General features: G+C 54.3%; 4 protein-coding genes across 4 annotated transcripts in view; 3 read left to right on the top strand and 1 right to left on the bottom strand.

Moving 5' to 3' along the window:
• The window catches only part of LOC311166158 (low affinity immunoglobulin gamma Fc region receptor II-like), a gene marked incomplete at its 5' end in the record, with an annotated part of 1,980 nt that extends 1,050 nt beyond the window's left edge, over positions 1-930 (bottom strand). The window contains 3 exons of the mRNA XM_084227628.1: positions 1-192; positions 281-301; positions 882-930. The exon at positions 1-192 is cut by the window's left edge and continues 39 nt beyond it. Coding sequence (XP_084083754.1) covers positions 1-192; positions 281-301; positions 882-930 — 262 coding nt within the window. The remainder of the gene's footprint in view (positions 193-280; positions 302-881) is intronic.
• Positions 931-32,745: 31,815 nt separating this feature from the next.
• On the top strand, positions 32,746-45,086 carry LOC311166174 (uncharacterized protein). The gene is made up of 4 exons (XM_084227643.1): positions 32,746-32,777; positions 35,533-35,693; positions 42,867-42,937; positions 43,103-45,086. The coding sequence occupies exons 3-4, from the start codon at positions 42,916-42,918 to the stop codon at positions 44,611-44,613; spliced, it is 1,533 nt and encodes a 510-aa protein (XP_084083769.1). The 5' UTR covers positions 32,746-32,777; positions 35,533-35,693; positions 42,867-42,915; the 3' UTR covers positions 44,614-45,086.
• Positions 45,087-49,903: 4,817 nt separating this feature from the next.
• Positions 49,904-51,543, top strand: LOC311166157 (serine/threonine-protein kinase pim-1-like; the record flags this gene model as incomplete). Its single annotated transcript, XM_084227627.1, has 3 exons — positions 49,904-50,360; positions 50,585-50,779; positions 51,047-51,543. The coding sequence occupies 3 exons, from the start codon at positions 49,904-49,906 to the stop codon at positions 51,184-51,186; spliced, it is 792 nt and encodes a 263-aa protein (XP_084083753.1). The 3' UTR covers positions 51,187-51,543.
• Positions 51,544-60,353: 8,810 nt separating this feature from the next.
• LOC311166172 (olfactory receptor 14J1-like) lies at positions 60,354-61,286 on the top strand (the record flags this gene model as incomplete). Its single annotated transcript, XM_084227641.1, has 1 exon — positions 60,354-61,286. One exon carries the CDS (start codon positions 60,354-60,356, stop codon positions 61,284-61,286), a length of 933 nt encoding a protein of 310 aa, XP_084083767.1.
• Between the last annotated feature and the right edge of the window lie 7,977 nt (positions 61,287-69,263).

Raw genomic sequence — 69,263 nt, 5'->3', positions numbered from 1 at the left:
GTCTGTCACACTCGTAGGTGCCATACTCGGTGACAGTGAGGTGATCGCTTCTCTGCTGCCACCAGCGCCGCCCATCCTTGTACCAGGTGGTGTCACCAGCGGTCCCCAAGCCCTGGCAGGTCAGTGTCACCCGGTCCCAAAGCACCGGCGGCATCCAGGGGGGCTCCACGAGGAGCTGGGTGGTCTGGGCACCTGCGGGTGACAGGGGACACCAGCCTGCCAGGGCCAGAGCAGGGCTGGGGACAGCAGGGTGGGGCCACGGTATCCCCTGAGGACTCACCAGCGAGGCCGAGGGTCTGGGCTGGAAGGGAGAAGGGACAGGGCTGGCTGGGGGTGGCACTGCAGGGACAGCAGCATGGGGGCACGCGTTGTCAGGATTGTCCCTAACTGTCTCTTTTGGGGCACTGGTGTGGCACAGATGTCTCGAGGACAGGGACACGGCAGCCAACCCCTTCTCAGGCATGGGGACACTCTGCTGGCAGAGGTCACCCCTGCCAGCCCCACAGCCACAGCCCCATGGCCCTGTGCCCATGATCCCATTCTGTTGGCACCTGTCCCCATGGGCCATCAACATAGGGCCTGTCCCCTTGTCCCTGTCCCTGCATCCCTGTGTCCCTGTCCCTGTCCACACAGCTGCCCCAGCCCCAAGGTTCCTTTTGCCACATCCTTGTCCCCACATTCCATCCTCCAGTCCCTGTCCCCACATCCCAGTTCCCACATTCCTGTCCCCCTGTTCCTGTCCCCATGGCCACCACACAACTCTGGTCACACTGGGCTCCCTGCCCTGCTGGCCTTGGGGACCTTAGAAGACCCCGCAGCCCCCCTGTGCCCCCTCCCCATCCCCATTCCCGGGCTGTCAGGCCCGTGCCCGGGGTACTCACCCCACAGGAGCAGTGCCACCTTCCTGGCCATCCCGGTGTCCCCAGCCATGTGGACTGGCTGTCACTGGCTGCAGGGGGTGGCTGTCCCCTTGTTGGTGGCTCTTTGGCCAAAGGGGAAGGAAGCGAGGTCAGGTCTCGCCCATCATGCGTAGCTGGCACTTGGTGGGGGCAGGGTGGCCACAGGCTGTGGGCTGGGTGGGGACAGGATGGGGACAAGGCTGGGTGGGACACGGTGTGATACGGGTTCCCAGGAGTGGGGGGCTCAGAGGTTTGGGGAGCCTGGGATGGGTGTCCAGGGGAATGGGGGGTCCCAGGGATGGGGTCCCTGGAAATGGGGCTGCTGAGGAGGGGGAGCCACCAGAGATGGGGCCATGGGAATGGGGGGTCCCAGGGCTGGGGGCACTCAGGGTTGGGAGTCCCAGGGGAACGTGAGCTCCAGGGATTTGGGTTCATGGGATGTGGTCCTCCTGCTAAGGATGGGGTGCGGGTGGTATGGGTGTTCCTGGGAGAACCAAGGTTCTGGGGAAAGGAGGATTGCAGGGGATGGAATGAACAGGAGAGGGTTCCTTGGGAATGGGGTCCTGGGCCATGGAGATCCTGGGGAATGTCAGTACTGGGTTGGGGGTTACAGAGAGGGGGTGACATAAGGAATGGGGGTCCCATGTTTTGGTTCCCAGGGAAATGAGTGTGGCAGGGATGGGCAGTGGCTGGGTGAGCCCATGGGTCTCAGCTCCTTCACACGGTGCCTCAGATTTTGGGGAGACCCAGAGCACAGCACAGCCCCCACAAGGTGCCCACGGCCTTGGGGTCACCCCAGACAGATTCTGAGGGTCTCTGGGTCTGTGTCCCCACACCCCCAGTGTCTTTTCCCTCTCTTTTTTTCCATTTCCATAATTTCATCTCTCAATTTCACAACCCCCCAGTTCGTGCTTTGATGATCCTGGGGGGCACCTGAGCAGGGAAGGGGTTGGGGGAAGCCCAGGGGGGGGGAAGCAGGGCTGAGGGGTCTGCAGGGAGGGTTGGGGAGGCTGTGGGGGATGGGGATGTCCACTTTCCCACCCCAACACTTTCACTTTCTCTCTCCTACAGAACAAAGAGGCCGTTTGACACCTTGGTCACACGAGGGGGGCAAGTTCTGTCCTGGGCTGGAACGTCTGGGGGGCTCCTGTCCTGGGGAGATGCTGTCCCAGGGGTGACACATGCTGGACAAGGGGGTCCTGTCCTGGTCCATGGCAGCTCCAGGGAGGTCCAGACATCTCAATCCTTGCTCGTTCCCTGCAGGATCTGAGCTGCCAAGAGCAGCTGGGGAATGGAGCCCCAGGCAAGAAGGAGCTCCCAAACTCCTGCTCCTTGAAGCCAGTGGCCACCCAAGGGTGGGGCCCAGCCATGGCCCAGCCCCACTGCACAGGGATGGCCATTGCCCAGCCCTGCTCTGCCCAGCCCCAGGTGGCAGCCAGCACCTCAGGGTCTCACCCTGCCCCCTTGCCTTTGATTCTGGCAGCTTTAGAGCTGCTGCAGAGGTGAGAATTCTGTGAGGGGAAAGGCCTGCCTGTGGTTTGCTCAGCCCTGCAAGAAGCACCAACCCCAAAGGGAGCCCAAGCAGTGGCTCTGTGTGGGCCTTTGATGGTTTTCAGAGCAGGGCTGGCTGGAGACCCCTCCTGCAAGTGCAGCTGTGATGGAACCAGTGCGGAAATGCAGGAATTGATCATTTTGTCCCTTTGCCCAGGGGACTGAGAAAACCACAAAACTCCTGCAAAGACAACAACAATCTGCTCAACAACCTGACCTGGACCCTCCTTCTTGAACAAAATCTGCAGCCTTCTGGAACTTCCAAGAAAGAATGTTTGGGTTCAGGATGTGCACAGAAGAAGAGAGGGAAAAGTGTGGAAATATTGAGCACACGAGGGGCTGGGGAACAGGGGTGTCACAGCAGGAGCAGGGAGTTCCCAGGCAGGGGAATTCAGGGCAGGCTGGGGTGGATTTACCAGGGAAGCAGACCCTGAGGCACACAAGGACATTTCCACAGATTCCTGTGCACTGTCCCAAGGATGGACAGAGCTTCTCCCCTTCCTCCATGGGAATTCAGGTTGGGAATAAGAAAAATGGGAAGAGTTCCTAAATGTGGCCCAAGAAAAGGCTTCCTTAGGTCTGGGTTACTGCCCAGGAGGCAGGGAACAATCCCATGGAGCTGTTGGACACTCAGGGACATTCCACACTCTGTGTTAGCCACAAGCAAACGCTGGGAACCCCCATTCCCATGACCCCCCACTCCCAGTGACTCCCGTTCTTCAGGACCCCCATTCCCCATGGACCCAATCCCTGGGACGCCCCCATTTCCCTGGACACCCATCCCTGGTTCCTCAAACTCACTGAACCCCCCACACCTGTGAACCCCACCATACCCCACCCAGCCTTTTCCCCATCCTGTCCCCAGCTTGTGGCCACCCTGCCCCCATCAAGGGCCACCCACACATGGGGACGGATGTGACTTCACTTCCTTCCCCTTCATCCGAAGAGCCGCCAGCCAGGGGAGCGGTGACCACAGCAGCCAGTGACAGCCAGTCCACATGGCTGGGGACACCGGGATGGCTGGGAAGATGGTGCTGCTCCTGTGGGGCGAGTGCCCTGGGCATGGGCCTGACACCCTGGGGATGGGGAGGGGACAGGGGCAGAGGGCGGCTGTGGGGTTACCCTGAGGTCCCCAAGGCCAGCAGTGCCAGTCCCTGTTACCCACAGTGGACCTTGGTGGGACTGGGGATGTAGGGTGGCCTTGGGGACAGGAACAGGGGGCAGGAATTTGGGGATTGGGCAGTGGGGACAGGAATGTGGGGACTGGCACCTTTGGGCTCTGGTAGCTCTGGGCATAGGGACAAGGGACCTGGGATGCAGGGAAAGGAGGGGACAAGAACGGTGAGGATGTGGCCATGGGGATGGGATCATGGGGATGGCACCATGAGCTGGTGGGGGTGACCTGGGCCAGCCTGGGCTGTGTGCGTGGTGTCCTCGTGCCCGGGGTGTCCACAGTGTCCCCAGGTTCTGCCACAGCTCAGGGTGGCCTGGGTGTCCCTGTTCCCAAGGTGTCTGTGCCACAGGGATGTGCTGCACAGGTGGCTGTGACACTGACATGTCCCCTGAAGTCTCCAAATCTTTTAGGGACCACCCCCCCCACAGTTTCCCACAAGAACTACTGTTCCCATGGGGACAATTAGGGGCTGTCCCCACACCCTGTGCCCCATGTGCCACTGTCCCTGCAGTGCCACCCCCAGCCAGCCCTGTCCCTTCTCCCTTCCAGCCCAGACCCTCGGCCTCGCTGGTGAGTCCTCGGGGGATGCTATGGCCCCACCCTGTTGTCCCCAGCCCCATGCTGGACCTGGCAGGCTGGTGTCCCCTGTCACCCGCAGGTGCCCAGACCACCCTGCTCCTCGTGCAGCCCCCCTGGAGGCCGGCGGTGCTGTGGGACCGAGTGACACTGACCTGCCAGGGCTCGGGGACCGCCGGTGCCACCACCTGGTACAAGGACGGGCAGCAATGGGGGCAGCAGGGACGTGACCACTTCACTGTCACCAAGAGTGGAACCTACGAGTGTGACACACCCGGAACTGGGCGCAGCCCCCCTATGACTGTCTCAGATGGTGAGGGGGAACCTTAAATGATCTGGGTGGCCCCTGACAGGTCTGGGTGGGCTCCTCTCCATGGGTGGCCTCACAGCTCTCAAGGGGCGAGAGCCTGTGCCCTGCACACAGAGACATCCCAGTGCATCCCAGAGAACCCAGTTGTCCCCAGCACCATGGGCACCCACCTCGGAGCTGTCTCGAGCCCCTCAGTGAGATGGGACCCTCCTGTCCCACAGACCAGCTGGTGCTCCAGGTGCCAGCATGGGCGCTGCTGGAGGGGGTGCCATGGGTTGACCCTGGCACAGTGCCAGCGACCCCATGAAAGGTGGATTTCCAAAATGGTTACCGTGAGATGTGACCCAGGAACAGAACAAAACAGGCTCCAACTTGGGAATGGAGGGAAAAAAAAAACCAACATTTTATTAATCTACATAGACACAAAAGGGGAAAAGGGAACAAAACTACACACAACAATCCACAATGGAACATCTTCAAAAAAAACACTTCTCCTCCCCCAACCTCTCCAACAAACAAATCCCCTCTAACACATCAATTCTCAGTCCAATACCCTCCTTCACACACACTCTCCCCAGTTCATCAGGAGAGAGGAGTCTTCCTCTCACACCATGGGCCTCCCCAGGAAAACACTGTAAAGTCCCCAGTGCTTCCATGTCACACACTGCAGCTGCCCGAAGAAAATCTGCCGTGGTGACCATCTTCCTTCCATGTCCAGTGCTCTCACCACTGTCCATGGATCCAAACTGCTCCTTAGGTCCTTTCAAGAATGCTTTGCCCAGTTCCAAGAAGTGGCCGCCTCTCACCATTTGGGACGCCGGTCCCCCCCATATTCTCTCCCCTGGGGCCTGGGGCTCTCAGGAACAGAGATCCTTCGCTGGAGGCAGAGGGCTCCACCACACCCTCCCCCTCAGTCTCTGTTCTCTCCGTTTCTCCTTGCGGCCTTGTCACTCCTGGCTTCTAGCCAGCCGCCTCCCCCAAGGAGCAGTCTCTGTATTATCAGAAGAACTTGGTTTCGCCCGTGGCTGCGTAAGAGAAAAGTCCAGCCAAAGCCACTCCAATCATCTCCTCCACCTAGGGCACTCTCATCTGCAAGCATTCCTTCACCTAGTCAAACTTCTTCTTCTTTCCCATCCTCTTTCCCCTCTCACTCCTCAGCTGAGGAGGATCAGTGGTTTTTTTTTCAGCTTCCAAAAATTAAAAAAAAAAAAGGTTAAAAGCTCGGCCCAGTCTGCTGGCAGCTGGGCACCTGCCACCCCCCCCCACTTTCTCCTCCTGGCTGTGCTCCCAGTACAAAATAACAAATATCCAGCCTGCACAGTCTCTATCATTCTCTCTCCCAGGGGGGGGGCTGCCCAAACCATCCCAGGACTCCTCCACCCCTGCACCTTCCCGGGGCTCCGGCCTCCCTTCTCAGGCCGCATGGCCTCCCCTCCCCCGCCCAGACGCCGCTGGGCAGGGGAGAGGTCAGAGCAACTCACCGGCCGGACTCCAAAGAGGAAGTTCTTCTCTGAATCCTCTGCTTTTAACCCCTGAGTGTGTTCTTGGAGGCGTACCCAAATCCTCAGTGGCCACACCAAATGCCAATTTCACATCTGGCCACTGATTGGTTTGACCATAACTTTCCAAAAAAAAACTCACTTCCGGGTCAAACCATGACAGGGGGACAGGTTGAAACTGCGCTGCCGGGGCCGGCAGGACCAGCCGGTCACCAGGGTGCGATTCTACCAGGACAAGAAGGATCTGGGGGGGTCCCTTAGAGGGACCGAGCTGTCCCTGCCCCCTCTGCAGCTGCACCACAGCGGCCGCTACAACTGCGAGGGCTGGGTGGGGTCCTTAATGCCATGGTCAGCAGCAGTGACAGTGACAGTGCACGGTGAGCACCCCCACGGCAGAAACTCCAATCTCCTGACACCCCCAAAGCCCCTTCCCAGCACACTCAGAGTCACAGTCCTCACCTCCCCTTCTCCTTCCCAGAGCTCTTCTCGGTGCCGGTGCTGAAGGGTCCCCCCGAGCCCACTGAAGGGTCCCCCCTGACTCTCAGCTGCCTCAGCACCCTCAGCCCCCTGCGGCCCCCAGCCTCCCTCCTGCACGTGTTCTACCGGGACGGGCAGGTGGTGGGGGGCCCGCAGGTGTCCCCGCAGCTGCTGGTGCCCGCCGTGGGGGTCTCCCACTCGGGGAATTACAGGTGCCAGGTGTGCTCCAAGGACGGGACCGTGTGGAAGAGCAGTGCCCAGCTTCACGTCTCGGTGAACAGTAAGTGTGGGGATGGGACCGGGGTGGCCCCAGAGACCCCTCGGCTGTCCCAGCACTTACAGGGGATCCCAAGTCCTTCCTGACATCTGCTCTTAGGCCCCCAAGCTTTCCTGGATCCCTCCCTAGCTCCCCCCGGCTCCTTTCTCAGGTCATTCACTGAGTCCCCCAGCTTTACATGGGAACCCCCATCCTTCCCTGACACCTTTTCCATGTCCTGCCATCCCTGCCCCAGGTCCCACCTCACGTCCCCCATTCCTGGCTTGTATCTCTTATCCCTCACTGGGTCTTCTCACCCCTCTCTGTGTCTCCCCACACCTCTCTGAGCTCCCTCTACGTTCCCAGCATCCCACCATCCTTTCCCTGGGTTCCTGGGACCCTTCCTTGTGTCACCCCCCTCCCTTTCCAGGTGTCCTCTCCATGAAGTCAACATCATCCCTTGGGGTTCGATTCCAATCCCCCCCCAATCTCTGCACCCCTCTCTCTCTCTGGTGTCCCCCTGCCCCTTCCTGATCCCCCCAGGTCCCTCATTGTCCCTTGCTGTCTCCTCCTCCTGCAGGGGTCTCGCCCTCAGGGGTGTCCCTCTCAGCGCAGCCCCCCGGGGGACAGGTGGCACTAGGGGACAGCCTGGTGCTGAGCTGCAAGGTGGCTGCGGGGACAGGTCTCCTGTTTTTCTCCTGGCACCGGGAGGGCTTGGGGCCACTGCTGGGCACCGGCCCCCGCCTGGAGCTGCGCCACATTGGGGACAATGACAGTGGCCAGTACCGGTGCCGGGTCAGCGACGGGGACAGCATGGCTGAGAGTGACACCCTGAATGTCACCATCCTGGGTGAGCAGGACCTCAGGCTGGGGGTGACCCCACCCATGGCACCCCCATCCCACCTCACCCGGTGCCAGCCCCGTCTGTGTCCCCGCAGTGCCCGTGGCCAATGCCACCATCACCCCCGGTCCCCTGTCACACCCGGTGCATGCAGGTGACAATGTAACCCTGTGCTGCTCGGTGCAGGTGGGCTCAGCCCCTGTCACCTTCACCTGACTGCACAACGGGCACGAGGTGGCCCGGGATCCCCTCCTGGAGCTCGGGGACATCGATGTGGGACAATCGGGCACCTACCAGTGCGTGGCCACCAACCAGCTGGGACAGGACGGGCACCGCGTGTTCTGGGCACTCAGCCCTGAGCTGGCCCTGGAGGTGATGCTGCAGGGGCACTGCAACAAAGGTGGGGTCACACGGGGTCACCGGGGTGTTCAAGGCCCCCAGGTTTCAGGGTGACCCCAGGTGTCCCCTCTGTCCCCAGCAGTGGCTGTGAATGTCGGCAGGACCCTCCTGTTCCTGCTCCTGCTCCTGGCTGTCACCACGGGCTGTCACTGGTGGCACCGCCGGGGTGGGTGACAATGGGGGGGATGGGGGTCCTGGAGTGAGGGGGAGCCCCCAGAATGGGGGCAGAGATCAGGGATCCAGTGGGAATCGGGGCTGAAGTGGGGATTTTGGGGTCCGTGGGTGATTAGAGCTGCCGAGGCCCCAGGAAGGTTCAGGGGTCCCAGAGTCCCCTCGGTCACCCCCTCCCCTTTTCCTTGCAGGCACCAGGAAGCCTCAGGACAGGTGAGTATTTGGCTCGGGCTGGAACTCCCCTTTCCTCTTCTCCAGATACCACCTAGACCTCCCCCATCCCCCCAGGACCGCCCTGGATTAGGGGGCCATGCTGAATCCACACATCGTGGGCACAGAGTGGGTAGTGGGAGAATTTGGGGGGGAACAGGGACACCTCACCCACGGGTACCAGGCCCCACACAGGTCCCCATAACCAGTGTCACTCTCAGGGCCCCCACAGGTGTCCCCCACCCCGGCCCCAACTCGGGATCCTCAGCTGACCAATGTGGAGCTGTCGGGGCTCTACGAGGGACAGCGGGACCCCCGTGACTGCGATGACGTGCTGTGACACTGGGGACACTGGAGGAACTCGGGGGGCATCAATTCCCATCATCGGTCTCTTCTTCCTCTTCCAGCACCCCACGGGGCTCCTCATTCCCCCTCCCAGTGCTGGGGGTTCACATGAGGTTTTTCCCTCTTATTGTACCCAAAATTCAGTTTTTTGGTCAAACTCTGTGACAAACAAGGCTCACTCTTTAAAATTTTTAAGTGTTTAATAACAAATAAAAGGGTCAGTAAACAGCGGGCTGGGTGCTTGGCAGCTGCCAGAGGCACACAGTTAACTACAACAATTCTTCCTACACATCTTTTCATTGTATTGGTTAAATACACACTCAGGAGGCTTATGCATATGCAAACATTCTTTACTGTCTAAATGTTCTGGGAATTCCTTTGCTGTATTTGACCCTTGATTCATTTTCATAAAGTACACACCATCCTGCAGATTAAATTTATATATTTTATGTGCTCACAAGCCCCGCCCTGTTCTCTGGTTTGACAGCTCTTGATAACCAAAGGGTCAGTGGCAAATCCCACTTTTCAGTATTTCTTTTGCTGTTTATTTACTTGCTACGTTTCAATGTGTTCTTCTCATAGAGGTGAGATCTTCCAGTACATCAAATCAACATTAGCTATTTAACACAATTATCTGAGTTATTCTCACCATTGTCCCTTAGTCACACCCCAGACATTTCCCACAGCACGTTTCCTCCAGCAGAGGGACCTGATAGGGCCCTGGACCTTCCTTGCTCTGATGGCCAAAGCAGCCTTCAGGAGGCTCTGGATTCTCTTGTCCCCTGTTCTAAAACCCCTCCTCTGCCCTGTTCCCCACACCAGCATGTCACAAAGGCCCTGTGGGGGGTCCAGAGCCTCCCCCTATCCCAGGGCAGTAGGGATCAGGCCATAGCACAGGGTGAGGTGTTGGAGACAGGAAAGGTTTGATGTCTGGAGACATTTTGGAAGAACTGAGTGTGGCACGGGTGGGTCAGGCCTTGCTTTTGGTGGTCTGTCCATCAGTCTGTCAGCCATGGCACACTGAGGACAGTGTGACACTCTGCCAAAGCCAGCTCCTGAGTGGCCATGTGACCAGAAATGCCCCCTGGGGTTAGGGCCCGTAGTGCCCCAACTGGCTTAAAAGGCAGAGCATGAGGTGGCCAAGTTGCTGACCCTGTCTCCTCTTGGGGAGTCTGTCCTATCCATGCTGAAACCCAGGAGTTGGCAACTTATTTAAATGAGAAATATCTGCCACGGAAAGCGGGAATATTCCTGGAATGGAAAGAAGACCCAGTCTTAAAACTTTTTTTAATTTTAAAGATGATGGGGCTTCCAGGCCAAAGTGTAGGAAAAGGAATAACAGCTCTTTACTTGCAAATTTATAAACCAGAACAGGACAAACAACACAAACAAGAACTTTCCCTCCTGCTCAGCGCTGTTGGTGTTTGTGGCAGTGATTACCGCGGCCTGCAGGGGGCGCTGCAGAGAGCACTCCCGGCCAGCAGGGGGCGCTGCAGGGAGCACTCCCGGCCAGCAGGGGGCGCTGCAGGGAGCACTCCCGGCCAGCAGGGGGCGCGCCGGTCCAGCTCCATCCCCTCAGGGGCCATGGCGGCCTCGGGCGGGAGGCAGGAGGGGAAATCGCTCCTTTTGCAAACTCACGGGCACCAATCGCTCCCGGCACCACCACCGGCAGCGGGCAGGAGCCGCCAGGGCAGCAGGTTGGATCCCAGTGCCCACTGGCAGCGTAGCAGTGTCCCGGGGCCAGGCACACACCCTGAGCAACACCCGTGACCGCTCTGCATGATCCTGGATAAAAGGAAGGCAGCGCCTGACCCCAGGCAGGTCTCAGGTCCACAGCAGCACCTCTCGTAGCTTTACACCACAATTCCTGCAAACCCTCAGCCTTTCACTCAGGGGAGGAGGGCAGGGATGGAGCAGCTCTGGGGACACCTGGAATCCAGACAGGGTCAATCCTCACAGCGACAACGCGGCTGCTGGTAGAGCCCCTTCTCGATATTTCCGCACTTTTCCCTCTTGTCTGGCAGCCACGGTCAGAACCCAAACATTTTTCCCAGGCTGTTCCAGAAAGCAGCATGTTTCAGACAGAAAGCAGAAGGGACCCGGTCAGGTTGTTGTGCAGAGTGTTGTTGTCTTTGCCGGGTTTTGGGACTCTCTCAGAACGTTGCTGCAAGGGAAAAAATTATCAATTCCTGCATTTCTGGACTGGTTCCCTCACAGCTGCCCCTGCAGTGGGGGGTCTCCAGCCAGCCCTGCTCTGTAAACCATCAAAGGCCCTCCCAGAGCCACTGCTTGGGCTCCCTTTGGGGTTTGTGCTTCTTGCAGAGCTGAGCAAACCACAGGCAGGGCCTTTTCCCCCGAAAGAATTCTCACCTCTGCAGCAGCTCTAAAGCTGCCAGAATCAAAGGCAAGGGGGCAGGGCGGTACCCTGAGGTGCTGGCTGCCACCTGGGGCTGGGCAGAGCAGGGCTGGGCAATGGCCATCCCTGTGCAGTGGGGCTGGGCCATGGCTGGGCCCCACTCTTGGGTGGCCAATGGCTTCAAGGAGCAGGAGTTTGGGAGCTCCTTCCTGCCCAGGGCTCCATTTCCCTGCTGCTCTCGCCAGCTCAGATCCTGCAGGGAACAAGCAAGAATGAAGAAGTCTGGACCTCCCTGGAGCTGCCATGGCCCAGGACAGGACCCCCATGTCCTGCATGTGTCCCCCCTGGGACAGCATTCCCCCAGGACAGGAGCCCCCCTTATGTGCCTGCCCAGGACAGAAGCTGCCCCCCCCTCGTGTGACCAAGGTGTCAAACGACCTCTTCCTTCTTCTGCAGGAGAGAGAAAGTGAAAGTGTTGGGGAGGGAAAGTGGGCATCCCCATCCCCCACAGCCTCCCCAGCCCTCCCTGCAGACCCCTCAGCCCTGCTTCCCCCACCCTGGGCTTCCCCCAACCCCTTCCCTGCTCAGGCCGTGTCCAGGATCATCAAGGCACAAACTGGGGGGATTGTGAAATTGAGGGGTGAAATGATGGAAATGGAAAAAAAGAGAGGGAAAAGACACTGGGGCTGTGGGGACACAGACCCGGAGACCCTCGGAATCTGTCTGGGGTGACCCCCAGGCCACCGGCAGCTTATGGGGACTGTGCTGGGCTCTGGGTCTCCCCAAAATCTGAGGCACCGTGTGAAGGAGCTGAGACCCACTGCCTCACCCAGCCCCTGCCCATCCCTGCCACACTCATTTCCCTGAGAAGCAAAACATGGACCCCCATTCCTTATGTCACCCCCTCTCTGTATCCCCCAACCCAGTACTGACATTCCCCAGGATCTCCATGGCACAGCACCCCATTCCCAAGGAACCCTCTCCTGTTCATTCCATCCCCTGCAATCATCCTTTCCCCAGAACCTTGGTTCTCCCAGGAACACCCATAACCCCTGCATCTCATCCTTAGCAGGATGACCACATCCCGTGACCCCAGTTCCTGGATCCCACGTTCCCTTGGGACTCCCAACCCTCAGTTCACCCAGCCCTGGGACCCCTCATTCCCTTGGCCCCATTGCTGGTGACTCCCCCTCCTCAGCTCCCCCATTCTAAGGGACCCCATCCCTGGGACCCCCCATTCCCCTGGACACCCATCCCTGGCTCCCCAAACCCCTGAGGCCCCACTCCTGGGAACCCGTATCACACCATGTCCCACCCAGCCTTGTCCCCATCCTGTCCCCACCCAGCCCACAGCCTGTGGCCGCCCTGCCCCCACCAGGTGCCAGCTATGCACGATGGGCGAGACCTGACCTCGCTTCCTTCCCCTTTGGCCAAAGAGCCACCAACGAGGGGACAGCCACCCCCTGCAGCCAGTGACAGCCAGTCCACATGGCTGGGGACACCGGGATGGCCGGGAAGGTGGCGCTGCTCCTGTGGGGTGAGTGCCCTGGGCACGGTCTTGACAGCCCGGGAATGTGGAGGGGGCACAGGGGGGCTGCGGGGTCTTCTAAGGTCCCCAAGGCCAGCAGGGCAGGGAGCCCAGTGTGACCAGAGTTGTGTGGTGGCCATGGGGACAGGAACAGGGGGACAGGAATGTGGGAACTGGGATGTGGGGACAGGGACTGGAGGATGGAAATGTGGGGACAATAATGTGGCAGAAGGAACCTTGGGCTGGGGCAGCTGTGTGGACAGGGACAGGGACACAGGCATGCAGGGACAGGGACAAGGGGACAGGCCCTATGTTGATGGGGCATGAGGACAGGTGCCAACAGAATGGGATCATGGGCACAGAGACACGTGGCTCTGGCTGTGGGGCTGGCAGGGGTGACCTCTGCCAGCAGAGTGTCCCCATGCCTGAGAAGGGGTTGGCTGCCGTGTCCCTGTCCTCGAGACATCTGTGGCACACCAGTGCCCCCACAGAGACAGTTAGGGACAATCCCGACACCCCATGCCCCCATGCTGCTGTCCCTCCAGTGCCACCCCCACCCAGCCCTGTCCCTTCTCCCTTCCAGCCCAGACCCTCGGCCTCGCTGGTGAGTCCTCGGGGGATGCTATGGCCCCACCCTGCTGTCCCCAGCTCTGCTCTGGCCCTGGCAGGCTGGTGTCCCCTGTCACCCGCAGGAGCCCAGACCACCCAGCTCCTCGTGCAGCCCCCCTGGACGCCACCGGTGCTGTGGGACCGGGTGACACTGACCTGCCAGGGCTCGGGGACCACCGGTGACACCACCTGGTACAAGGATGGGCGGCATTGGTGGCAGCAGAGATGCGATCACCTCACTGTCACCGAGAGTGGCACCTACGAGTGTGACAGACCCGACACGGGGCGCAGCCCCCCATTGACAGTCTCAAATGGTGAGGGAGGTTTTCATGCCCCCACCCTGGCACCTGCCTGGATCCCAAGGGCTCTGAGTGGGCTCCACTCCATGGGTCACCTCCTGCTGTGACCGGAACCTGTCCCCTTCTCTGGGGCCATCCAAGAGCATTCCACTGCCAGGAGATTTCTCTCTCACAATGGGTGGCCCCTGGTGTCTCCTGGCACCATCATGACCCTCCTGACGCCTCTGGTGTGACCGGACCCCTCTGTCCCCCAGATCTGGTGGTGCTGCAGGCGCCAGCACGGGCACTGCTGGAGGGGGACACGGTGACACTGCACTGCCGGAGCTGGCAGAATAAACGGCTCACAGATGTGTACTTCTACCATGAAGAGACTAAACTGAAGTGGAGCTATGATGGGACCGAGCTGTCGCTGTCGCCGCTGCAGCTGAGCCTCAGTGGCAAGTACTACTGTGGGGGCTCGGTGAGCGATGTGGTGTCGAAGTGGAGCAAGTTGAAGCAGGTGACAGTAACAGTGCGCAGTGAGTGCAGGGATGGCAAAGGGATGCCCAACATCCTCCAAGGCTTTCCCCACCACTCTCTGAATCCTTCATCCCTCCCTTTACTTCTCCCGGGATCACTCAGAATTGCCCAAGTCCTTGTTGGTTTCCCCCATGACTGCCCAGTCCCCCCTGCACATCCCTCATCCCTCTCTTTGTCCTCCCCAGCCCTCCCTGCATTCCCCACCCCTTCCAAGGTCCCTGCTCCACCCTCTGGCCTCCCTTCGCTCCCTGGGTCCTCCCTGGGCCAATCTCTAAACCCCAAATCATTCCCTGAGTCTCTTCAGCCTCTTGTCTGGTTCTCCATCCCTGCCTGGGTCTCTCCCGCTTTCCATGGGGTCTTGCCATTGTCCCCAGATCCCACCATGCCTCCCAGGGTCCCCTCCTGCTTACTGGGATCCTCTCTGCTCTCGTCCAATCCCTCCCTTTCCACTCCCATGTCCCTCTGCCCCTTCCGGTGTCCCCAGCCCCACCTGGGTCCACAATCTCTCCTGTTTCCCCCTGCAGGGGTCCCACTCTTGGGGGTGTCCCTGTCAGTGCATCCCCCTGGGGGACAGGTGGCACTCAGGGACAGCCTGGTGCTGAGCTGCACGGTGGCCACAGGGACAGGTCCTCTGTCCTTCTCCTGGCACTGGGAGGGCTCAGAGGCACTGCTGGGCACCGGCCCCCGCCTGGAGCTCCACCACGTTGGGGACAATGACAGCGGCCAGTACTGGTGCCGGGTCAGCGACGGGGAGAGCGTGGCCGAGAGTGACCCCCTGAATGTCACTGTGCTGGGTGAGCGGGACCCTCGGGCTGGGGGTGACCCCACCCATGGCACCCCCATCCCACCTCGCCCTGTGACATCCCCGTCTGTGTCCCCGCAGTGCCCGTGGCCAATGCCACCATCACCCCCGGTCCCCTGTCACACCAGGTGCGTGCAGGTGACAACGTGACCCTGCGCTGCTCGGTGCAGGTGGGCTCAGTCCCTGTCACCTTCACCTGGCTGCACAACGGGAAGGAGGTGGCCCGGGGTCCCCTCCTGGAGCTCAGGGACATCGATGTGGGACATTGGGGCACCTACCAGTGCGTGGCCACCAACCAACTGGGACAGGACGGGCACCGCGTGTTCCGGGCACTCAGCCCTGAGCTGGCCCTGGAGGTGATGCTGCAGGGGCACTGCAACAAAGGTGGGGTCACACGAGGTCACCAGGGAGTGCAGGACCCCTGGGGTGATGGCTAGCCCTGATGTGTCCCCCTCTGTGTCTTGCAGTGGCCTCAGGGGTTGGTGGGTTCCTGCTCGCGCTCCTGGCTGTCTTTGTGGTTTGGCACTGGTGGCACCGCCTGGGTGGGTGACAAGGGGGGGATGGGCGTCATGGAGAGGGGTGGGAAGGCCCCCAGAGAAGGGGGGCCATAGGGCAGCACCCACAGCCCCTGATTTGGGAGGGGCTGAGCCCCCAGTTACCATGGCTCAGAGCCCTGCCTAGGGTTGGGGGATTGTGCAGGGATGTTGGGGGTTCTATCAGGGGTCCCCCTCCCTGACAGGCTCGGGGTTCTGGGGGCTCAGGGTGTTGGTGTGAGTGGGGTGCGTCAGGGATATGGAGGAGGGTGCACCAGGGATACTGGGGAGGGCATCAGGGATATGGGGGGGGGTGGGGCGGGGCTGTGGAGAATTGTGTGTCTCTTGGTGGTGGTTCAGCATTCCCAAGGGTGGATGGGGGCCCCTGGATCTCCAAAGTCACCCCTCCAGTTTTCCTTTGCAGATGCCAGGAAGCACCAGGAAAGGTGAGTGCAGGCTCTAGCCATGATCCACCTTTTACCTAAAGCCCCAGGACCTCCCATCCCCTTCCACGCACCCCCTCATTCCCACAGGGCCCCCCCAGACCCCCTGGCACCCCCGGCGGAGGATCCTCAGGGGACGTACATGGAGCTGCAAAGGCAACCGTGGGAACCCAGTGACATCTATGACATCCTACACCAAAAGTTGTGACACTCTGGGAAGCGGGAGGCGCTGGGTGACACTGGGGGTGCTCCCTCCATGACTCCTGTGGTTGCTCATCCTTCCAAGGGAGGTGGTCATGGGTCAGGGGGAGGCTACACAGGGCACCCTGTGCTCCCCATTTCCTCTCCCAGTACCCCCATGGGCTCCCCCTTCCCTTCCCTCGCACCTGCAGGGGCTCCCCAGCCCAATCCAAATGACCAAGTACCCTCAGTGACTGCCCCATTCTCTCCCCACACTGCTGGCAGGACACCCAGGGCTTCCCCATTCCCCCTCCCACTACCCCTGTCCCATCCCGCTGTAAAAGGGGGAGTCGGGGAGGATTCTTCCTGAAAGGTTTCTGGGATTAAAACGAAGCACAAATGGGGCAATATTATATCTGAGAAGTGTTTATTGATAAGGAGGGTTCGTGTTCTTACGGAAGGGGGAGAGAAGGGAGTAGAAAGGGGAAAGGATAGAGAGAAGCAGAGGACAGGGACAGAGTTACCACAAGAAGCCCGGGCACTCTGTGGGCATCAGCTCAGCAGATGGAGTGTGTGTGCTGCGAGCCAGGGCGAGCCCACATGGCTTTTGTGAGTGGCTGGGTGTGATCTCCAAGGACGGCACTTGCGTGTCTCTGGCACCGGCAAGCGATGGCTGCGGGCTGGTGCTGTGGCACTGGTGGCTGCGGGCTGCCTGCTGCGGACTGGCTGCTGCAGGCCGGTTCCGCGGCACTGGTGGCTCTGGGCTGGCTGCCATGAGCTGGTGCTGCGGTGGGCAGGTGCAGCAGCCTCGGTGCTGTGGGCAGCACGGGAAACGCAGCAGAGGAAGGGGGTGGGTGCAGGCAGGATCCGCTCTGTCGGTGAAGCAATGGAGGAGTCCAGGATGAGCAGGAATGAGCTGCATCGGGGAAGCAGCGAAGCAGGGAAGAATGGGTGTGGACAGGGAAGAAGAACCACCAGGAGGAAAAGGCGAGGGCGGGGAGTATCGGTGATATTTTTGTCCGACGTCCAGGAGGAATGATGCATCTGACTCCATCTTTTCAGAAGGCTAATTAATTACTTGATTATATGATATTATTCTATATTATGTAACATTACACCTAAACTGAATCTGCCAAGCACTCAGCTGCACTCCACTGCACAGAATCTCATGACTGTCACTAACAGTCCTGACACAAACACACCTGGATTCAATTGGTCAGAGAATCAAAACACCCTCACCAGAATCCAATTATCAATTCCCTTCAGGTAAACAATCTTCCACAATGCATTGCACTTGAGAACAACACAGCAGCAGTAAATGAGATAAGAACTGTTTGGATCATTTTTTGCTTCTCTCACTGCTCCTCCCAGGTCCAGAGAATGTGAATCCCACAGGGAAGGAGGGCCAAGCTGACCCTCCGAGCGAGCCCCTGATCCCTCCAAGGAACCCAAAGTCAAATGCTCCTCTTGGGTCACAGTTTGCTGCTTTTATTTGCAAAGGCTCCTCCTACAGCCTGATTTCCTGGGCGTTTTTTCACATACATTTTTCTCAGGCATCTGTCCCACCAGCCAGCAGGGCTCTCCCCTGATCATCTGTTTCATGAAACCTCACCGGCGACAAGGTTCCCAGCACATGTACAACCCACAGAGTCATTTTTCACCTCATGTGTAGCATATGTTGAGACATAAATCCAAATCAGATTTGTTCCTCTGAACCCCCATGTGCTTAGTGGCTCTGCAGTCCCCCTCCCAGTGCTCCCAGTAAGGTGGCTTACTGTTGCCCATCCCAGTTCCAAGGGGGCACAGGACCCGGTTCCCAGCTCCTGGGACAAAAATGCAGCTCTTTGGTTTGTCTGGCAGAAATGGTGTTTCTTTGCTGAGCTCTGTCAAGGAAGCTGAACAAGGTGGGAGCCTCCCTCGGAATGGAAAATACGACCCTAACCCTTCTCTCCGAACTATTATAATTTTGAAATTACAGGGCTATTAGGCAAAGATGTGGGAACAGGAATAGCAGTTCTTTACTGGTATGTATTGTGAGAAACAATTTAATGGAAGTAAACTTTTGCTGGATATTATATTAATTGATATTACATTAATGATTCTATTGTTGATTAAATACTGTGATGTTAGTGTTGGGACAGTGATATGTGTTGTGGAGTGGCTGATGTTGTTGGGGTGGCCACCCAAGGTTGGGGCCCAGCCATGGCCCAGCCCCACTGCACAGGGATGGCCATTGCCCAGCCCTGCTCTGCCCAGCCCCAGGTGGCAGCCAGCACCTCAGGGTCCCCCCTGCCCCCTTGCCTTTGATTCTGGCAGCTTTAGAGCTGCTGCAGAGGCGAGAATTCTGTGGGGGGAAAGGCCCTGCCTGTGGTTTGCTCAGCCCTGCAAGAAGCACAAACCCCAAAGGGAGCCCAAGCAGTGGCTCTGGGAGGGCCTTTGATGGTTTTCAGAGCAGGGCTGGCTGGAAACCCCCCTGCAGGGGCAGCTGTGAAGTAACCAATCCAGAAATGCAGGAATTGATCATTTTGTCCCTTTGCCCAAGGGATTCAGAAAACCACAAAACTCCTTCATAGACAACAGCAATCTGCTCAACAACCTGACCTGGACCCTCCTTCTTGAACAAAACCTGCAACCCTTTGGAACCTTCCAGAAAGAATGTTTGGGTTCTGTATGTGCACAGAAGAAGACAGGGAAAAGTGTGGAAATATTGACCACACGTGGGGCTGGGGTACAGGGCTGACACAGCAGGAGCAGGGAATGCCCAGGCAGGGGAATTCAGGGCAGGCTGGAATGGATTTACCAGGGAAGCAGACCCTGAGGCACACAAGGACATTTCCACAGATTCCTGTGCACTGTCCCAAGGATGGACAGAGCTTCTCCCCTTCCTCCACGGAAAGTCAATCAAATTTCAGGGTGGGAATTAGAAAAATGGGAAGAGTTTCTAAATGTGGCCCAAGAAAAGGCTTCCATGGGGCTGGGTTGGTGCCCAGGAGGCAGGGAACAATCCCATGGAGCTGTTGGACACTCAGGGACATTCCACACTCTGTGTTAGCCACAAGCAAACACTGGGCACCCCCATTCCCATGGCCCTCCACTCCCAGTGACTCCCGTTCTTCAGGACCCCCATTTCCCATGGACCCAATCCCTGGGACCCCCCATTTCCCTGGACACCCATCCTGGGCTCCCCAAACTCACTGAACCCCCCACACCTGTGAACCCCACATCCCACCTTGTCCCACCCATCCTGTCCCCAGCTTGTGGCCACCCTGCCCCCATCAAGGGCCACCTACACGTGGGGACAGGCATGACCTCGCTTCCTTCCCCTTCATCCGAAGAGCCGCCAGCCAGGGGAGCGGTGGCCACAGCAGCCAGTGACAGCCAGTCCACATGGCTGGGGACAGCGGGATGGCCGGGAAGGTGGCGCTGCTCCTGTGGGGTGAGTGCCCCGGGCACGGGCCTGACACCCTGGGGATGGGGAGGGGAGGGGGTACAGGGGGGCTACAGTGTCCCTTGGGGTCCCCAGTGCCAGCAGTGCCAGTCCCTGTTACCCACAGGGGACCTTGGTAGGACTGGGGATGTAGGGTGGCCTTGGGGACAGGAACAGGGGGCAGGAATTTGGGGATGGGGCTGTGGGGACAGGAATGTGGGGACTGGCACCTTTGGGCTGAGGTAGCTCTGGGGATAGGGACAAGGGACCTGGGATGCAGGGACAGAAGGGGACAAGAACGGTGAGGATGTGGCCATGGGGGGAAACAGGCGGAGCTCCGGAGTCTTGGGGGGAATGAGGGGGTGTGAGGGGGCTTTGATGGGTCTGAGGGGGCTTCAGGGAGCTTTGGGGGAAGCTGGGGGGTGTCTGGAGCGTTCTCAGGTGGGTTTAGGGGGATTTGAGGGGATTGGGAGGGTCTGAGGGGATTTTGGGGGATTGTTAGAAAAACTGAGGGGTTGTGGGGGTCTCTGGTGGGAATTTGGGGGAGTTTGAGGAGATTTTATAGGGTTTAGAGGAAATTGAGGGGTCTGAGGGGGATTTGGGGCAGTCTGATGGATTTGGGGAGGGTCTCAGGTAGGTCTGGGGTGAATTTTGGGGAGAAAAGAGGGAGCCTGAGGGTCCTGGGAAGGTTTTGGGCATCTTTGGGAGGGTCTGGGGGGACCTGAGTTGTCCTGGGCCAACCCTGGGGGGCTTTGGGGGTCCTGGAGGAGATTTGGGGGTCCCGGGGGGTCACAGGCCCACCCTGAACCGGGTCTGGGAGTCTGGGGGGGAGGGAGCACATCAGGGGTTTCCCCCCCCGGAGTTTTGGGGGTCTCCCATGGTGGCCCCTTCCTAAAAAGCTCCGAGGGCCCCCTGAAGTGGCTCCTGTTCCACCGTCCAGAGCCCCCTGATCCAGGACGGCCCCCGTGAGTCTGGGGGTATTTGCGAGACTTTTTGGTGGCATTTTGGGAGGGTTTTTGGGGATTTGGGGGTGGCTTTTTTGGGCTGTCGGGGATTTTGTTGTTTAGGGGGGAATTATTGGCTTTTTGGGGAGAATTATTGTGTTTTTGGGGAGAATTATTGGGTTTTGGAGGGGCGGTTGTGGATTTCTGGGGTTTTGGATTTTGAGGGATTTTATTGGGGTTTTGCAGGGGTTTTTTTTGGGGGGGGAACCAGATTCATTGAAATTTTTTGGAGTGTTTTTAAGTTTTGGTGGGTTCCACAGGAATTTTGTGGGATTCTCTGGGGTTTTGGTGGCCACAGGGGCGAGCTGCTGGTGCTCTGCTGGGGGTGTTCAGCCCAGAGCAGGTTTAGGCAGGGCCAAAGGAAAGGGAAAAAGGGGAAAACCCACAGCCCAGGGAACTTCTTTGCCTCAGCTAGCTAAACTAACTAAAGCAAAGGAGAGCTCTGTCCTGCTGTCTGTCTGTCCGCAGACAACACAGTCCAGAGCAGGAATGTGGAGGAGTGAGTGCAGTGCCTGAAAAAAAACTGCAGCTTCTCCTTTCCCCCTTTCACTCTCTGGAACAAGGCTTAAAGGTGCAAAACTTATTATTCAGCATAAACAGAACAAGGCGATTGGGGATAAAAGCATCATATGGTCAACCTAGGACAGTCAGAAAATCCCAGTAAAACCCCCCATAACCCAAACCCCCCAAAACCCAAACCCCCCAAAATTCCCCAGCTCCCCCAACCCCAATCACTGTCTCCAAACCCCAATAATTGCCCCAAACTCCCAACAGCCTCCCCAGCCCCAGCAGCCCCAGATGCCCCAGCCCTGCCCAGCCCTCCCTGGTCCCTCCCAGTCCCGCCCGGGCCCGTCCGGGGCCGCGGCCAAAACTCCCCGGAGCGAGCGCGGAGGGCGCGGAGCGAGCGCGGAGCCCATCCCGGGCCGGGCCTCAGGCTCGGCCCCTCGGGGGCATTTGGGGCCAGCCTGGGCAGGGTCAGGGTGGGCTCCGATCCCTGGCAGGGATTCCCAGCCTTTCCGGGGGCAGTTTAGGCCCCTTTGGCTGATTTTGGGCCGAATCTGGTGGGTTTGAGGGGGAATTTGAGATCCCTTTGGCTGATTTGAAGCCCATATGGGTGAATGTAATCCTGTGTGAGAGATTTTAGGTCCCTTTGTTTGGTGATTGTGAAAAATGCCAATCACTTCTTTTGAAAATTTTAAAGGTTCAATAGTAATAAAATGGTTATAGAAATAGCAATACAGTTAGAGTAATAATAATTTGGACAACTTGAATTAGGACAATATGAGACAACAAAAACAAAGAGTTACGGACATCTGGGTACCTTTTTCTGGGCAGCACAAGCCCGAAAAAGGACACCCGATAACAAAGGATTAACCCTTAAAGACAACACCTGTTGCATATTCATACACTTCATACATGAGGCATAAATTCCATTCAAACAAAGGATTCCCTCTGGTCATCCTCAGCTTCTTCCTCCTAATCCTAACAGCTCCTTCCAGGCGGGAAGAAGTTCTGTTTCTTCTGATAACAGGGCAATAAATTATTTTTCTCTGAAAGATTGAGGTGTCCTGTGGCTGCAAGCTCGCTGCAATTCCTTTCTTTAAAAAAAATATCTTACATAGCATAGTTTCTATTTTAACATTTTGTTATAACACAAAACTATGTTTAACAGACTACTTAAGACAATTAATACAGCATTACTTTCTAACACAACACATATAATGTTCATTTTAATATTTGCGAAAAGCCAATCATATAATATGCATTTTTCACAGTAATTTTGGGCCAATTTGAGTAGTTTTTTTTGCTTCTTTGTGTAATTTTAGGTCAAACCAAGTCATTTAGGATGACTTTCGGTTTTCTTCTGTTGCTTGCAGGCTGGTTTGGGTAATTTTAGGTCAATTTAGGTGACTTTTGGCAAAACCAGATAGATTTTAAGGTCCTTTGGGAGATTTTAGCCCAAAGCAGGTACTTTCAGGGTGGATTTGAAGCGCATTGCAGAGATTTAACAGAGATTTTAGGCCATATTGTGGGGTTTAAACCAGTTTGGGCATATCAGGCACTTTTGGTTGGATTTTAGACCCATCAGGATACTTTTAATCCTGTTTGGCTGATTTTCGGCCAAACCTGGTGGATTTTGGCTGCATTTGAGGCCCTTTTGGGTGATTTTAAACCAAACCGGGCCCTTTGAGGCCCGCGCGTCCCCTTGGCCCCGCCCCTTTCCCCTCACGGTTCCGCCCTTTTCTCCGCCCCCTTTCCCCTCATGGTTCCGCCCTTTCCCCGCCCCCTTTCCCCTCACGGTTCGGCCTCCGGTAACAGGGGAGGAGGAGGGAGGGAGGGAGGGAGGGAGGAGGAGGAGGGAGGGAGGGAGGAGGAGGAGGGAGGGAGGGAGGGAGGAAGAGGCGGAGCGGCCGCATTAAACAGCTGGAGCAGGGGAGAGGGAACCCTGGCGTGGCCGCAGCCCCGGGAGCATCGCCCCCATCCCGCAGGTGCCCGGGGAGGAGGAGCTGGGCCCAAATCTGCCGGGGGCTGCCTGTTTTTCGCAGGCAGCTTTACAGAAACTGGAAAACGTGGGGGTTCCCAGGCGGCGGCACCGCTGATCCAGGGCATCGAGGCGCTGCCTGCAATCGTCCATACCCGCCCCTAAGGAGCCTCCAGGGCTTCACCCTCCATGAGCTGCAGCAGACGTGTCGGGAAAGTTGACAAGAGCCCGTGGAATGGTCCTGGTTGCAGGCAGATTAGCCACTTGTAGCTCTTCAGAACTCCCTCCCATGAAAACCGAAAAAATTTAACCATTCCTAAATGTGAATAACACGTTCACTCTTGTGTGAAAATGTAAAAGGTTTAATAAAGGACAATGGGAGACCAGGACCATGGAGCAGAGGTTATTACGGCCGGGTGCACCTTGGCACTCAGCCAGGAGCACCCTGTTACCTTCGGGGATCCCCCTGAAATACCTTTGCCCTTACATCAGCCTGTTGCATATTCATAGACCCTCATGCATATCCATAAACCAGTTTACATATTCCAGGAACTCTTCTACATGGCCCCTCTTCGGGTCTGCCTTTTCAGAGCATGTGTGTTTCTTGGCTGTGCTTTTGGCTCCTTCTCTTTATCACCTCCAGTTTTGGGCCTTGGTCCCCTCTGCCCTCAGACAGTGAGTGCTGATGGTTGGCAGATCTGTACAGGTGTCCTCATCCTGTGTGCATTGGATGTTATCCCATCCCAGCAGGCATTTTAACACAAGCAGCTATTTCACTGAGCTTAATTAACAACAGAAACAAAAACTATATCTTGATATCAAATTCCTTTAACAACACATATTTAAAATCCATTTCAATACCTGTGAAAAGCCAATATTATAATATGTATCCATAACATTGCCCATATCTTTCCTTACCCTTTTGTTGCCAAGAATGCATCAAGGAGTGAAAACTGCCAGCACGGCACGGGGTTGCTGCTGTCTCTGTGTCTCTCTCCCGTTAGAGCCTGAATGAGAGATGTGGGACTCCAGGCAGCTCTCCAAAATGCAGTTTATTTTATCCAAGATGTTACAGCAGCCCAGCGTCGTGGGTGGCAGTGCCTGTGCCTACAGCTGTCAGCTCCAGCTGCAGACAAGCCTGGAGACCCCTTAGCTTTGCTTACAGTGCATTATATACTCTTCTTTGCTGAACATCTTAACACAAAAGAACCAATCTGCACCTTTGCTTTTACCTATAGCCTGTCATAACTCCTGTAATTTCCATATTCATGTTATTATTCTCCAATCACTAAAAGTTAGTACATTACAGTTTAAGCTAGAAGTTGTTTTTCAGTTTTCTTGCAGTGGAAAATTCTGAGAGCTTTTTTCTACTTACAACAAAGACAGCCTTGTTTGCCTGTGGAATCTTTTTGCTTGGTAAAAATATCTTCTGTTTGGGGTTGGTTTATCCTTTGCTCTAAGGCATAAAAACCCCTTGTAACTAACATACCCTTTGCCTTCTTAGTTACCCAGTAAGACTGGCTCAGCAATTCTTTTCTTCTATATCAAAACTTGCTTTCATTTCTATTCCTTCTTCAGATTCTACATTCAAAAATCTTTCTGCCAAGCACACATATCTGTTAAGTTTCCTCTCAAACTGAATGTATGCATGAAAGTTTTATGTGTTCTAAACCGACAATTGCTGCGTGACTGGAAATCGTTCTGCCTGCAGGGGTTGGTGGGGACCTCGTTGCCTTTGGCAGTTCCCTCCCAGGGGAAGGCGAGGGGCAGGCAGGGCTCTCTTTTCTCTGGTGGCGCTGCCAGGAGCCGAGGGAACGGCCCGAGGTGGTGTCAGGGGAGCTTTGGCGCGGCTGTCCCAGGGCAGTGGGGCACTGGGAGAGGCTCCCCAGGGCAGCGCTCTCAGCACCAGCCGGGCAGAGTTACAGAAGCGTTTGGCCATTGCTCCGAGGGACACGGGGCCACTCTGGGGAGGTCCTGTGCAGGGCCAGCAGCTGGACCTGCGTGGTCCCTGCGTGTCCCTTCCAGCTCAGGATGCTCTGTGATTCCAGACAGTCTGTGCCTCTCCCAGACACACAGACAGAGCAGTCATTGGTCTTACCAGAGCTGCTGGTGCAGATGCCAGCCAGGTGTCTCAAAGCCTGACCTTGCCCCGAGTGAGGCTGAGCTGTACCTCTGGCTTTACTGTGCCTGACACCACGGTGGCTACTGGAAGTGGTGTGGTGGCAGAAAAGCCGTGACTGCAGAGTGAGGAGGCAGGATCCAAAGGAACTGTCTGATCAGAAGTGCTGCATCAAGCAATTGCTGCCACCTTCCCAGGCGAGGGCACTGGAAGGGCCTGGCCCTGCAGTTCACAGGGGGGAACAGGGGGTACAGCCAGCTCAGAGCATTTTGGCTGCAGGGTCCTGTCCCAGTGCTGAAATTCCGAACCATGACTGTGGGCCAGCAGCACTGATTTATTGCCTTTGGTTTTTGTCTTAACAAATGCTTCCATCAATACATCGTTTGAGAGTTGATGAAAAGTTTCTCCTACGGGGAATATCCAACTAGAATAGAACAAGAGAAGAAAATCTGAAATAATCTGGTAAACCCGAGCCTATTTTAATGAGTTTTAGTTTATGCTTTCCTACTGTTAACAGCTAACTGCTTGTACTTTTCTTCAAGTCTAATCTGGTTTGCCTCTGGATGCATCATGAAGGCCATGAAAGCAGATGGGAGATGCAAAAGAGTCTAGGTTTGGGCAGTAAAATAATCCCTGTGTGACGCCTCAGATGTGAGGAATAGTGCAGTTCTGGAGAAAGATCAATAAGTATAGAGAAGGCAGTAGTTTTTATTTTTTTTAAATTCAAACTTCAGTATTAAGGGATGATAGGCAGAAGTGGAATGACCCATAGCAGACAGAGGTGACTTTTTGTAGGATGACAAGCAATTCTTTGGGATAGGTGCCTAAACAGATTGGTAAATGAGATTAAATGTTTTAATTTAATTATATATGTCTCTGTAATGGAATGTATTTTTTTTCCTGCATTCATATTGGAAACAATTTTGCCCCCACATATCTAGGTGAATATTTCAGAACTGATGAACAAGAGGATGAGTCTGAGGAAAAGCTGATCACTGCGTTTATCAGAAAAAAGCTGTTTCCAGGAGAGGATGGCAGTGAACCTTCATCTTTGTTCCCCTCTCTGCGCAGTCCGTGTGCTGGTCAGCCACTTGGAGTGCCTTGTTCCACAGAATTATCTCCAGTCGGGGGCAGAGGCCCCCTGGACACATCTGGTTCGGTGAGCAGCCTGTTCTGTAGGCTGGTTGGGAAGTACTTTATGGGAGAGTAGGAGCTAGACTAAAACTTGGGGGGTTTTGCCTTCAAATTGTGAAAAAAAAATGTGAACAGAAGTCCTGAAAGAATATATTACTGACTTTTTATTATTTCCAATGATTTTGTTTTGCTGCTCTTCTTTTGTATCGGGAATGACGTTTTAACTTTGTTATGAAAAGGGAGTAGGAATTAAAACATACAAAAGACTTGCTGAAAGCATGTTAAAACCTTTTTTTCCCCATAAAATGTGTCTACAAGAGTCTTGTTTAAATCCATGAATTGTTGCCTACAATAGCAGTTGATATGTTCACGTATGAACGTGTGCTATAATTAGATTTCCTTTAAATCTCCCGGGCTCATTTATGGGGACAGGAAGGACTTGTGGATCTTTGAAGCGCAGTGCCAAGTCTGCCTTTTCCTTTGCCATTGGCCAGGGTTTTCAGATGAATAGACATTGATTAGAACCCAGAACGAAATGGCCATTGTTTAAATTAAACACGATGAACCTTATCCCCACGTGGCCGTAGCCGAGGTGCTTCACGGGATGCATTTTCATCTGGCTGGTAGCTGGAAGTGCATGGAAAAACTGACCTACATTAGGATAGTGTAGCTTAAAAACAAAAGGTGACCTGGTAAAGAATTCCTGCAATATAATTATAGGGCCAGCCCTGATGGGTCGGTGAGGGGGTGGGTTTTGGTCTGGGGTTTTTTGTTGTTGTTGTTTGCTTGTTGGTTTTTGGGGTTTGTTGGGGTTTTTTGAGTTTATTTGCATGATAGTCTTAAGCAAGGTCATTCTCTTTTCTTAAAGAGAAACACTTTTGTATCTACTGCTGAATTAAGTAAATTGGATTACATGAGAATGGAAATAGTGGCTGACTTTTATCTGCAGTGATATGAGTAAGAAATTTAGGTTAAACACTTGACTGGACACAGAGATGATGGCATTAATTCCCCATTTACATTTCTCATAGTTCTTAAGTGTAGTGGATAAAATAGTCCTGGCTGGCATGGAGTGGCAGTTTGTGCCCATTGCTCTTTTCCCTATGTGGAGGCAGAAGGCCCAGCTGAAGAGCTGCAACTGGAATGTTTAAGCTAAACTCGAGATTGTCATTGTAAAGGATTAGTCCTTCCCAGTGCTGCCATGTGAAGCATTTGAGTTAGAACAATTTTATAGAGATGTGTTAGCCACAGTTTCCATTATGAAAATAATGCTCTGTGGGTTTGATGATTTTTTTTTTAATTTTTTTTTTCCCCTTCTCTGAAGGGTGAGTTTTCATCAAGCTGTATTCAGGGAGGAATTTATAGTCTAGGAAGTATAAGCAGTGCCCCATTTTCAGAGGGCTCTCCTGCACTCAGTAGTACTCCGGCTTTTCCACCAGAGAAAAACTCCCCTTTTCACGGAAGAAAAACACCCCCCTCAGGTATGGTTTGACTGTGTATGTGTCACCCTGTCACCTTGAGTAATGTATTTTTTATTATAAAAACTCCTAAATTCCTCCTGGAACGCTTTTCTGTTTGGGGATGAGTTTCTGTGCTTGGTGGACCAGCAGTCTCCTGTCCAACACCTCTGCTGCTCAGCTCTGGAATATGTGAAGCCATGAAATGGAAATGCTTGCAACTGGTCAGCTCGGGAAAGTATTTCAGAAGGCGGCACCGAGACCCAATAAGAGTGAAGACAAGTTCAGCTGGTTGATTTCATCGAGTGGAGGGAGGGTTTGACAGCCCCGTGCCTGAATTTAGTCAGGTCACGATTCTGCATTGGCCCAGCCTGAAGCATTTCAGTGTCAATGGGCAAAGAATGTTCAGCTCGAGCTCTCAAATCACGCCATCACGAGGATTATCTGAAATGAAATCATTGTCCTTCTCCTCCATTTTCCTTCCTTCCTTTTGCCCCCGTTTTCCCCTTTTTCATTCTTTTCTTTTTTCCTCCTTTTTCCCCCCGTTTTGCCTTTTTTCCCATTTTCCCCCTTTTACTTTTCCGTTTTCCCATTTCCCCCCTTTTTCTCGCCTCCCTTCTTTTCCTCATTTTCCTCCTTTTTCCCCTCATTTTTCCTCCTTATTTAAAAAACTTGTTCCTTTTTTCCTCCTTTTCCCCTCATTTCGCCCTCCCACATTTAAAAAAAAGCTGGAACTCAGGGATATAAAGAAAAAAACAACTTCAATTTCACTATGGAAACGAGAAGCTCGGCTGGGATTTCAGAAGAATTTTGGAATTGATTCACAAATAAATTCTTTTATTTTTTGGGTTTTTTTTTTGCTGCAGACTCCGGATGAGAGTTCCCTGCTGGATTTGGCTGAGTTGCTGAAGGAAAAAGGTGTTGAGCAAGAAGTTTGGATGGATTTTCCCAGGTTTTTTCCTTCAAAATCCTGGAATTTTGGGATTGAGTTCCTTTGTGGGATGGGGAATGGTGGGATTTTGTTGCTTTTAAAGTGGTTTTTGTTTTTCCTGATGGAAGTGTTGTGGTTTTGTCTGAGTCCCGTGAGGGGTTTGGGTGGGGGGGCTTTGTGGCAGGGGGAGAAAATAGAGGAAAAAAGGAAAAAATGAAAAGGAAAAAAAGGGCAAAAAAAGAAAAATGAAAAGGGAAAAAATGGGGGGAGGGAAGGAGGTAAATAGAGAAAAAATGGGGGAAAAGTAGGGAAAAATGGGAGGGAAAAAAGGACTTTGTACTAAAAAAATATGTACTAAAGATATAGTTTTTATTTCTGAGGTTAATTAAGCTGAGACATAGTGAAATAGCTGATAGAAGTATGCTTGTGTTAAAATGCCTGCTGGGATGGGGTAACATCCAATGCACACAGGATGAGGACACCTGTACAGATCTGCCAACCATCAGCACTCACTGTCTGAGGGCAGAGGGGACCAAGGCCCAAAACTGGAGGTGATAAAGAGAAGGAGCCAAAAGCACAGCCAAGAAACACACATGCTCTGAAAAGGCAGACCCGAGGAGGGGCCATGTAGAAGAGTTCCTGGAATATGTAAACTAGTTTATGGATATGCATGAGGGCCTGTGAATATGCAACAGGCTGATGTAAGGGCAAAGGTATTTCAGGGGGATCCCCGAAGGTAACAGGGTGCTCCTGGCTGAGTGCCAAGGTGTACCCGGCCGTAATAACCTCTGCTCCATGGTCTTGGTCTCCCACTGTCCTTTATTTAACCTTTTACATTTTCACAGGAGAGTGAATGTGTTTTTCCCATTTATGAATGGTTAAATTTTTTCGGTTTTCACGGGAGGGAGTTCTGAAGAGCTACAAGTGGCTAATCTGCCTGCAACAAGGACCATTCCACGGGCTCTTGTCAACTTTCCCGACACGTCTGCTGCAGCTCATGGAGGGTGAAGCCCTGGAGGCTCCTTAGGGGCGGGTATGGACGATTGCAGGCAGCGCCTCGATGCCCTGGATCAGCGGTGCCGCCGCCTGGGAACCCCCACGTTTTCCAGTTTCTGTGAAGCTGCCCGCGAAAAACAGGCACCCCCCGGCAGATTTGGGCCCAGCTCCTCCTCCCCGGGCACCTGCGGGATGGGGGCGATGGTCCCGGGGCTGCGGCCACGCCAGGGTTCCCTCTCTCCCTGCTCCACCTGTTTCCTGCGGCTGCTCGGCCTCTTCCTCCCTCCCTCCTCCTCCTCCTCCCCTGTTACTGGAGGCCGAACCGTGAGGGGAAAGGGGGAAGGGAAAGGGCGGGAACCGTGAGGGGAAAGGGAGCGGGGCCAAAAGCGGGAACCGTGAGGGGAAAGGGGCGGGGCCAAAGGCGGAACAGTGAAAAGAAAGGGGCGTTGAAAGGGCGGAACCGTGAGGGGAAAGGGGGCGGGGAAAGGGCGGAACCGTGAGGGAAAGGGGGCGGGGAAAGGGCGGAACCGTGAGGGGAAAGGGGGCGGGGAAAGGGCGGAACCATGAGGGGAAAGGGGGCGGAGAAAAGGGCGGAACCGTGAGGGGAAAGGGGCGGGGCCAAGGGGACGCGCGGGCCTCAAAGGGCCCGGTTTGGTTTAAAGTCACCCAAAAGGGCCTCAAATGCAGCCAAAATCCACCAGGTTTGGCCGAAAATCAGCCAAACAGGATCAAAAGTATCCTGATGGGTCTAAAATCCAACCAAAAGTGCCTAAAAGTGCCCAAACTGGTTTAAACCCCACAATATGGACTAAAATCTCTCTTAAATCCCTGAAATGGGCTTCAAATCCACCCTGAAAGTACCTGCTTTGGGCTAAAATCTCCCAAAGGACCTTAAAATCTATCTGGTTTTGCCAAAAGTCACCTAACTTGACCTAAAATTACACAAACCAGCCTTAAAGCAACAGAAAAAAACCCAAAAATCATCCTAAATGACTTGGTTTCACCTAAAATTACACAAAGAAGCAAAAAAACCTACCTAAATTGGCCAAAAATCACCAAACAAAGGGACCTAAAATCTCTCACACAGGATTACATTCACCCATATGGGCTTCAAATCAGCCAAAGGGATCTCAAATCCCCCCTCAAACCCACCAGATTCGGCCCAAAATCAGCCAAAGGGGCCTAAACTGCCCCCGGAAAGGCTGGGAATCCCTGCCAGGGATCGGAGCCCACCCTGACCCTGCCCGGGCTGGCCCCAAATGCCCCCGAGGGGCCGAGCCTGAGGCCCAGCCCGGGATGGGCTCCGGGCTCGCTCCGGGCCCTCCGCACTCGCTCCGGGGAGTTTTGGCCGCGGCCCCGGACGGGCCCGGGCGGGACTGGGAGGGACCAGGGAGGGCTGGGCAGGGCTGGGGCATCTGGGGCTGCTGGGGCTGGGGAGTCTGGTGGGAGTTTGGGGCAATTCCTGGGGTTTGGAGAGAGTGATTGGGGTTGGGGAGTTGGGGAATTTTGGGGGGTTTTGTGGATTTTGGGGGGGTTGGATTTTGGGGGGTTTTACTGGGATTTTCTGACTGTCCTAGGTTGACCATATGATGCTTTTATCCCCAATCGCCTTGTTCTGTTTATGCTGAATAATAAGTTTTGCACCTTTAAGCCTTGTTCCAGGGAGTGAAAGGGGGAGAGGAGAAGCTGCAGTTTGTTTTCAGGCACTGCACTCACTCCTCCACATTCCTGCTCTGGACTGTGTTGTCTGTGGACAGACAGACAGCAGGACAGAGCTCTCCTTTGCTTTAGTTAGTTTAGCTAGCTGAGGCAAAGAAGTTCTCTGGACTGTGGTTTTTTCCCTTTTCTTTCGCCCTGCCTAAACCTGCTCTGGGCTGAACACCCAGTAGAGCACCAGCAGCTCGCATCTGTGGCCACCAAAACCCCAGTGAATCCCACAAAATTCCCGTGGAACCCACCAAAACTTAAAAAAAACTCCAAAAAATTTCAATGAATCTGGTTCCCCCCCCCAAAAAAACCCTGCAAAACCCCAATAAAATCCCTCAAAATCCAAAACCCCAGAAATTCACAACCCCCCCTCCAAAACCCAATAATTCTCCCCAAAAACACAATAATTCTCCCCAAAAAGCCAATAATTCCCCCCTAAACAACAAAATCCCCCACAGCCCAAAAAAGCCACCCCCAAATCCCCAAAAACCCTCCCAAAATGCCACCAAAAAGTCTCGCAAATACACCCAGACTCACTGGGGGTGAGTCCTGGATCAGGGGGCTCCGGCCGGGGGAACAGGAGCCACTTCAGGTGGCCCTCGGAGCTTTTTGGGGAGGGGGCACCATGGCAGACCCCTCCCAAAACCCGGGGGGGAACCCCTGCTGTGCCCCCTCCCCCCAAAACCGCCAGACCCCGGGTCAGGGTGGGCCTGGGGCCCCCCGGGACCCCCAAATCTCTCCCAGGACCCCCAGAGCCCCCCAAGGTTGGCCCCGGACCACTCCGGACCCCAGACCCCTCCCCAAGACGCCCAAAACCTCCCCAGGACTCTCAGACCCGCCCTGTTCTCCCCTAAATTCACCCCAGACCTACCTGAGACCCCCTCCAAATCCATCAGACTGCCCCAAATCCCCCTCAGACCCCTCAATCCCCCCAAACCCTATGAAATCCCCTAAGACTCCCCCAAATTCCCCTAGAGTCACCTCAGAACCCCCAGAGGCCCTCACAACCCTACAGTTCCTCTCACAATCCCCCAAAAATCCCCTCAGACCCTCCCAATTCCCCTCAGAACCCCCTAAACCCACCTGAGAACGCTCCAGACCCTCTCAAGCTTCCCCCAAACTTCCCTAAAACCCCCTCAATCCCCCAAAGGCCCCTCACACCCGCTCATTCCCCCCAAACCCACAGCACACCCCCCGATTTCCCGTCAATGCCCCCAAAAATCTCCCGTTTCTCTTCAAACCTGCCTCAGACCCGCCCTAAACCCCCCCGCCCCAGTTTCCCCCGGGCCGCACCTCAGTTTCTCCTCTGTCGCTCTCCCCTCACAAACTACCGCCTCCTTCGCGTGCGTGGGCTTCCGACCAATAGCGACGCGCCCTGCCCCGATTCAACCAATGACCGCGCTGCATTTCCCAAACTAACCAATCACAGCGCGGCTCTCCTCAGCAACGCCCGCCTTCCCCGCGCCGCTCGGACCAATCAGAGGCGAGCCGGAAGCGGCGGCCCCTTCCCCGCCGCCGCCGGGACCCGACGGGCTCGGGACAGGTGCGGGAGGGGCCCGAGAGGGGATCGGGGGTTCTGGGGGGGCTTTGGGGAGGGGTCCGGGGGTTTGGGGGGTCTGGGGAGGGTCCTGGGGCATTGCGGGGGGACCTGGGGGGTGTGGATGGGTCCTAAGAGGGGTCTCGAGGGGGGGTCGTGGGAGGGTCTGGGGGGGTTTTAGGGAGGGGTTGTAGGAAGGTCTGGGGATGGTCTGGGGGGTGTTGGGATGGTCCTGGGGGAGTTTGGGGAGGGCTCTGGGGGGTCCTGAGGGTGTCCTGGGAGGGTTTTGGAGGTTTAGGGAAGGGGCTTTGGGAGGTCTGGAAGGGTTTTGGGAGAGGGTCTGGGGGAAGTTTGGGGGGTTTTGGGGAGAGGTCCTGGGGGATCTGGGGAGGGGCTGGGGGAGCCCGAGCTGGGTTTGGGGAGGGGTCTGGAGGGTCCTGGCAGAGTCCTGGGTGGGGTCTTGGGAAGGGTCTGGGGGGGTCTCAGGGCGTCCTGGGCCAACCTTGGGGGGCTCTGGGGATTTTGGGGGTTCCTGGAGGGGTCCTGGGGGAGATTTGGGGGTCCCGGGGGGTTCCAGGCCCACTCTGAACTTGGGTCTGGGGGTTTCAGGAGGAGGGGCACAGCAGGTGTTCCCCCCCCCCGGGTTTTGGGGAGCCCCTTTGCGGAGGAACAGTAACGGGACATCACGCCATGATCAATATGATCAAGTGAAGCCAATTTATTACAAAAAGCAAGCCCTTTTTATACTGTTCTCTATTGTTCACACCTCAAGCTAATACATGATTGGTTAAATCCTTTTTACGCATGCATTTTAATATTTTAGTTAATTTTAGTTAGTCTTCCTTCTTCATGTGTCTCGCTGAGGTTTTCTTGTCTGCCTTTGCATCCTGAACTGTCTGCTTTTGAGCGTGTTCTTCTCCTTTCGTGTCCTTCAAGGGCATGGTGACCTTACCCAGTTTCTATGTAGGCTGGATTGTGCATATGCTGTATATGTCCATTTTCCTGCAAAAAACTCTCAACAATTCCCCTGTCTTATTTTTGCACAAGCCAGACTGAATTAATAGCATGTTCAGTTATTCTTTGCACACACTGTAATAAGCAAGGTACAATAAGCAAAATTGCTAAAATAATGCAAAAAACCATAATGCCAAAGCGAACTGTCTTTAAGCCGCCCAGTAATGCCCCAAGATTTTAACCACTCATCAAAAGAGTTATTAACAACTGTAAGTTTCTTCATGGTTTCCTTAAGTTGCGAAAGTTTCTTGTGAGTTGATTCAGAGTGATCAGAGAGGTTCATGCAACACATCCCTTCAAAATCTTCACACCTGTGCCCTTGTGCTAGCAATAAAAAATCTGTTGCAGCCCTGTTTGGTAACACAGCATGGCCTACGCTATCAACATCAGTGGTCAGTTCATCTAGCACTGTGGACGTGATGTTAATTTGTTTCCCTGCCCAACACGCTAGTTGCCTTAATTGTGTGAGGGCCTGTGCCGAGGCTACTCCTGGCATGAAAAATGATGCCAATATAACTGATGGTGAGTCCCATAATTGTACTTCATCTCTACATTCAGGGCCCAACTGATGCACACTACGTTTCAAGCGCTGGGACTTGTGACTGATGTTAAGCATCTGATGGATGTTAGGAGCAAATAATGTTAGCTTGCCAAAATAACATGGTCCTCCCAATGCTTTCTGGGGCCCTGCAGGCCAAGCTCTATCTCCACAAATGAGGAAAACCCCAGGAGGTAGCACTTTTGCTCCGCCTTGCTTTGTTGGTAAAGGCTTTATCCAATTGTTACAATAATCTGTTGTATTATAGTACCATGAGGAGCCAGGGGATATCCCAGTGCTATCATTTTTTGGTCGTCCTTCTTTCATGCTAAACTAATCTGAGCCTACAGAATAATACCCAAAAAATAAACAGTAATTGCCTGGCATAGAACCCAGTATGTCTAGCTCTTGTGGCTCCATGCCAGTGATATTAAATCCCTGGGCAATTTTAAAAGCTTGTGCTCCCAGGGGGTTCACTGAAATCCCAAAAGTGTTACACCAATTTGCAGAGGTTGATCCACTCTCAATACTCCACCATTGAACCGTGCACCAACTTAACCAAGCATCATTTAAATTTTTGTGCACTGTGGCTTTAGTCCAAGGTCCAAATTCTTCCATAGAATCTAATGGAACTCCAATTAAACAAGTAGGAAAAGGATCAGAAGGTGTAGCCAATGATAAACAAATTGATTCTTGCCCTGTTTGATTAGCCCATGTAACCCACGTTTGTTCGCTGATCAATGTTATGCAATCCCTGAGTTTTCCTTATTATCGTAATGATTATCATCAATATTATTTGCGGGACAATTGCCATTGTTGCCACCTTTGCTGATCCTGTGTTTCAATGAGGGCTAAATCCTGGTTAAAATTCCAATGTTGTAAAAATATCCTTCTAAGGGGTTCAGGGGATGGCTGTTTTCTATAACCAAGCCTTAAAAATATTTCTAATGCACACTCAACATTAAGCATATTAAGTATACTAAAGCATTTATTACAAGCTAAGTTAGCAGAGCTAAATTTTTGCTTTTTCCTGCAAGCTATAAAAAGATTATATGACTTTTTGCCATCACTTCAGTTTGCATTTAACACACTGGACCCTGATCCATGGTTTGCAAAAATAGCTGTGAACAGAACAAGCTCGTTCAATTTGGTTTAAGACCCGTATTGGAAGTGGTGGTAAGCTGTCGTTACTGGTTACTGTGACCCCAGGTCCAGCTAGTTGGCCCGCATCTGTTAATAGCTGTGGAAGAAAGTTCAATCGTTGTTCAACCGTCAGGTGCTGAAGTATCGGGTTCAGCTGCGTCTGGAGTCGGTGCTGTCGCCGACGTTCTGCTTCTGGACAGAGCATTAGCTGGCAGGTGTGACTTTAGGTAAGGTTTCACCCACTTAGCTGGAATCCAGCGAATTCCTTTATCTGTAAGTAAGCACATGTAACCTGTTCCCATTAATTTCACTGTTGCTGGCCCTTCCCACATCCCTGTTTCTGGGCTTTTAAACATGACTTGAGTACCATCAGGTAATTCCTCACTTGGCCTACGTGTGAGGGCATGCACAAGAATAGGTGGTTCATCCCTATCTCCTGTTGTTCTGAGATAATTAAGCACAAAAATAGCCTTAGCTGTCCTTTCTTCCGGGGATAACCTTATCATTCCCCCTTTTTGTTTTTGCATCATGCCCTTGAACATCTGATGAGCACACTCAATAATTGCTTGACCTGTAGGGTTATGTGGAATACCAGTATCATGTTGAATACCCCATAAGTTGCAGAAACGTTGAAACTTTAAAGAACAATAAGCAGGGCCATTATCTGTTTTGATGGCTAAAGGGACTCCCAACACTGCAAAGCAATTGTACAAATGTTTCTCAACATGACATGCTGTCTCGCCTGTTAAAGGGGTAGCCCATATAACACAAGAGTGAGTATCAATGCAAACATGCACAAACTTCTTCTGGCCAAATTCTGCTACATGTGTTACATCCATTTGCCATAATTGCAAAGGTTGAGTACCTCTTTACACCAGTGCCTAAGCCAGTGCCATCCTTTTGACAATCTGGGCAGGGTCGTACAATGCCAGTGGCATCAGTGAAAGGGATACCAAATTGTTTAACCAACATCTTTGCAGATTGATGTAAAAAAGCATGAGAATTTTTTGCTTGTTGAAATTTATCGGAGGTTGGCATTGGCCAGACAGCAGCTACCAACTGATCAGCTCGAGCGTTACCTTCAGACAGACTAGGGAGATTTTGATGACTGCGAACATGAGTAATGAAATACTCCTGTCGGCGTTGGTTCAAATTTCTCAGTAGTCGGCTTAAAAGTGAATACAAATGTTTGTTATTAACTTCCTTAACTACTGCCCTTTCGAGGCATTGTACACAGCCAACCACATAAAGTGAATCAGAAACAATGTTAATAGCCTGCTCATTCCAGTTCTCAAAGGCCCAAATAACTGCCTTCAACTCCAAGGTCTGCAATGTATCTCCTACCTCCCCAGGAATTATATGCTGATTCCATGAACCCTTTTGCTGTCATGTACAAGCAGCCCTTTTGGACCCTTTGCCTGCATCAGTAAAAATTGTTAGCCCTAGTACCAGACACTCAGATCGCCATGGTCTGTCCTCCAGCCGCTGCTGCTCTAACAAGGACAACACACGATGTCGCGGATAGGTATTATGGACTCTTCCACCATAATCAGTAAGGGCTATTTGCAAAGGTACAGAATGCCTAATTCCCCATTCTAAATACCAATTGGCTAAAGGTACTGCAATTGCATACAGTTCCTGTCCCCAAATTTCTAGTATCCTCCCTCTGCCTTTCATAATTAATTGAGCAAATAGTTCTAGGCGAGTGGTAATTGTTCTAGGCTGTCGCACAGGTAAAAATACCCATTCCAGAATGGTTAAAGGATTAGCCCGAGTCTCTGTCCATTGACAAATCAATGCAAAAGGATGTTTGGCTTACTGGTTACCCTCCTTACAATGGTTGATGATCATCAGTTGAACTGGGACACCTTCAATCAGGCGATGTGCATGTGCTGTGGCAACCTTTGAGGCTATGTGTTCCAAGGCCTGTTGTTGCGTCCTGTCCAGTGATCGGCGCTCGTCTGCCCGCAATGAGGTACCTAGCAGCTCTCGTAATGTCCATTGCCCAATACACTTCTGGGTTACCTGTGGAACCAAAACCACCTGTTCCCCGCTCTTTCAATCCTGTACAGAGAACACAAGACTTAAAAGGAACAAGTGGAGCAATTCGTGATCCTTTAGGGATAGATACAGGAGGAAAAAATGTCCTAACCATAATTTTGATAACCCCTTTATAATCTGCATCAATAACCCCAGGAATTACATCCAGTCCCCTTTTGCTAGCAGATGATCTTCCTAACAGGAAAGCACTAAGCCCACCCCCCAGAGGTGCCTTTACATTAGTCTCTACCAGATGTACTGCAGTGATGGTAATGTCTACTGTGGTTTCCACGTCCATTCCGGCGCTTCCAGGAGTTGCGGATTGGAGTGAGTAAAGTCCTCCAGAGGAGGTTGCGCCATCCATGCAGCTCCCCGAGCTTGTGTCTTCGCACGTGGAGGCGCGCTCCGGGACAAGTTTCCCTGGAACTTGCAGTTTCTCGTGTGGTGATTATCCTTCTTGCAGATGGAGCAAAATTTCTTTATTGGCACAGATCGACATTGACTCCGTACATGTCCGATCTTCCCACATCCAAAACATTTAACATTTTCCCTTCTGCTTTCTTTTCCAATTTTGAAAGTAGTGGCTTTACAGCACCTTGTACTGCAGCAGCCACATAGGCAGCCTTTTGTCTCTCTGTGGTTCGAGTCATTAATTCTAGCATGTCAACAACTTCCGCTCCCTTTTGCAATGTGCCTAAAATCTGTCGAGTCTTATCGTTAGCATTGTCAAAGGCAAGCATCTTGAACAACTTCTCCTTTGTTTCCAGATCCAAGTCAGGGTGATCATAAATAGCTCTATGCAAGTGGTCTACGAATTTGTCAAAGTCCTCACTTCCCCCTTGACGTATCTGCGTAAAAGCCTGAGTATGCAGCCTATCAGGCAATGCAAGGATTGAGTTGTGTGCAAGCTGTTGGCTTAAATGCAAAACTTCATCAATACTTCGGGCTTGGGCAGTTGCTGTGGACCAGGGACCTTCTCCTAATAGCTGTTGTGCTGTAATTCCAAACAATGGGTCCCCCTGAGCCCGAGGTCTTGCTTCCTCTTTTTTACATGCGCCTTCCCAATTCTTATAAAATTGAATCTGCTGATGAGGAGGCATAATTAATCTAATCAGAGTTTGAACATCAGCTGGAATAAGGGTATCTGCGGTAAAAATGAATTGTTGCAATAACGATTGTGCTAATTGAGATTTTAAGCCATATTGTGTAACGGCGCTTTTCAGTTTTTCTAATATCTTCCAATCAAACGGCTCCCATCCTCGTCCTGTAGCTTGGGTTACCACAGGAAAAGCTTCTATAGTAGTAGGGGAGAATGTCCCCTCAATTATTGCTTCAGTAATGACTCCTTTCCATTTTCTTTTTTGTGCTGTTTCTGTTTCGGGATCTAGCTCTAACTCCCGAACTTCCGTGGTTGAGGGGGGTATCTGCCTCCCCCTCTGCTCCTCGAGAGCCCTCTCAGAGCTCACAGTAGCTGGCTGCTCCCTCCTTTCAAAGGAATAGTCCTTTTGGGGAGCGACTCGATCGCTTTGTTGAATTACGAACTTCCGTAAATTTTCTACCAAAACTTTTAATTCCTCTTCCACTGAGGCAGATCCTGAATCTGAATCTGTCTTTTCTTCTTCAGCCTCATCTTCAGATGATGAGTGCATTATTTCTAAAACTTCACCACCAGCTGCCCCCTCTTACTGAGAACTTTTATTCTCGGGCTGGCAGCTGGAACCTCCGAGGGAGGCTGCTTCCTGACTCTGTATTTCATCTGAGGGTCTTGAGGTTTTGAGTTTCTCTTTAGTTAGTGGAACTGAGCTAGAGGGTCCTGGGCAGCACGAAGGAACATCGAATGTAGTTGAAAATAACTTGCTAGCAGGAAATGCCTGTGGCTCAGGGTTGGGGCTTGGGGAAAAAGCAACGCAAGCGGCTGCAGCAGCTTTCTTTTCAGCCTTCATCACCCGTAATACCTCTACGATGTTTTTCCACAGGGTAGCATATTTAGATGCCTCTTTAGCCTGTCGTTTTCCCGAAGCAATACAGTCCCCATAACACGCCGCCCACAGCTTTCCATGTCGATACCTCAAAAGCAACCTGCGCTCCTAGTATGAGGTTTCGTTCCCATGCCCAGCAAATAAGTCCCTTCAGAGTGGAAGCATCATATTTCTGCCCTCTCTTAGAGAGGATATGTTGGAGGAGTTTTTGGACCCCATCTCTTTCATGGTCCAACCCCATTCCTCCCCGGCCGCTCACCTGATCAGGGCGAGATCACTTCTTCTTCAATTTGGAGCTCCTTTATTCACCTTTTCTTCTCGCCGGGGCAGCGAGGAAACTTTCGACCGGCTTCTCCTCCTCCCGAAGGCTGTCGCTGTATCTCTCACCACAGTGAAATAGCCGTCTTCGGGTCCCTCGTTTGGGCACCAAAATATGCGGAGGAACAGTAACAGGACATCATGCCATGATCAATATGATCAAGTGAAGCCAATTTATTACAAAAAGCAAGCCCTTTTTATACTGTTCTCTATTGTTCACGCCTCAAGCTAATACATGATTGGTTAAATCCTTTTTACGCATGCATTTTAATATTTTAGTTAATTTTAGTTAGTCTTCCTTCTTCATGTGTCTCGCTGAGGTTTTCTTGTCTGCCTTTGCATCCTGAACTGTCTGCTTTTGAGCCTGTTCTTCTCCTTTCGTGTCCTTGAAGGGCATGGTGACCTTACCCAGTTTCTATGTAGGCTAGATTGTGCATATGCTGTATATGCCCATTGTCCTGCAAAAAACTCTCAACACCCCCTCCCCAAAAAGCTCCAAGGGCCCCCTGAAGTGGCTCCTGTTCCACCCCTGATTCCAGATGGCCCCAGTGAGTCTGGGGGGATTTTGGGGGAGTTTTGGGCATTTTGGGAGGGTTTTTGGGGATTTGGGGGTGGCTTTTTTGGGCTGTGGGGGATTTTGTTGTTTAGGGAGGTGTTATTGGGTTTGGGGAGAATTATTGGGCTGGGGGGAGGGGTTGTGGATTTGAGGGGTTTTGGATTTTGAGGGATTTTATTGGGGTTTTGCAGGGGGTTTCATTGGAGGGGATTTATTGGAATTTTTGGGAGTTTTTTTAAATTTTAAAGGGTTCCACTGGGATTTAGTGGGATTCTCTGGGGTTTTCAATGGTCTTATTGTAATTTTTAGGGGGGTTTGAGGGCTATTAGTGGAATTTTTGGGGCCCTTGGGTTGTCTGAGGGGCCTTTGGGGTTATCCCCACATATGGAAAAGGGCTGAGAGGCACCAAAATCCCAATAAACCCACAACATCCCAATTAAATCTCAGAAAGTCCTCTTAGAACACCCTAGAATCCCAATAAAACCCCACAAAAGCTTTTGAAATCCTAACAAATCCCAAAAATCTTGATTAAACCCCACAAATCCCTGAAAAGATGTTCCCAATACCATTAAAAGTCTCACAAAATCCCCCCCAAGACTGAAAGAAATCCTGGCAACACCCAAAAAAGCCAACAACCTCCCCCCAAATCTGTACAAAAATCCCCAAAAGTTCCAAAAATACCCAAACCCCCAAAGAATCCTACTAAATACCCCCACAATTCCAATAAAACTGGACCACACATCCAAAATCCCCTAAAAATCCCTAAAAAAACCATAGAATTCCAGATAATCCCAAAAAATCCAATTAATCCCTTCCAAAACAAACCCCCAAAAATTTCAATAAACCTCCACAAATCCCCCGAAATGACACCTCCCACAAAGAGCCAATAAAACCCCCCAAAATGCACAAAACCCCCAAAATCCCCAACTCCCCCAAACCAAATCACTCTCTCCAAACCCCAATAATTGCCCCAAACTCCCAACAGACTCCCCAGCCCCAGCAGCCCCAGATGCCCCAGCCCTCCCCAGCCCTCCCTGGTCCCTCCCAGTCCTGTCCAGGCCCGTCTGGGGCCGCGGCCAAAACTCCCCGGAGCGAGCGCGGAGGACGCGGAGCGAACCCGGAGCCCATCCTGGACCGGGCCTCAGGCTCGGCCCCTCGGGGGCATTTGGGGCCAGCCTGGGCAGGGTTAGGGTGGGCTTTGTTATAAATAAGAAGCTTGACTAGGCCAATATTCAAGCAACAATCAATTTATTAATTATTATGGTAAAGTGTGAGCAATACAGCGCTGGGTACAGTGGGGGAAGTTTTCCCTCCAACTTCACACTGATAGTTGGGGCTCACAGGTATTTATAGGGGTACTCATAAGCTTTCTCAGCAGTTTCTATTCCCAGTTTTTACTCATCAGCAGTTTCTATTCCCAATTTTTCCGTCACAATTCTATACACTATCATGATTTAGTTTTTCTCAGGATGTATCCCAGAAAAAGGAGTATCCCAGGTGGTGGTGGTCAGATTTCCGTACAAAGGAAGAAGTCTCCCAGATGGTGAGGTCAAGTCTTCAGATGTGGGTTCACCTTTTGATTGCAAGGGCTATAAATCTCATAACAGTGATGTCCAGCTTCCCTTGGTCGAGGCTATTAATCCTTGAGTTGATGTTCATCTTGCTTTCTCAAGCTGCATGTTTCCTTTTTTATACATTCTAAAGCTTTAGTTTCAAAGATCCTTACTACAAGAAATGTTCTAAAATTATACTTCAAAAGGTTATTATTGCAAAACTCTTTAAGGCTTAACTACAAGCAGAAAATTCTTGTCAAAAAAACCCAACATCCTTAAAGCTTTAATTTAAATGTTTGTAAATCGACTTAAGACTTATAAAGATTAATTGCAAACAAAGGATAGGTTCAAAGGCTGTCTTCCATGCTTTACTTTTCTCAGTTATTATTAGAATTCGTCCTTACACCTGTCTCATGGTTGGTTTCCACACATATTGCAATCACAAATACACATGTTGCCTGTATGTACCTGACATGAAACACAGCTTTGTATTTCACAGTGGGAAGCCCAGAGAGGGGGGAGCGCCGCCATGGGCAGGAGCCTCAAGAGCCTGGAGAGGGGCAGGGGGGACTCCTTGGAGCCGCTGCAGCCCAGAGCAGAGAATGAGGGGAGAAGGGAGCCCAGGAGCCCAAACAGCCCCGGCATCCCAAAATGGGGAGAGCGAAGAGGGGGGAGCTTTCGGGATTGCTGGGACTGCCAGCAGCCTGGGCAGGGCAGGCACCGAGGAGAAGGGGGACCCCCAATCCAAGTGTGAGCCCCAGCAGCTGGGACGGGGGGAACCCCTGAACACCAAAGAGGAGGGACCAGGGATGGGGAACTCCAGGGAGGCTTTTTCAGGGCTGAATCTTGGTGTTTGGAAAGTTTTTCTGGAGCCCAGATGGCTGGTGACTTGTAGAGATGGACTTGGGCAGAGGGACCTTCAAACTCAGTGTGTTCATCCCTTGTTTTCCCCAGGCCAGGATTTCCCATTGCCAACCCCTGGGAGGTTGTGAGGAAGAGGCAGATGTCCCGGGACACTGAGGCAGGTGAGGAGGAAGTCAGTGCCCCTTTCCCCTCTCCCAGCTGCTCCATCTCCCAGCCCAGCATGGCCCTCGGCTGCAGGACTGCCCTTCGGGGGATCTCCTTCCCCTTGCCTGTGGCATGGAGGCATGGAGGCAAATCCCATCCTGTCCTTGTCCTTCCTCCCCCAGAGCAGGAGCTGAGCGTGGAGAGCAGGGAGGACAAATTCCCGTGGCAGAACCTGGTGGAAGAGGCCGTTTCGAGCGGCTCCATGGCGCAGGAACCCAACAGGGAGGAAAAGCCCCGGAGATCCCGCACGAGGAGGAGCTGCAAACGCAGATGGCGGGGATCTGAGGGGGAAAGAGCCAGCCTGGGCCGGGAAGGCGGCCGGAGTTGGAGCCAGAGCTCAGAGCTGGTGCTGCATGAGCAGCTCCATGATGGGGAGAAGTTCCACGTGTGTGGGGAGTGTGGGAAGAGCTTCAGGTGGAACTACAAGCTCATCGAACATCAGATGATCCACACTGGGGAACGGCCGTACGAGTGTGGGGAGTGTGGGAAGAGCTTCAGGTGGAGCTCCAACTTCATCCAGCACCACAGGACCCACACTGGGGAACGGCCCTATGAGTGTGGGGAGTGTGGGAAGAGCTTCAGCCGGAGCTACCGCCTGATCCAGCACCAGAGGACTCACACTGGAGAGAGGCCGTACAAGTGTGGGGAATGTGAGAAGAGCTTCAGGTGGAGCTCCGACCTGATCAAGCATCAGATGATCCACACTGGGGAGAGGCCATATGAGTGTGGGGAGTGTGGACAGAGGTTCAGGTCTAGCACGCATCTGATCAGGCACCAGGTGATCCATAATGGGGAAAAGCCCTATGAGTGTGGGGAATGTGGGAAGAGCTTTGGACAGAAAGAGAGCTTGATCCTGCACCGGCGCATCCACACTGGGGAACGGCCCTATGAGTGTGGGCAGTGTGGGAAGAGCTTCACCCAGCGCTCCACCCTGATCAAGCACCAGAGCAGCCACACTGGGGAACGGCCACATGAGTGTGGGGAGTGTGGGAAGAGGTTCCAGACAACCTCCCATCTCCTCTTGCACCAGAGGATTCACACAGAGGAGAGGCCCTTCCGCTGCCCCAACTGCGGGAAGGGATTCAGGCAGAACTCCAACCTCATCCAACACCAGCGCATCCACACTGGAGAGAAGCCCTACGAGTGTGAGGAATGCGGGAAGAGCTTCAGACTAAACTCCCACCTGATCGGCCACCAGAGGATCCACACTGGGGAGAGGCCCTACGAGTGTGGGGAATGCGGGAAGAGCTTCAGGTGGAGCTCTGACTTGATCAAGCACCAGAGGACCCACACTGCTGAGAGACCCTACGAGTGTGGGGAATGTGGGAAGAGCTTCAGCCACCATTGTACCCTGCTCAGGCACCAGAGGACCCACACCAGGGAAAGGCCCTACAAGTGTTCCGAGTGTGGGAAGGGGTTTACGAGCAGCTCCAAACTCCTTCGGCACTATCAGATTCACTCAGAGGAAAAGCCCTTCCAATGCCCCGACTGCAGGAAAGGATTCAGGCAGAACTCCAACCTCATCGCCCACCGGCGCATCCACACTGGGGAGAGGCCCTACAAGTGTCCCCAGTGTGGGAAGAGCTTCTCCAGCAGCTCTAACTTGAAGAAACACAAACGGAGGCACTGGTAAGGGAAGCCCTGCGAGTGCCCCGAGTGCGGGAAGAGGCTCCAGCTCCATCCCCCACTGGAGGAGCTACTTTGGGAACAGCCCTGGTGACCCACATTCCCTGTGATCCATGTTGGGAACACACCTGGCTGGTTTTCCTTTTGGTTTGACCTTAATGTTTCTTCTCCATTTCTTTTCACTCCAAAAGTTAAGAGGGATGGATCTGTGACCTCAAAACCACTCAAATCCCACTGAAAACAACTGATTTTTAACCCATAAAGGCTCCACACCAGCTCAAATTTCTTGTTTCCACCACAAACTCAATCCCACACCAAACTCACTTGATTCCACAGCCACCAGGCCAAGATGGGGTTGGGAGGAGATTGGGAGAAGTGGGATCCCAATTTGGCGGGGTGGCATGGGGATTGTGTGGGGCTGGCTGTCTCGGATGTATTTGATAGCAAATTAAATTCTCAGACTTACTGATTTCTTTCCCATTCATGTTCAGTCCGTTGTACTTCTGTTTGCAGAGTGTTTCCTCCCAGAGTGTCCCCTCACAGTTCCCGCCCTTGGCCTGAGCCCGCCCCTTCCCCCTCATGGTTCCGCCCTTTCCCCGCCCCTTCCCCCTCACGGTTCCCGCCCCTTCCTTGCCCCTTTTCCCCTCACCCTTCCGCCCTTTCCCCACCCCTTTCCCCTCACGGTTCCGCCCTTTCCCCACCCCTTTCCCCTCATGGTTCCGCCCTTTCCCCGCCCCCTTTCCCCTCACGGTTCCCGCCCTTTCCTCGCCCCCTTTCCCTTCACAGTTCGCCCTTTCCCCGCCCCCTTTCCCCTCACGGTTCCCGCCCTTTCCTCGCCCCCTTTCCCTTCACAGTTCGGCCCTTTCCTCGCCCCCTTTCCCCTCACGGTTCCCGCCCTTTCCTCGCCCCCTTTCCCCTCATGGTTCGGCCTTGGGGAATGGGGGAGGAGGAGGAGGGAGGGAGGAAGAGGCCAAGCGGCAGCAGGAAACAGCTGGAGCAGGAGAGAGGGAGCCCTGGAGTGGCCGCAAGCCCCGGGAGCATCGCCCCCCATCCCGCAGGTGCCCGGGGAGGGGCAGCTGGGCCCAAATCTGCCGGGGGGTGCCTGGGTGTGGGGTTTTTTTATGGTGGATGTTTGGAGCTGGCAGGGCTCCAAAGCCGAGCCGCAGATGGCTCACGGGGGGACATTGGCGGTCCCCGGGAGGTGTTTTTGGGGGGTCCTGGTGTGGGTGGGGGCTGAGCCCCGGCAGGGATTGGGGGGATGCGGGTCCCCCCGCGGTGGGGGTTGGGCTTCCTGGCTGGGCCCTCAGAGCTCTGCCAGGGCCACGTGGGGACCGCGCGGGAGCAGCGGCACCGGCGGGGGGACACCGGTTTTAGGGAGCCTCGGCAGAGCTGCGACTTCCCTGAATGGGAGTCTAGAGAGAGGAGAGCCCCAGAAGGGCAAAGCGGGGACCCCGAGATGGGGGGGACCCCTGGGATTGCCGGGACCCCCGCAATGGGGGGTGCTGGGGCTGGAGGGGCGGGATGGCCGGGAAGGGGGCTCGGGGGAGCCAGTGCCGGCAGTGGCTGCTCCCAGTATGAGCCCAGTCATTCCGAGTACGAGCCCAGTCACTCCCAGTCATTTCCTATGATGATGCAATTTGCCCCCAGCAAGGTCCCAGTTGCTTCCAGTTCCTCCCACTTTCATCCAGAGTATTCCCAGTTCTCCCAGTTGCCCAAGTCACTCCCAGTATGATCCCAGTCTCTCCCAGCAGGGTCCCAGTCATGCATAGTTGCCTCCAGCATCGATTCACTTGCCCCAAGAGTGGTCCCAGTTGACACCAGCATAATCCCAGTTGTTCCCAGTGTGGTTCCAGTCCCCCCAGTATGGTTCCAGACACTCCCAGTATACATCCCAGTCCACAATTTCCTCCCAGCATGGGCCCAGTAGCTCCCAGTAAGCCCCAGTCAGGATCCATTCACACCCACTATAATCCCAGTGTGATTGTAGCCACTCCAATATGATCCCAGTGACTTGCAGTCTATTCCCAGCTGCTCCCACACTCCCAGACACTCCCAGTCTGATGCCAGTGCCCCCAGCATGGTCCCAGTTGTTCCCAGTGTGGTTTTAGTCCCCCCAGTATGGTTACAGATACTCCCAGTATATCCCAGCATGTTTGTAGTCATTTCCAGTGAACGTGTTTTTCGCAGGCAGCTTCACAGAAACTGGAAAATGTGGGGGTTCCCAGGTGGGGGCACCGCTGATCCAGGGCATCGAGGCGCTGCCTGCAATCGTCCATACCCGCCCCTAAGGAGCCTCCAGGGCTTCACCCTCCATGAGCTGCAGAAAATGTGTCAGGAAAGTTGGCAAGAGCCCATGGAATGGTCCTTATTGCAGGCAGATTAGCCACTTGTGGCTCTTCAAAACTCCCTCCCGTGAAAAATGAAAAAATTAAAAGGACAATGGGAGACCAGGACCATGGAGCAAAGGTTATTATGGCCGGGTGTATCTTGGCACCCAGCCAGGAGCACCCTGTTACCTTTGGGGATACCCCTGAAATACCTTTGCCCTTACATCAGCCTGTTGCATATTCATAGACCCTCATGCATAGTAAACTTTTCCCCCAAACTATTTTACATGTTCCAAGAATTTTTTAGCATGGCTCCACCTTGGATCTGCCTTTTTAAAGCATGCAGGTTCCTTGGTGTGGTTTTAGTCCATTCTTATCCCTGCCAATTATTGGGCCTTGGTCCACTCTGGGAAATTTAGGCTTTGGGATCTTTAGTATGTTGTGGATGGAAGCAAGGTGGAGGGCACAGGGTGTCCTGGATTTCTTCTTCATGTTTCTTCTTCCTTCTTCATGGGTATGAGTGGCTTTTTGTAATTGGGCAGAAACTCCGCATTGCAGGCTCTTTGGGAGCAGTTATTGGGTTAAAAAGGAAAATAATCTAGGTGTCAGTTGTTAATTGGATAGTTTAGTCTTAAAAGACCTTGGAACAAGAGATTGTTAGCCATTTTGTGCCTTCTAAAGAAAAGCTGCTGAACTCACAGTAATGAGACTGTTCTACTGATAAGAAATAATAAACACTTGAGTCCGAACATGAATTACAATCTCAAGTGCCTTCAGTCCAGAGCCAGTGAAACCAACAACTGGTACCCCCATACCCTGAGGTAGTGCCAAGACAGAATTTGTTCATGCTCTTTTCTCCTGGTGATGTTCTAATGCCGTCCAGACTCTGAAAGCAAGGCTGTGCTGGTGACAAAAGATTGACCTTGGAATCCTTGGGCACTTTCTGGCTGGGTGTTTGAATCTGCTTCACCAGGGCCTTGGGCTGAGCAGGGTGAGGCCGAGGCCTGGGGCGCTCCAGCTGGCGCCGGGGAGCCCCCGGGGCAGCGGCGAGGGGCGGCACTGAGGGGCGGCACAGGGCGCATTTCCCCCGAGCGGGCGGGCGGGCGGGCGGCGGGGAAAGGCGCCCCGGGCACAAGGGCAGGCACAAGGGCCCCGGCTCTCTGCAGGGCGGGTGGGCGAGCGGCGGGGAAAGGCGCCCCGGGCACAAGGGCAGGCACAAGGGCCCCAGCTCTCTGCAGTGCAGGCGGCCCATCGCCAATCGCTGCTCCCGGAGCTGCTGCCAGGGCCGTGTCTCCTCCCCGCCGCTGAGCCTGCACCTGCAGGGCTGCCTCTGCCTCTGCCGGGCTCCCCGGCACGGACGGCAAGGACGTGGACGTGCTGCAGCAGGGCCCGGGAGGGACACCGAGATGGTGCGAGGGCTGCAGCTCCTCTCCTGCAAGGAAAGGCTGACACAGCTCAGCTTCTTCAGCCTGGCAGAGAGACCAAGCCTTGATCCAGCTGTGGCCTTCCAGTACCTGAGGGCAACCGACAAGAAAGCTGGACAGGGACTTTGTACGAGGGCAGGCAAGGACAGGACAAGGGAGAATGGATCCAAATGGAGACAGATTAGGTTTAGGTAAGGGATTCAGAAAAAAGACTCTCCTGGAACAGGTTGCCCAGAGAAGGTGTGCATGTCCCATCCCTGACAGAGTTCAAGGCTGGCTGCACGGAGCTCTAGACAGGCCAGTCTGGTGCAAGGGGTCCCCAGCCACAGCAGGGGGGTTGCAGCCATGGGATTTTTCGGATCCCTTCCAAGCCAAGCCATGCCACAACTCCATGATTCTGGGATACTTCCCCTCCTCATCCTCTGGCAGAAAAAGAAACTTGGCCCCAAGTTCCACACTGCAGACCATGTCTTTTGGCAGCCTGCAACTGTGTCAACAGAGGATGAAAAGAGATGACATTACTGACACGATTTGTCTTTTCTCCTTGAAAATTAAATGCTCTGCTCCTGTCCACTCTGGCAAAATTGTCAGAAGAGGCAATTCTTCCCCATGAAATGCTTCGTCTCATGCAAAGAAGAAAGAAGCCAGAAGCCAACACTCTTCGTTCTTGCGACATTGTTTTCTTTGGTTACTTCTCGAATAGGAATAACTTTGGGGTGTGATTTGTTTGTTTCTCTCTTTCGTTCCTTGGGGCGCGCGGCGGCTCCTCCGTTGGGTTCGTGGTGGCAACGGAGGAATGGCCGCGAGCTCCGGCGGCTCCGCAGCAGCAGCAGCAGCAGCAGCAGCAGCAGCAGCGCTTCTCTTGATCGGTTTTCCGCTCGACTTTCCACTCGCTTTCCATCCCCTTCTCACTCTCACACTCACCCTACTCCTGTCCGTGTTCGGCCTCTCCCAGGCCGGCTGATGCCGCGTTCCGCAAGGCGCCCCTTGGTGGGGCCACCCGGTGCCCGCCCCTGCCCGGCCCGTCTCGGATCCGCCTTGGCCGGGCTCTCTCCGTACTGGCTGTGGGGCCGCTGAAGAGCCGCTCGCTCTGGTGCTGGCGGAGCAGCACGGTCTTTTGGCTCCGCCTGGCGCGGGCTCTGGCCCAGCCCCGGCCCCGAACGAAGCCTCTGCCGAGGTTCCGCCCGCAGCCGCCCCGCTGCCACTCGGCTCCCGCCCCGCGGCCGACAGCGTGGCCGGCAGCTTCCCCGCTCCGGCTGGCCGACGGCGCCCCGGTAGGAGGCGGGGCTGGGTGGGAGGGGTGCGGTGGGCGGTGGGCGACGAGCTCAGCCCGCGGCTCGCCTTGGCTCGCAGGTGGCCGTCAAGCGAGTGTGCCGGGACTGAATCTCGGAGTCGGCGCGGCTGGTGAGTGAGCGGGGCCAGCGGGAGGAGCTGGCGGGGCGTGCCGGGCGGGGTGAAGGAGAGGCCCGGCCGGGCGGCAGCCGGAACGCTGCGAGGGGAGCGAGCGTGGAGTGAGTGGAGGCTGCGCAGCGCCCCGGGCCGGGCAATGGCGAACCGCGACGGGGCCGGGCAGGGGGTGCCCGAGGCGCGGCGCAGCATCGGCCCCGCTGACGGCATCGCCATTCCCCCGCAGCAGAACGGCGCCCTTGTGCCCCTGGAGCTGGCGCTGCTGTGGATGGTGTCACGGCCCGGCTTCCGCGGCGTCGTGCGGCTCCTGGACTGGTTCGAGGTGCCCGAGGGCTTCGCGCTGGTCCTGGAGCGCCCGGAGCGCTGTCAGCACCTCTGGTGCTTCCTGCACGAGCGGCGCTTCCTGACGGAGCCCGTGGCGCGGCGGCTGTTCCGCCAGGTGCGGGAGGCCGTGCGGCACTGCAGCAGCCGCGGCGTCCTGCACCACGACATCAAGGCCGAGAACGTCCTCGTCGGCCTGGCTACGGGCGAGGCGAAGCTCATCGACTTCGGGTGCGGCACGATCCTGCAGGACACGTTCTACACCCAGATGTCAGGTGAGCACAAAGCCGGGCCCAGCCGGGAGGCAGAAGTTCCCCCTTTGCTGGCAGAGGGGGAAGAGGGAGAGAAGGAAGGAGGGGAAATCCTTCCTCAGCCAGCTGCAGCCAAGTTGCTTTCTGGCGGGGCAGGGGCTGGCTGTTGTGGAACGGGAGCTGGCTGGGAGGGAGGGAAGGAGGGAGGGAGCAGCATGGGCCTGATGAGCTGCGCCCGTGTCCCATAGGAATGCCGGAGTACAGCCCACCTGAGTGGATCCTCTTTGGCTGCTACCATGGCCAGCCAGCCACCATCTGGTCCCTGGGCATCCTGCTCTATGAGCTGGTCTGCGGGCACCTTCCTTACCACACCAAGGAGGACATCGTCTGGGGCCAGCTCTTCTTCCCGGCCTGGGTGTCTCAAGTGGGGATGTGCCTTCAAGGCATGAGGGGAAGGACGGGGTTGGGAGGGGCAGCAGGCACATAAGCATCCTGCTCTTGCAGCTGGTGAGGAGGTGGATCTCCTGGGCTTAGCTGGAGGAGGTGGCACCTGTGTCTCTGTGCTGGTGTCCTCCAGAAGAGAGGATCAATGGGAAGCTTTTGGGTGCAGCTCTGAGCACTCCTGATGTGGCCTGAGCACTGTGGAATGTGGGAGAGCATGGACAGGAGCCTTGTCCCGCTGAGCGGCGGTTCCTGGTTTCTCTCGGCAGAGTGCCAGCACCTCATAAGGTGGTGTTTATGCATGGACCCCACAGACAGGCCATCACTGGAGGACCTTTGTGAGCATTCTTGGCTGCAGGAGCCCTGCCTGGCCCAGGAGACAGCAGAGCTGCATCCCTGTGCACAGTAGATCCAGGAGCCCAGCAAGTAGCAGCGGCACGCCTCTCATGGCGCTGGGAGAAAAGCCCGGAGCGTTTCCCTGCGGCCGCGGCACGGAGGAGAGAGCGCAGCCGAGGAGATGCTTCCGCTGGTCCCCGGCGAGCTGTGGAGGGAGCGGCTCCGTGCTGCCCGTCCTATTGGAGAAGTGTTGGCAGTGGGGTGAAGGCACCACGGCCTGGGACAGGGGAAACATCCCCCTGCAGCTCAGTGGCATCGTGATGTCGCCGCAAGCCGAGGCACAGCTGGCGTGTTCTTCTGGAGCCCGACGTGGAGCTGGGAGCACCATGCTGGAGCTGGCCGCTGGCGGGGCAGAGCCGATTGGCTTTGGCTGCGGCCCCTGCCTGGAGGACACGCTCTGCGCCCCGATGAAATCAGGATGAGTCCCCAGCCGGCGCAGGGGTGGGGGATGCTGGTGCTCCCAGGCAGGGCAGGGCTCAGCCTGGCCACGCACCGGAGGTTCCCCGTTTGGCGGCGCTGGGGAATATTAATTTTTCCACCGGCCGCCAAGCTGTTTTTTGGTGGGACAGGGGACAGATGTTGTGGAAGGGGAGCCAGCTGCTGGCCCTGCTGACAGCTTCTGCCAGCCAGCCTGGCACGGGCTGAGGCGGGGGCGGCCAACCTGACAAAAGCATCCACCCATATGGATTGGGGGTGGCAGAGGAGGGGGACGGGTTCGGAAGCCTTGCCCCAGCTGGTCTGCTTTGCAGGCCCTTGAGGAAGGGGTGGATTTACGGGTGGGAATGGTGGGGATTTTTCCCACCCATGGACGGCTTTAATTCTCACATGGAGTGGTCAGACCATCCTCAGGCCAGTGAAATGGTGACAGGCTTTGTGCTCTTTCTTGTTTCCTGGTCTTGTTTTGAACTGACTTGCATGCAGTTGTTCTCTGTTTTTCCCAGGAGGATTACACCTGGTGCCCGGACCGGACGGGGAAGCGCCTGCAGCGTCCGTGGAGCGCGTCCAGTGCCAGCGCTACCCCAGGGGCCACGGTCTGTGGGGACAGCCCCTTCCAGAAGGACGAGGACCTGGTGCGGGATCGGCTCCTCTCCTGGCAGCAGCTCTCCAGAGGTGGGCACCCGGCTCCACAGCTCGGCTGGCAGAAGGGCTCCGGGCAGGCGGCAGCGGGCACGCGGGCATCCCGCTCTTGCAGCTGCTGAGGAGGTTGCTGTGCCGTGCTTAAGCGGAGGAGGTGGAACGTGGGCTGCCACGCTGCCCTTCTCTAAAAACAGAGAATGGGTCGGGAGGTTTGGGCTCTGGGCACAGCCAGCAGCCTGGCCCAGCACAGGCCATGGCGGGACAGGGGGACAGGAGCCTGCTGCGAGTGACCGTGGCTCTCTGGTTTCTCTCTGCAGGCTGCCAGCACCTCATGCCATGGGAACGGCACCGCTCGGCCTGCCGGGCTGGGAGGGCTGGAGGGCGGCCGGTGTTCATTTCTGTCAAAATAAATTAGTTTGGGGTTTTTTTTGTCATGGTTATAATTGGAGCATTTCTTTCCTCCTTTTCCAGGCTTTTGGCCTCCCTTCCTCCAGAGTAATCTTTTTGTGTCCTTCCTCAGCTGCTTGATGGCATTTGGCAGGGCAGGTTAGGCAATGTGAAAAATCCAACCACAGCTCCCGTTGCCAACTGCAGCAGCCCCTTCAAGAGCCCTGAGCTTCCAGCAAGGTCAGCATGTGCCTTGCAAAAGGAAGTGGTTTGCAGCGATGGGGTTGTCACCCTGCTGCAGAAGCTGGGAGGTAATCAGAAGCTACAAAATGCCAGTTTGGCTCAACCCCCGCCCACGTTCTTCATCTTTTCCCTCTGCTCCGTGATAGGCAGGCAGGGCTGGACTCCAGGAAGGTTCAAGTTCTTGGTGTTCACTGACATCAAAGGGATCAAGTAAACTCTTGTAGGCAGGGACTGCAAAAGGGCTACTGAAGGAAAAAAGGAAATGTTGCGAGATGCAACATCCTTCTTGTCTCCTTTGTCTCCCCAGGAGCCCCTTGGAAAGGGAAATGCCCACACGGGCTTTATCTGACACCTTCCCAGCCAGCCCTTCCCTCAGTCCCGGCTCTCATTTGCTCTGCAGGCTCCACCAGCTCTCTCAACTGAGAGGAGCTCTCAGAGGAGAAAACGCTGCCTGGCGTGGGGCTGTCTGATCCCTGTCTCATCTTGATAGCATTTGCCCCCCTCCCTCCTCCATCAAAAAGACCAAAGGATCCCCCCAAGCCCAGGGTTCCACAGCAGACCCCGGGCACGTTCCCTCCTCCACTCCCTGGTGGCCCCGGGGGAGGCTCCAGAGCCCTCCCTGTGTGCGGGACAGCTGCTGCAGCCCCGCTGCGCCTGCGTGCGAGCGGCGCCCAGACAAAAGCTGCCAGGACTGACAAGTCTGGCTGGCCTTGGCTTCCTGAGGGCTGGCACTCATCTGCCTCTGAAACAGAGGCTTTCCTTCCTAATGAAAAGAACTCTTCTTCCTGTCCAGGCACCCACTGCCAAAACTGAGGTTCCACCTCCAAAATGCCCAATGTCCAAGGATAGCCCCAAGACAAAAGGCACCTGGAGAGACAGGTCTGGCTGGCTTAGCCTGAGGGTGGCCACCTCTCATCTTCTTCCAAAAGACTTGGACTTTGTGCTTTACTTTCCTATGGGAAAAACCCATCCATCTTAACTATGGCCAAAACTGGGATTCCACCTCCAAAACTCTGTACATCCAAGGATTGCTCCCAGGTGAAAGCTACCAGGACAGACAGGTCTGGCTGCCCTTGGGCTCCTGGGGGCTGCCTCTCCTCTGCTGCCCAAACACTGGGGCTGGGTGCTTTCCTTCCTATGGAAAAGAACTGTCCTTCTTATCTATGCAGAAACGGTCGAAACTGGGGCTCCACCTCCCAAATTCCCTCTATCCAAGGGTTGCTTTCAGACAAAAGCTACCAGGACAGAGAGGTCTGGCTGGCCTTGGCCTCTGATGGCTGCCCCTGCAACGCTGGGGCTGGGTTCTTTCCTTCCCATGTAGATCAGTGGGACACGGTGGGGACCTCATGGAACCCAGGGGATCATTGTGGCACCACTGGAGCCCATGGAACCCAGGGGATCATTGTGGCACCACTGGAGCCCATGGAACCCAGGGGATCATTGTGGCACCACTGGAGCCCACGGAACCCAGGGGATCATTGTGGCACCACTGGAGCCCATGGAACCAAGGGGATCATTGTGGCACCACTGGAGCCCATGGAACCAAGGGGATCATTGTGGCACCACTGGAGCCCACGGAACCCAGGGGATCATTGTGGCACCACTGGAGCCCATGGAACCAAGGGGATCATTGTGGCACCACTGGAGCCCATGGAGCCAAGCGGCCATGGTGACCCAGCAGGGCTTCATGGACCCAGAGACCATTATGGCTCTGTGGGGCCTGATGGAACCATGGAGACCATTGTGACCCTTCAGGGCCTAGTGTCACCAAGGGGGCATTTTGACACCTCAGGGCCTCCTGGAAGCAAGGAACCACTGGGACACTGTGGGGCCCCATGGAACCCAGAGAACATGGAACAGGTCTGGCTGGCTTGGCCTCCCAGGGGCCTCCTGACAGGTCTGGCTGATCTTGGGATGTCAAGGGCTGCCTCTCATCAGCTCCTGGAGCCCTGGGGCTCTGTGCTTTCCTTGTTGTGGAAAAGAACTGTCTGACTTTTCAGATGCCCATTGCCAAAATTGGTACCCTTCCCTAAAAAAATCCTATATTTAAAAGTATCTCGCAGAAAAAACCTGCCAGCTCTGGCTGGCCTTGGCCTCTGGTGGTCACCTCTCATCTGCCCCTGAAACAGAGGGGCTCTGTTCCTTCATTCCTATGGAAAAGAATTGGCCTTCTTGTCCTGGGACCATGGCCAAAATTAGAATTTGACCTCCCAAATTCCATATATCCCAGGATTGTTCCCAGACAAATGTAGCCAGGACAGACAGGGTGGGCTGGCTCTGTCCTCTGGTGATTTTCTTAGACTATGGGCTGAATGTTTTCATTTGGAAACACCTTGGAGAGGGCCCAGAGATCTCCCAAGGAGGGGTTTTGAGGCCTTGGGCACATGACCACTACATATGGACAATGGAGCTCTGTGCTCTGTGCTGTTTGGTGGTTTTGCATCACAGAAGTGATGTTCCAAGAGAAGCAGTTTTCTCCGTGTCTGACAAAAAAAACCAATCAGTAATTAGCTTTGAGAAGTGGCAATCTGTTAAACCACTAAGGAAACTGTGCAGGGCTCAGTGAAGACACATGTTAAAGACGAGAAAGCCCCGGAGGGTCTCTTTCCCTTCTGGCTGGCACAGAGCTAACAAGGCTGACCCGGGCAGGGGAAGGAGAAGCCATCGGCCCCGGCCGTGCTGCTGCTGTGTTCTGGCCTGGCTGCTGAGATCCTGGCCCTCCTCCAGCACAGCCCATCCTGACACAGCCCCAGCGCAGCCGCTGCAGAAACCTCCATCATAAAACAGCTCCGGCCCAAGGACCGAGCCCGGCCGAGTCACGGAACCATCTGCAGGCCCCGGGTGAGATATGAACTCTGTCAGTGCTTCCATCCTGCCTCAAGGGAGAGAAAAGGACAAAGTGCGGGCACAGAGAGGGGCAACGTTAAAACATCAAGGTCAGTGAGGAGGGAGTGGAGTCCCAGATGGGAGTGATGAGGAGATGCCTCGACCTTGGGGCTGGAATCCTCTTGTAAAGCTATGGAAAAGGATGTAATCAATACATCAGACTCTCTTTTTCCTTAGAATGCATTGAAAAATATGGGGAGGTGACTTGTTCAGCAAAGGCCTCCATGCTAAAGTGAGCAAATGTTGAAGCATCTGTGATCCCATGAGAAGTTTGAACAGAGAGAGAACAGAGTGATGAGACCCCGTGCCCTCAGGGAGAAAAGAAGACCTCTGTTCCCAGAGATGAAGATGATTTCAGAAATAGATGAAGAGGACCTTTGCTCTTAAACAGCTCATCTTTAAACTAATACCCCACAAGTTGACATGGCACATAAACATGGCTGTGGGAAAAGCACTTAAAAATGGGAGGGACTTCACAATTGCCATTTTTTCCAGGTGGCTGCTATTCATGGGCATTAAAAGCCATGAGAGAACTGGTTTCTTGTGGAGAAGTCTCCACAACATTAACCAGCCATATTTTATGAAATATCTTTTCATTAGGATTTTTTCTCCTGAGAAGCTGAGAGGCCTCAGAAACTAAATGTAAACAATGATTATCTGCTGCTGGGGAATGCAACAGGTGCATCTGGGATTGGTCTCATGTGGTTGTTTTTAATTACTGGCCAATCACAGCCCACCTGTCTCAGACTCTCTGGTCAGTCACAAGATTTTTTTATCATTCCTTTCTATTCCTTGCTAGCCATCTGATGAAATCCTTACTTCTATTCTTTTAGTATAGTTTTAGCATAATTTTCTTTTAATAAAATATATATCATAAAATAATAAATCAGCCTTCTGAAACATGGAGTGAAGATTCTCATCTCTTCCCTTGTTGGGGTTGCCTGCAAATTCAACAATTAACAAGAGGAACTTCTCTCCCTAAGTGAACTGAAGAAAGAATATTCTAGAGGTGGTAAACTGACTGAAATTTTTAAGTTTTTGTCTCCTTACACTGTCAGTAAGAAAGAAAAGGTGGTTGTAGGGAGAGGACAAGTGTTCTGAAAGTTTTGTTCTGATTCTTATTGCTCTTTCTTTTAGCTACTGTTAACAACATTTTCTTTATATCCTTTTAAAGTTCTGAGCCTACTTTGCCTTTCTCCTAATCCTATCTCACAGCAGGAAATGAGCAAGTATATTCCAGTGAGTGCACTGGTAATTAGCCAACACTGAACCCACCACACTAACTGACGCATTGGCCAAGAAACCTCAATTTGGTGAACCAAAACCACTAGAGAAACCCTCCTGATGAACTGCACGAGAGCAGAGGGAAATCAAGGCAGAGCTATGTGTGGAGGAATGGTTACAGGGTAGAGGTCACTTTGACATTCTTTTACTAGCTGACCAAAGACTGGGAAAATACCGAACCCAGCTAATTTGACTTTCTGCAGCTGCAAGAACTTGTGTCCTTGAGCATAGCAGTAGTACAATAACAGTAATGAGGATGAGACGTGAGAAGTAGAAATGAAAGTTCTCAAGAATGAGGAAGAGCTGATATTGTAGTATAACCAATAGATTGTTTAGCTTGCAGAATATGCATGAGCTTATTACATATTGTGTATGAAACTCCGGTGCCTATCAATAAACTTGGAGCTTGCTGATTGTTACATTAAGAGTCCCAAGACTTCCCTCACCGCGACAGCCATGGTTTGTTCGAACTTGCTGAATTCTAATGGAACCTCAGGGCCTGAGAGGAGATTGCACAAACCCTTCCAGGAGCCAAAGGCAGAAGAAACACCCAAAGTGCCTCGAGGCATTCATGGGTCCCCCTGAGGTCCATTTCCAACACAGGCTCCTCATGGACTCCATGGAGGACAGAATTGGAGGCCAGGACTGCACAAAAACTTCTCAGAGACTCAGTGTGGAAAGGAAATTCCAAAGTACCTTAAAAACCCCTGAGTACCTCAAAGTATTAATGAGCCTCACTGAGTGTCAGTACAAAGCTCTCCAGGGACTCCTTAAAGCAGATAATTTGGGCCATGATTGCACAAACCTCTCACAGAGTCTGTATCAAAATGGAAACACCAAGTACCTAAAAGAACTCAAGTACCTTGAAGCATTAATGAGCCCCACTGAGTGTTGTTACTGACAGTGCCTCTCCAGGGACTAATTACAGCAGATAATTGGAGGCCATGATTGCACAAAGCTCTCAGACACTCCATGGCGAAAGCAAAAACCCAAAGTCCTTTCAAAACCCTGCAGTCCCTGGAAGCATTAAGGAGCCCCCAGGGCCATTCCTAAGCAAGGCTCCCCAGGGACTCCTTCCAGCAGATCCTGGAGGCCACTGGCATGTGGGCTAGGGGGGGATGCAGAGGGCAGGACAAGGGGCTGACAGTGCCCAGCCTGGCTGGGGCTGTGCCAGGAGGCCCCAGAGCCTCAGGACAAGGTGTCTCCTCACAGCCCTTGGTGGCACAGACCCTGCTGTGCCCCGGGGCACCAAGACTTGGCTTCTCTTTGTCCCCACCTGCCATCACTGCCTGCAGTTCTCTGCTCTGTCTGGGGCCTGGGGACACTTTCTCATTCATGTCCCTCAGTGAGACCCATTAAAAGTCAAAGAAACTTTGGAGTTCAGTTCTGACTGTGAATTCTTGAGAGGTTTCTTCAGCTGCCTCTCAGGGACTGATGTTCAGGGCCTCAGCACAAAGGCCCAGAGGGTGATTTAAGTCCTTGTGCTGTGTCTGTGCTGCTGAGCTGGGCTGGGCTCCCGGCCCAGAGGCAGCTCCTGGCAAGGGCAGCGCTGCAGAGAGACAGCTCTGGCCAGGAGCAGCTCCTGTGCACAGCCCAGCAGGGCTGGGGCACTGCCTGCAACCACCCCGGGCACAGCACAGAGGCACAGAGAGCTTCAGTCAGGGCTGGGAAGGTGCTGAGAAGTGCCTGGGGCACAATCGCTGCCAGCCCTGGGCACAGGAACCTCTGGCTGCAGGACAACGCAGCTGTAGCTCCTGGAGCCATCTCCTAAAGCTGCAACATCCCAATGCCTGCAGACTCTGTGAGTACAACTCTGAATATTTCTGGTGCAGGGGAGGTGAAATGCTCATGAAGCTCTGACATGATGAGGGTTTCTGACCAGTCACAGAATATTTCCAAGACAAGGATTTTGATAAAAAGGAGGGAATTTAGAAAGACTTTGTATTCAGTTTCCTACTATTGGAGAATGGCAGGGAGAGGGGATAAATATTAAAGATATTATGAATTTTGTCAAGTGCCTGATGCATCCAAACTGTTACTTTCAGTGATCAATAGGTTCACAGGAGATCCCTAATGTCCTTTCAGCCACTCTGCCCATGGACAGCAGCAGCATCCCCTTTGCTGGACCCCTCAGGCTCAGTCTGAGCTGTCCTTTCTCCAAGCTGCAAACAGAACCTGCCCCAGCCAGTGCCCTGCAAACAGGCAGGGTTCTGTAGGGCCAAGGAGGGTGCACAGATATTTGGGGTCTGTGAGTGCTGGCAGGGAGAGATCAGGCACAGGGAAACACCTGTAGAAGGAAAATTTTCAGGAAGCAGAGAGATGAGGCAATGAGAGAAAACAAACCCAGAAATGCTGTGGCAGGGAGAGTTTAGAGATGCCCACAGGATCCCTCCAGTGCAGCCCCTCCCTCTGAACAAGCCCCCTCCCTCCTGTGCCCCCCTCCAAGCCTCTGCCCTCAGGGCTGGGGCTCCAAGGCGTGCAGCCCCTCCTGTGCAGGCAGAGCTGCAGCAGAGCCATGGGGCAGCTCTGCAGCCCTGGGCCCAGTTTCCTCTGCAGAGCACAGGGCTGGGAGCAGCTGCCCGGCCCTGGGGGCTCTGGCAGGGGGCACAGCTGGCTCAGGGTGACGCTGTCCCCAGTGCCTGGCTCTGGGCAGTGCTGTCAGTGCAGCCAGGGAAGGAGCTGCATCTCCCTGAATCCAATGCCATCATAAAGACACTTTGAAGTCCCTCTGAGATTTCAGTCCAAGCAGGGAGCTTCAATCCAGGATGCAAAGTGTCCTAGAGCATCTCTGAGTTATAAGATTGATGGGGAAAGGCAGAGGTGTTCTGACACTGAAAATGCTGCTGGGTTGGTGAAATGAGCAATGTGAGTCCTTGGTTACAAATGTGGGCTGGGCTGGGGTGGATCCATCTGCTCTCAGCAGTGCCTGGTGACATTTTAGGGGAAGCCGGGGAAGGTGATCACCCTCCCCCTGAGAAACGTTAAATCCCAAAGAAACTCTGAACAGATCAGGATGACAGACCATCTCTCCTCACTCTCCACTCATCACTTTGCCTCACAAAACTTTCTCTGTTGTCCCTGAGTGTAGCAGAAATGCTGAGGGTTTCTGATATTGAAGAATACCAAGAGAAATATGGGGGGAGCTTAAAAAGAAAACCCCAGAATTCAAAACCACTAAAGACTGTATCTGTGTCTTCTGGGGGAGGGTGTGTGGGAAATGGCTTTAATTTTGGTTACAGGTATGTCCTCTAACTCTTCACTGAATTTTTCTCCATGGCAGAACCCAATGCCCAGCCCCAGCAAATGTCCAACAGCAGCTCCATCAGCCACTTCCTCCTGCTGGCCTTGTCAGACACGCGGCAGCTGCAGCTCCTGCACTTCTGCCTCTTGCTGGGCATCTCCCTGGCTGCCCTCCTGGGCAACGGCCTCATCATCAGCGCCGTAGCCTGCGGCCACCAGCTGCACACACCCATGTTTTTCTTCCTGCTCAACCTGGCCCTCACTGACCTGGGCTCCATCTGCACCACTCTCCCCAAAGCCATGCACAATTCCCTCTGGGACACCAGGACCATCTCCTACTCAGGATGTGCTGCACAGCTCTTTTTCTTTATATTCCTAATCTCAGCAGAGTTTTCCTTTCTCACCGTCATGTGCTACGACCGCTACGTGTCCATCTGCAAACCACTGCACTACGGGACCCTCCTGGACAGCAGAGCTTGTGCCCACATGGCAGCAGCTGCCTGGGCCAGTGGCTTTCTCAATGCTCTGCTGCACACAGCCAATACATTTACCCTGCCCCTGTGCAATGGCAATGCCCTGGGCCAGTTCTTCTGTGAAGTCCCCCCAATCCTCAAGCTCTCCTGCTCTCACTCCAACCTCAGGAAACTAGGGCTCATTACACTTAGCTCCTGTTTGGGTTTTGGTTGTTTTGTGTTCATTGTTTTCTCCTATATGCAGATCTTCAGGGCCGTGCTGAGGATCCCCTCTGAGCAGGGACGGCACAAAGCCTTTTCCACCTGCCTCCCTCACCTGGCTGTGCTCTCCCTCTTTGTCAGCACTGCTATATTTTACTACCTGAAGCCCTCCTCCATCTCTTCCCCATCCCTGGATCTGGCCCTGTCAGTTCTGTACTCGGTGGTGCCTCCAGCCCTGAACCCCCTCATCTACAGCCTGAGGAACCAGGAGCTCAGGGCTGCAATGTGGACACTGATGACTGGATGGTTTTGGAAACATTAAACTGCTGACCAATTTCTGCAAATCACACGTAATAAAAGTCATCTTTGATACTTCTTGCTGGTTTCATTTTGGAGGTTCTTTTATGTGTTTCACTTTGATAATATTGTCCACACAGAAATGTCATTGTTTGTGCCATTTCTCATTTTGTTTCTCTCCACGTTTCCTGTGGCCACAGACTGTGTCAACGAGGGGCTGCGCTGTCGGTGACTTTAAATGAACTAAAGGATCTCCCAGCAAAGTCTTCTCCAGAGATGCCCTTTTGTTGCCTTCTCTGGAGCTGCAGCAGCAATGTCTATGTGCAGAGCTGGGGGCAGATCAGGGCTGGCACAGCAGCTGTGCCCAGGAGCAGCAGCACTTGGTGTTGCCAGTGCAGCTCCCGTGGCCCTGCCCCGCTGCCCTGGTGGCCCTGGTGTTGCAGTAGGGCCTGAGTGCTCTCGGGGCCGGGCACAGTCCTGGGGTGGCAGTGCCGGGGCTGCAGCAGGGACAGGCCATGGGCACTGCTGGGGCAGCGCTGACACCTCAGGCCATGCCCTGGGGGCTCCAGGCCCCCTGCCCAGGCTCTCTCAAGGACACGCCCAGGCCAATGCTGAGCACAGAAAAGCCCTGAGAGCAGCCCCAGGGTGCCTGTGGGCAGGCTGGGGGCAAACAGCAAGGCTGGTGCTCTGCAAGGGCCCTGGGGGAGACAGGAAGGAGCAGCAGAGCAGGGACTGATCCATCCCCCGTGCGATGGACAGCCCAGGGCAGCATCCCAGAGTGTTCTCATGGAGCTGCCAACAACATCCCCCCTCTGCAGCCCTGGCCTCTCCCCAGCTCACACAGGTGCCCCATCCTTGCAGGCACAGACACGGCAGACCTGGCTCATGAGCCCCTGTTTGCATTGCACAGAGCAGGGGGAGCAGCCCCACGCTGTTGATGTGGGCACATGAACCTGAGGGAGCACAAATGCCTTCAGCCCCTGGGGCCAGCAAGGGCTGGGGGACAGCAGGGAAACCACTCAGCTTTGTCCTGGCCTCTGCAGTCAGCCAGAAAGTTTGTTCCCATCAGCTGGGAGTTTCCTGTCCTACTGCAGACATTGCTGCTCAGAGCCAGAGCTGCCTGGCAGCCACCCCCAAACTGCCCTGAGCATTTTCTTTCCTTCACCTTTGCTGTCCTTACTCTTCCTGATACAGATTTCCTCCTATTGCCCATACCTGTTCCCTCCCCTGCAAACACCCCATCTCTGTTTGCCCTTCCCTCTCTGGCCCCATTCCGCATTGCAGTTCCCGACTTGGCACCATGGGAACGTCCCTTGGGCAGCAGGATCATCCTACAAGTGCTGCAGGAATTGTCTGCAGGCTCCTGCAGTGCCTCGTGCTGCTCCCCTGCCAGAGGCATCACAGGCCAAAGGGGCACATCTGGGCTGCTGTGTCTGCCTGTGGGGATCTCTGTTCTGGGCCATGAGGAGGAGCTGCAGAGGCTCTGCAGCACTGACAGGATGGGCTTTGGGGCTGGCAGGAGAAGCTGAGGGACCTGGGCTGCTGAAGCTTCTGAAGAGGAGGCCCAGGGCTCATCCTGCAACTGCAGGATGCTTTCAGGGTGCTTTCAGAGAATCATAGAATCATCCCTGAAAAGGGTGCTTTCAGAGAATCACAGAATCAGCAAGGTTGGAAAAGACCTTGGAGATCATCAAGTCCAACCTGTGCCCTGACACCTCCTTGTCTCACCTGAGCCTCCTCTTCTCCAGTATAAACAACCCCAGCTCCCTCAGCTGCTCCTCAAAGCTCTTTTGTTACAGACCCCTCACCAGCCTTTTTGACCTTCTCTGGACCCACTCCAGCCCCTCCATGTCATTCCTAAATTGGGGGGCCAGAACTGGACACAGCTCTCGAGGTGCTGCCCAAGCAGTGCTGAGCACAGGGGCAGAATCACTGCCCTGCTCCTGCTGGCCACACCATTCCTGATCCAGGCCAGGAGCCATTGGCCTTCTTGGCCACCTGGGCACACTGCTGCCTCATGTCCAGCCTGCTGTCCATCAGTGCCTGCAGGTCCCTTTCTGCCTGGCCGCTGTCCAGCCACTCTGTCACCAGCCTGTAGTGCTGCAGGGGTTGCTGTGGCCAAAGTGCAGGATCCGGGACTTGGATTTGTTAAACCTCACCTTTTTGGATTTGGTCCCTGGATCCAGGCTGTCCAGGGCCCTGTCCAGAGCTCTCTTACCCTCCAGCAGATCAACACTCCCAGCCAATTTGGTGTCACCACGGTTCCATGAGGCCCAGAGTGTCCCAATGCTCTCCAAGATTCCATGAGGCCTCTCAGCATCACAATGTCCTTTTGGTTCCCTGAGATCCCTTGATGTCACAAAGTCCCTTGGATCCTTTGGCCCAGCAGTGTCACAATGGATCCTTGGTTCTATGAAGTCTGGCAGTGCAGCAATGCTCTCCTTGGTTCCACAGTGTCACAATGGCCTCTTGGGCCCAACAGCCACCACTGTGTCAAACATGTTTCTTTTTTTCCATGAGTCCCTGAGAAGCATCACTGTCCACTTGGTTCCATGAGGCCTTGCAATGTCACAATGGTCTCCGTGGTTCCCCAGGCCCCACAACGTCACATGACTCCTCTATTCCATGAGCCCTGCAATGTCACAATGGAGCTTTGGACCCTGGGGGTTTGCTGTGTCACAATGATCTCCTTTGGCTCCACAGTGTCACAATGGACCATTGATGACAGGAGGTGCCTCTGTGTCTCCCTGGAGATTTGGTTCCATGCAGCCCTGCAGTGTCACAATGGTCTCCTTTGGATTCCCAGGGTCACAACGAACCCCTGATGACATGAGGTCCTGCAGTGTCACAAGGGACCTTCGGTTCCATGCAGCCCTGAATTGTCACGAAGGCCTCTTGGTTTCACCACGCCCCACAAGATCACAATGGTCCTCTTGGTTCTGTGGGGACCCCCAGGGTCACAATGGTCTCACTGGTTCCATGAGGCATCACAGTATCACAATGCTTTGCTTATTCCCTGGGGCCTCATAGTGTCACAATGGTCTCCATGATCCATTGAGGCCCCTCTGTATCATAATGGCCCCTTGATTCCCCAAGGCTGTGAAGTGTCCTTATGGTGTCTCCATGGTTCCATGCGGCTTTGCAACCCCTTTGGCTCCATGGGGTCTCACAGTGTCTCAACAGCCCCTTGTTACCATGACACCCCAAAGTGTCACAATGGTCTCCATGGTTCCATGAGGCCTCTCAGTGTCACAATGATCCCTACATTCCATGGAGCCACACAGCATCAGTACAGTCCCCTTGGTTCCATGAGGCCCAGCAATGTCACGGTCTCCATGATTCCATGAGGCCCCCCAGTGTCACAAGGCTCCCTTGGTCTCACAGGGCCCCACAGTGTCACAAGGCTCCCTTGGTCTCACAGGGCCCCACAGTGTCACAAGGCTCCCTTGGTCTCACAGGGCCCCACAGTGTCACAAGGCTCCCTTGGTCTCACAGGGCCCCACAGTGTCACAAGGCTCCCTTGGTCTCACAGGGCCCCACAGTGTCACAAGGTCCCCTTGGTCTCACAGGGCCCCACAGTGTCACAAGGCTCCCTTGGTCTCACAGAACCCCACAGTGTCACAAGGCTCCCTTGGTCTCACAGGGCCCCACAGTGTCACAAGGCTCCCTTGGTTCCATGGCCCTGTGCTGCTGCATTCCCCCCTCCCCTTCTCAGGACGCCCTGCCAGCTGGGAAATGCTCCTTGGGCCTTGGCCAACAGCCCCTGGGCTCAGCTCCTCTGCAGCTCATCACAAACACTGTCTGCTCCAGGCACTGCTGCTGCCCAAACAGCTCCTGGCTCCTTTAGGAGCAGCCCTGGGAACTGTTTCTGTTCCCTCAGTGGCACAACATCCCTGTTCTCACACAGCCAAAGAAAGCTGCTGATGCCAAGTGTGGCCAGGATGAGCCATTGCTGGGACTGAAGCCCCTCTCGTGGGGCCCTGCAAACAGCGCTCCAAAAGGAGCCCTTGGAGCTCTGCTGGGCCAGCGACTCCCTCTGAGTGGGGCCTCTCCCAGCCGGGAACTCTCCCGTTTGCTGCACTCGGGGATCCCAAACAACCACAGAGCCTGGGCCGATCCCCCCACTCCTCCAGGCTCAGCCCTTCACCCACTGGGGAGATGCCAAAGCATCAGCAGTGAGCATTCCCTGCCCTCAGGGGAATTCCTCACAGGTGCCTTGCACTGACTCTTTGTGTCTGTGTGCACACAGGAGTGCCTGTGCTGGGAAAATGTGGCAGAAATGCTGCTCTCTGAGGGGTCTGAGTGCCTTGGATAGCTGAGTCAGTCAGGTCTGTAGGTAAGGCTAAATCACAAGGTCTAAATGAAGTCAAATGCTGCTAAGAACTGTTTTTTTGCTAAGTTGCTTAATATATGTTTAATCGCTGTTAAATTCTGTTAAATGTTGTTTCTCTTTTAAATGACAAAGTCATATATTTTAAGTTAGGTTAAGTACTGTGCTGTTCTTTTGCAAAATTGTGACCTTTAAGGTATCAGGCAAGGTTAAGTCCTATTAAGTTTGAGCTCTGTTAACCTTTTGGGCTCTATTCGTGTTATCCTTGCCCTCACTGTCCTTTTGTCACACACACACAGAGGGACAGTTCTTAGTTCATTTCTGGTTTTATTGCCTGGATTCTGTTTGGTTTTGTTGTTGCTTTGTTTCTCTGGTGTGCCTGAAGTGTCCAGCCAGGAGCAGAGTGACTCTTGCCAAGGAACTTTGTGCTGCTGCCCCTTAATATTAAATCTGGTTCTTGCCGATCCCTTGTTCGGGATTTTTTCAGCGCTCTCAAGCCCTCGTTTGTAACAGGGTGAAGGAGCCCTGGCCCAGGCTCTGCCCCTGGGGGACACGGGGACGCTGCCGGGGGGTCCCTGTCCCCCTGTCCCACCCCCACAGCCCCGGCCCCCCGTCCCCGTGTCAGGCTCTGGGGTCGAACATCCCCTGGGGGAGGCTGCGGCACCAGGGGCGGGGGGACCCAGTGGGGAGAGGGGACCCCGCTGTGCACGAGCAGGGTTGGACTGCTCTGGGGGAAACTGTGAGGGGGGACAGGGCAGAGTGACCTCCCCAGAGACCTCACACAGCCCCTATGATGTCACACAGCCCCTGTGATGTCACAGCCCACTCTGGGAGGTCACACAGCACCCTTCTGATATCACAGAGCCAACTCTGGGATGACCCCTGGAATGTCATACAGCTGTTATGTGATGTCACAGAAGACTCTCTAATGTCACAAAGTCACCCTGTGATGTCACTGTCTATTCCATGATGTCACAGCCTGCTCTATGATGTTACACAGCCACCCACTGATGTCACAACCCACCCTCTGATGTCACAGAGCCACCCTCTATAATGGCAGGATCTGCTCTATGGCCTCACACCATACCATATGATGTCACAGACAGCTCTGTGATGTCACAACCCCCTCAGTGATGTCACAAAAGCCTCTCTGTGATGTCATACTGCCACTCTGTAATGTCACAGTTCAAATTTTGACCTCACAGCCTGCTCTATGAGGCCACACAGCCATGCCATGATTTCCCAGCCTGCTCTGTGATGTCACAGAATCTCCTCTGTGATGCTGTTGCTGCTCAGTGACCTCACACAACAAACACTGTGATGTCATAGACCAATCTGTGACCTTACACAGCCCACTCTGTGCTGTCACAGAGCCCCTTACTGACATCACAGCTGCTCTGTGCCTCTCTGACAGAGCCACAGAGGTGCTGCTGTGACACAGCTCCCTCTGGGACATCCCACAGCCCCTGTCAGTGCTCAGCCCCTGTGAGCTAAGGTTCAATTCCACCTCTCCAATCTTTTATACAGAAACCTTGGAGAAATTCTGGGGCTGGGACTGAAAACAGCCACTCCCAGACTCCTCTCTTAGAAGGAATTTTAGAAGTCTAGGGGCTCTGCAGGGATTTGAGGATCCATGGTGGCTGTTGGATGTCATTTCTCCACCTCATGTCTCAGTAGGAGTTTCTCCAGTAAAGAAATAAAGGTTTTGCCTGAAGCTCCCACTGTGCCCATGATGGGAACCCCTGTGAGTGTCTGGGACGTCCCGGCTTTTTGGCAGCCTGGGGACTCCTGGGATGTCACCATGCAGCCCCCGTGAGTTCCTGTGACAGATCGGTGCCTTTGCAGCCCGAGATCCCCTGGAATGTCACCACGGAATGGCTGTGACTGCCTGTGACCACACGGCTCTTTACCATCCCCAGAAAGCCCTGGGAGGTCTCCATGGAGCCCCTGTCTCGGTGTGTGACATTCCAGCTCTTGAACAGCCTGGAGACTCTTGGAAAGTCCCCAGGGAATCCCTCTGAGGGCCTGTGACAAATCTGAGCCTTAGTGGGCAACCATCACCAGCCCCCTGTTGTTATGGTCAGTTTCCATGGCAACCATCCACAGTCCCCCTGTTGCTATGCTCAGTCCCTTGGCAGCTCCATGGAGACCCCATGCCAGGGGTGGTTGCCATGGACACCAGCTCAGGCCTGTAGCCAGAGCCTGTTGCCATGGCAACCATTGGCAGTTCCCATCTCCAGGGTCATGGGATCCCAGAACCACAGAATTGGCTGAGCTGGGATGGACCCATCAGGATCCTCGAGTCCAACTGCTGGCCCTGCACAGGACACCCCAGCAATGCCAGCCTGGGCCTGGCAGTGCTGTCCAAACACTGCTGGAGCTCAGAGAGCCCTGGAGCTGGGACCCTTCCCTGGGGAGCCTGGGCAGGGCCCCAGCAGCCTCTGGGGAAAAACCTTCTCCTGAGATCCAACCTAAGTCTGCCCCGACTCAGCTGCAGCCGTTCCCTCCACTCCTGTCCCTGGGCTCCAGAGGGAAGAGGTTCCAACAGCCCAAGCAAGGGACCCGCTCCCAAGGCTGTTGCCATGGCCACCAGGGCTGGGACCAGCTGGGATGCTTGGTTTCCACAGGTTAGGGTACCGGAATGGGATTCCCCAATTTCCTGCTCCCACTAAAACCACGCTGCCCTCGCTGCTCTCCTGCCTCCCATGGAAAGCACAAAAGGCAAAGACCCTGGGCTGGTATAAGAACAATTTATTTGGAACAGAAATGAAATAAGCATCAAACAGAAGCAGAAACAATATTAAAAACAGAAGTGTAAATAAAACTATTTACAGGAAAAACTACAACATCAACAACTGGCTCTTTCTGGCCACACATTTCCCCTGCCTGGAAAGGACACCCTTCTCCTCAGGGGGAGAGAGAGAGAGAGAGAGAGAGAGAGAGAGAGAGAGAGAGAGAGTCCCTTTTCTGTCCCTGGCAATGACCTGAGGTGGGAGTGAATGTAATGTCACGGCCATGGCCAGACCCTCATGTACTTCAATTCCACACTATGTCATTGGCAGGGGCAGGAAAAGGGACAGGTGTCTTCCCAGCAGAGATCACAGGGCACAGGGATAACCAGGGCTCTTCCCAATGTGGGACCTCCAATGGGGGATGAAGCTGAAGCAGGGTACGAAGCTCTTCCTGCAGTCAGGGCACTCACAGGGCTTCCCTTAGCGGTGGCTCCGTTGGTGTCTGGCCAAGTTACAGCTCCAATTGAAGCTCTTCCCACACTGGGGACACTCATAGGGCCTCTCCCCAGCGTGGATGCACCAGTGGGTGATGACGTGGGATATGCGCTTGAAGCCCTTCCTGCAGTCAGGGCAGAGAAAGGGCCTCTTATCTGTGTGAATCTGCTTATGAAGAAGGAGACTGAAGCTGCTCTGAAACCTCTTCTGGCACTCAGGACACTCGTAGGGCCTCTCCCCAGTGTGGATGCATTGGTGGGTGAGGAGATGGGAGCTGCAGCTGAAGCCCTTCCCACACTCCCCACACTCGTAGGCCCATTCCCCACTATGGATCATTGGTGGCGGATGAGGGTGCAGCTCTGCCTGAAGCTCTTCACACACTCCAAGCACTTGTAGGGCTTCTCTTCCATGAGGTCCTTCAGTGGGGATTTGTCCTCCCTGGTGT

Source organism: Fringilla coelebs, assembly GCF_963513975.1.
Source record: "Fringilla coelebs genome assembly, contig: SCAFFOLD_64, whole genome shotgun sequence".
Classification (NCBI taxonomy): Eukaryota; Metazoa; Chordata; class Aves; order Passeriformes; family Fringillidae; genus Fringilla; species Fringilla coelebs.
This window is presented reverse-complemented; position numbering and strand designations above follow the sequence as displayed.

Bases quoted from the DNA above. Each gene is read 5' to 3' on its own strand.
- LOC311166174 (XM_084227643.1), top strand. From the start codon at position 42,916: ATGTCCCGGGACACTGAGGCAG. The intron at 42,938-43,102 runs GTGAGGAGGAAG...TTCCTCCCCCAG, and splicing joins GTCCCGGGACACTGAGGCAG to AGCAGGAGCTGAGCGTGGAG.